The sequence below is a fragment of the Oncorhynchus tshawytscha genome, linkage group LG28 (genome assembly GCF_018296145.1).
Source record: "Oncorhynchus tshawytscha isolate Ot180627B linkage group LG28, Otsh_v2.0, whole genome shotgun sequence".
Taxonomy (NCBI): domain Eukaryota; kingdom Metazoa; phylum Chordata; class Actinopteri; order Salmoniformes; family Salmonidae; genus Oncorhynchus; species Oncorhynchus tshawytscha.
The window spans coordinates 38,794,870-38,866,958 of NC_056456.1; the positions used below are offsets into that span (position 1 = coordinate 38,794,870).

A 72,089-nucleotide genomic window follows, 5' to 3' on the forward strand; every position below is an offset into this window, starting at 1 on the left:
GTGGATAGATTTTTTGGGGGGAAATCTTTTATTTCAGCTCATGAAACATGGGAGCAAAACGTTACATGTTGCTATTATATATTTGTTTATAAATGCTTCCACATTTCAAGTCCCCCCCCAAACAAAAGTGATGTTAGCTGATGAAGATTATGTCATAGTCCTGAGATCTTGTATGTTTTGTTCTAAGTCTGTTTACAGCAGACCTTATTTTCAGCGTTTTTCCAAAACTCCTACAAAAACTAAATTTGTTTCTCCAAGGGGTTTGTTCAACAGAACCATGGCAGAGAGTCAGTGCCTACAAAAAGACAACATTACTATTACTCTCAATTGTGGTCATGGTTAGAAGGGAACCAGTTGTCTGCTGTGTGTTGAATTGTGTAGTTGAGATGTTATTTATTTATTTTTTTTCAAAGAGAGGCTGAATTTTCGGTGCAAATAGCACATACATTGATGAAAAGGCGTTCACTTGAGATTTGTAGATTCAAATAAAGTAAGCCTATTTTAAATGGTGTGAGAGTAGACCTACTTCAACTCCAAGGTAGATGGCGACAGAGGTATTTTTTCCAACTGTTTCACGGCATTCTGCTTGATATGAGCAGAGCGCGACCACCGACCAGACAGCTGAGAGAGGCGGACAAGCACCGTCACCGGGCCCGGGGTACACGTATCAAGGTAGCTGCAACGCAGCATAGTAATTTACCGGCTTTTTTTTGACCGTAAGTGTTTTTGAATACTTATGATACATTCTCATACTGTGCGGTGTTTCGTTTTGTTAAAATTAAAACCCAAACATAATCTCAATTTGACAGGCACACTACAGTCGGTAGTGTAATCAAACTTTAGCTATAGCTAGCTAGCTGGTTAATGTTGCTAAATGAAAGCATATGTTAGCTACCGACAAAACCACTAGTAAACGGGAAAAACGAACGAGATACTAGTTGTTAGCATGTTGTAAGGGCGTTTTTTGTTGTTGTTTTGTCGATAAAACACATAGCTTACCTGTAATAACGGGCTTCTACTCAGCTGATGTTAATTTGTTACAAAGTTAGCTGTGTCACAGGCGGTGCATCGGGGAAAACATTCCGTATAGCACTAGGAACAATTAACTCCGCAAGCAACTGGTGCTCTGGTACTAAAACTACAGTGTTTTCAGAAAGTATTGACACACTTTTTTTTTTTCTCCACATTTTTGTTATGTTAAACAGCCTGAATTTGAAAATGTTTTTAAATGAATTCATTATTTTTGGGGGGTGACTGCCTTCACACAACTCCCTATAATGTCAAAGTGGAATTATGTTTGTTTTCAACCCCTTTTTATTATTGGCAAAAATAAATCCGTTCGGGAGTTAAATAAGTGCATAACAAGTCACGTAATAAAGTTGCATGGACTATGTGCAATAATAGTCTAACATGATTTTTGAATGACTACCTCCATCTCTGCACCCTACCACATAAAAATAATTGTAAGGTCCCTCAGTCGAGCAGTGAATTTCATACACAGATTCAACCACAAAGACCAGGGAGGTTTTCCAATGCCTCGATAGATGGGTAAAAAATAAAAAGCAGACATTGAATATCCCTTTTGAGCAGTTAATTACACTTTGTAGTGACTGGGTGTCGAGATACACCATCCACAAAGTCACACCATCCACAAAGTCACAGGCGTCCTTTCTAACTCTGTCGCCGGAGAGGAATGATTTCACCATGAGGCCAATGGCGACTTTAAAACCAGTTAGTTTAAAATTGCTGTGATGGGAGAAAACAGGATGAATCAACAACATTGTAGTCACTCAACAATGCTAAACTAAATGACAAATATTCCAAAAACATGCATCCTGTTTACAACAAGGCACTAAAGTAATACTGCAAAAGATGTGGCAAAGCAATTAACTTTTTGTCCTGAATACAAAGTGTTATGTTTGGGGCAAATACAACCCATTACATATGGAGTACCACTCCATATTTTCAAGCATAGTGGTGGCTGCATCATGTTATGGGTATGCTTGTAATCGATAAGGACTGGAGTTTCAGGATTTAAAAAAAAAAGAAACAGAATGGGGCTAGGCACAGGCAAATTCCTAGAGGAAAACCTGGTTCAGTCTGCTTTCTACTAGACACTCTGAGATTAATTCCCCTTTTAGCTGTACAGTAACCTAAAACAAGTCCATATCTACACTGGAGTTGCTTACCAAGAAGACAGGGAAAATTCCTGTGTGACCCGAGTTAGTTTTGACTTAAATATACTTGAAAAAAGTATATGGAAAGACCTGAAAATGGTTGTGTAGCAATGATCAATTAATTTGACAACTTGAAAAATTCTGAAAGAAATTATGGGTAAATGTAGCAAAATCCAGGTGTGGAAACCTCAGATTTACCCAAAAAGACTCACAGCTGTAATCGCTGCCAAAGGTTATTTTCTAAAGTATTGACTGAGGGGTATGAATACTTATGTAAAGGAGATTTGTGTTTCTATCTCAATAGATTTGCAAACATTTCTAAACATGTTTGCACTTTGTGTGTGTGTGAAAATATCGATTTAAATCAGTTTTGAATCCAGGCACCAAAATGTGGAACAAGTCAAAGGATGTGAATACTTGCTTCTACACCTGCTTCACCCTGCTTCTACACCTGCATTGCTTGCTGTTTGGGGTTTTAGGCTGGGTTTCTGTACAGCACTTTGAGATATCAGCTGATGTACGAATGGCTATATAAATAAATTTGATTTGATTCGAATAGTTTCTGAAGGCATTTTATCTAAGACAACTGGCAATCTGCTGCTCCCTGTAAATTATTCTCTTACAAATAATTATTACAAATAATAATAATAATACAGTTTGGATACTGATATGTTTACTCGCCCACACCCAGTTGGAATCCCATCTCTGTTTGACTCGTTTACGATTAAGTTCTGAAAGTGCCACGTGTGATTCTAACACTCACTAGTGTTATTATGTAAATTGACATAGCCCAATATGGAGTTTGTTGATTGATTTTGAATGTTCCATCCCATGCTGAAACTAACGGTATATTCAGGCGTTGTAGTTTGTGTTCATACACAAAAATTATTGATCGTATCATGTTTTTGAAATCCAATGGTTGTATTAGTTTTTCACATTTACTACATTTACAGATCAACGCAGAGTCTGCATGCTTAAGAACATCAAAGTTATGTTATTGGTGGTGTAAGCAGCCACCCTAATGTGTGAGTCTATCCTTGGTCTGTCTCTTCAGGAATAATGCACCAAAGATGGCCGCCACACACTCCATGCTGCAGGAGCGTATCCAGGTGGCCCAAGAGCTGCTCAAGCGTGTGGACCAGCTCTGTGCGAGGCAGGTGCGCGATGTGGAGGGCCGGGCCAAGCTTTGCAGCAAGCTGCGAGCCGAGCTCAAGTTCCTGACCAAGGTGGAGGCGGGCAAGGTGCTCATCAAGGAGTCCCACCTGCAGAGCACCAACCTCACCCACCTGAAGGTGGGTCTTGTTTATATATTGTATGTATTTTCCAATTGAATTATGTTGAAACGGTTCCAATTTTTAGAGTGCCCAATGAACAATTAGTCTTGTTCTATAGCTGTCCATTGTTTTACCCATCTGACAACGAGGACCATATTGGAAATATGTTGGTTGACTTTTTGGTTTAATCTTCACTGTTTTTTTACTGTGTATTGTTGTAATCACATTAACTTGTATTTGTTTTTGTAAATCTTTCCAATAAATCTATATGAAAACAGGCCATTGTGGAGTCGGCGGAGTCACTGGAGATGGTGGTGAGTGTGCTGCATGTGTTCGCCTACGAGGACGCCGGCGGCACCAAGCAGACACTGGTGGTGGATGTGGTGGCCAACGGCGGGCACACCTGGGTCAAGGCTATTGGGCGCAAGGCAGAGGCACTGCACAACATCTGGCAGGGTCGGGGCCAGTACGGCGACAAGAGTGTGGTGGAGCAAGCTGAGGACTTCCTGCAGGCCAGCCGCCAGCAGCCTGTGCAGTACAGCAACCCACACATTATCTTTGCCTTCTACAATGGCGTTTCCAGCCCAATGGCCGACCGCCTGAGAGAGATTGGCATCTCGGTGCGCGGGGACATCGTGGCGGTAAACTTGGTGATGGCGGAGGAGGAAGGAAGCGAGGAGGAAGAGGGGGAGGGAGCAAACAAGGAGGGTATGGAAAACTGCTACGAAGAGGAAGAGCGAGAAGACAAGGCAGCGGAAGAAGATGAAGACGTTGAAAACTTTGTCGAAGAAGACGACGACGAAGATGTCGAGCACACGCGAGTTGACCGCGACACCATCGTGGCCAGCCTGGCATTCCCCACCGAGGTCAAGGTAGATGTGTGCCGACGGGCCAACCTGGACATCACTACACTCATCACGTACGTGTCGTCACTGAGCCACGGCCACTGCCGCTTGGCCTTCAAGGAGCAGGTGCTGACTGAGCAGGCAGCCCAGGAGCGTCAGGACAAGGTCCTCCCTCGCCTCCAGGAGTTCATGGCGGGCAAGGAGCTGTACGCGTGCCAGTCGGCCGTAAATGACTTCCGCGTCATCCTGGACACGCTTGGCGGCCCCGGCGAGAAGGCGCGCGCCGATGAGCTGCTGAGGCGGCTACGGGTGGTACCCGACCAGCCGTCTGAGCGCACCCAGCGCCTCACTGCCAGCTCCAAGGTGAACCCCCGCTCGCTTATGATTTTCGGCACGGGCGACACACTACGGGCAGTCACAATGACGGCGAACAGTGGCTTTGTGAGGGCGGCGGCCAATCAGGGCGTGCGGTATAGCGTGTTCATCCACCAACCGCGCGCCTTGACGGAGGGCAAGGAGTGGAGGGCCACGCCCATATGAGAGAGGGAGAACTAACACCCCCACAGCGGCAGGAGGAAAAAGACAGATGATGAGCGAAGGGCTCCGACAGCGAACAGGAAGGAGAAAATTAAGGAAGGAGACAATGTTTGTGGAATGTACCACTGAACAGACATTAATTAAAGGGGTGTGGAATATACCACTGAAGAGTAATTAAATGAGTTGGGTGACTGCCAGAACAGAGAACTCTTCTTTTTCTTTTTTGGGGGGCGGGGAGGGGAGGGAGACAAAATATATATCACAGCTTTTTGCTATGTGTCACTGAAATGTAAAGGCATTGTGCTCAGTTGAAAAACCACTACTGGTTTAGTTTAACAGGCAGTCGGTACAGGAGCATTATTTTTGCAACAACTGCAGACATTGGTGATAGTTGTTGTGTAGCCTATACTGTATATGCAAAAATAGTTATTGATATGATGAAATATCAGCGTATTGTATTTTAGGGCAATTTAAAAAAAAAAACGGCTTTGGCCCTATGTGCTGATGAGTATATTTGTTTTCTTGTATTGCAAGTCTGAATTACATGTGAATAAAGCATCTCTAAAAAAAAAATTTGACATGCAATTTTATTGAATTAAGCTATTTCATTAAACATTTTGTGTGTGGCTCTAAACTGCTCCAATGACCATGGCGTTTCATTGTAATCATGTGAGACCAGTGCAGAATTTACAGCACTTTTTAATCCAATGAACCATTTCAAGGCAAAAGCTATCACACTATATTCTTGTGTCGGCCTACAATTTAAGACTGTATGCTTGAAAACAAACCTGTTGGATACTTAACCTCTCGTTATTACCAATCACATCGGCCTACTGGTTAATATAAACTCTGCAAAAAAAAACAACTTTCACTCACTGTCAACTGAATTGGGGGGGATCAAAATCAAAGTCAGTATCTGATGTATCAACAGTATCTGGCCACCAGCTGCATTAAGTACTGCAGTGCATCTCCTCCTCATGGACTGCACCAGATTTGCCAGTTCTTGCTGTGAGATGTTACCCCACTCTTCCACCAAGGCACCTGCAAGTTCCTGGACATTTCTGGGGGGAATGGCCCTATCCCTCACCCTCCGATCCAACAGGTCCCAGACGTGCTCAATGGGATTGAGATCCAGGCTATTCGCTGGCCATGGCAGAACACTGACATTCCTGTCTTGCAGGAAATGACGCACAGAACGAGCAGTATGGCTGGTGGCATTGTCATGCTGGAGGGTCATGTCAGAATGAGCCTGCAGGAAGGGTACCACATGAGGGAGGAGGATGTCTTCCCTGTAATGCACAGCGTTGAGATTGCCTGCAATGGCAACAAGCTCAGTCCGATGATGCTGTGACACACCGCCCCAAACTATGACAGACCCTCCAAATCGATCCCGCTCCAGAGTACAGGCCTCGGTGTAACGCTCATTCCTTTGACGATAAATGTGAATCCGACCATCACCCTTGGTGAGACAATACCGCGACTCGTCAGTGAAAAGCACTTTTTGCCAGTCATGTCCAGTCCAGCATCGGTGGGTTTGTGCTCTTAGGCGACGTTGTTGCCGGTGATGTCTGGTGAGGACCTGCCTTGCAACAGGCCTACAAGCCCTCAGTCCAGCCTCTCTCAGCCTATTGTGGACAGTCTGAGCACTGATGGAGGGATTGTGCATTCCTGGTATAACTTGGGCAGTTGTTGTTGCCATCTTGTACATGTCCCGCAGGTGTGATGTTCAGATGTACCGATCCTGTGCAGGTGTTACACGTGGTCTGCCACTGCGAGGATGATCAGCTGTCCGTCCTGTCTCACAGTAGCGCTGTCTTCGGCGTCTCAGTACGGACATTGCAATGTATTGCCCTGGCCACATCTGCAGTCCTCATGCCTCTTTGCAGCATGCCTAAGGCATGTTCACACAGATGAGCAGGGACCCTGGGCATCTTTCTTTTGGTGTTTTTCAGAGTCAGTAGAAAGGCCTCTTTAGTGTCCTACGTTTTCATAACTGTGACCTTAATTGTCTACCGTCTGTAATCTGTTAGTGTCTTAACGACTGTTCCACAGGTGCATGTTCATTCATTGTTCAATGAACAAGCATGGGAAACTGTGTCTAAACCCTTTACAATGAAGATCTGTGAAGTTATTTGTATTTTTACAAATTATCTTTGAAAGACAGGGTCCTGAAAAAGGAACGTTTCTTTGCTAAGTTTAGTGCCTACAGTGCATTCGGAAAGTATTCAGACTCCTTCACTTTTTCCACATTATGTCAGCCTTATTCTGAAATTAATTCAATTATTATTCCCCCCCAAATCAATCTGCTCCATAATGACAAAGTGAAAACAGGTGTTTAGACTTTTTGCAAATTAAACAGAAATAGCTTTATTTACACCATTTGCTATGAGATTTGAAATTGAGTTCAGGTGCTTCCTGTTTCCATTGATCATCCATGACGTTTCTACAACTTGTTTGGAGTCCACCTGTGGTAAATTCAATGGATTAGAAAGACACACACCTGTCTTTATAAGGTCCCACAGTTGACCGTGCATGTCAGAGCAAAAACCAAGCCACGAGTTTGAAGGAATTGTCCGTAAAGCTCCGAGATTGTGTTGAGGCACAGATCTGGGAAATTGTACCAAAAATGTCTTCAATGGATAAAGTTTAGAACCACCAAGACTCTTCTTAGAGCTGGCAGCCAGCCAAACTGAGCAATTGGGGGAGAAGGGCCTTGGTCAGGTGCTGTGGGGATGTTATTCAGCGACAGGGACTGGAAGACTTGTCAGGATCGAGGGAAAGATGATTGGAGAAAAGTAAAGATAGATCCTTGATGAAAACCTTCTCCAGAGTGCTCAGGACCTCAGACTGGGGCGAAGGTTCACCTTCCAACAGGACAACACAGGAGTGGCTTTGGGACAAATCTCAATGTCCTTGGGTGGCCCAGCCAGAGCCCGGACTTGTAACCAATCGAACATCTCTGGAGAGACCTGAAAATAACTGCAGGAACGCTCCCCATCCAACCTGACAGGGCTTGAGAGGATCTGCAGAGAGGAATGGGAGAAACTCCCCAAATACAGGTGTGCCAAGCTTGTAGCGTCATACCCAAGAAGACTCGACTGTAATTGCTGCCAAAGGTGCTTCAACAAAGTACTGAGTGAAGGGTCTGAATACTTAGGGTAAAAATTTGTAACACATTTTCCAAAAATGTTTTTTTTTAAATGGTTTGGTCGTTATGGGTTATTGTGTGTAGATTTGAAGGGGGGGGTGCAATTTAATCAATTTTAGAACAAGGCTGTAATGTAATAATGTGAAGCGGTCTGAATCCTTTCAGAATGCTCCTCAGTCTACTTGCCTTTCAGGAGGAAATGTTTTGTCTTGTCTATATTTTTGGGGATATGTTTGGAAAGGGGGCATATTTTTCCCAGGTGGTATCTTTTTAGGTCCGTTTGAAATTGTCAAGTGATAATTTTGCTTGTTCAGCTGAGAGGTATACTACAAAACGGGATCATTGAGTTAGCCAGCAAACTTTCCTAAATGGTCTGTAATAACACTTTTTTATTTATTTAGGAAAGATGGTTTGAAATGGGAATGGTCTAATTCACTCAACAACCAAAAACACATCTAAGTTTAGCTTTCTGGTTGTCAATCAAAGTTCGCTGGCTAACTCATAAATCCAGCTTTATACTATACACATCTGAGAGGTAAAATGAGGCTAGATCAACTGTCCAATGGGATAAGGCTACGTGTACAGTGTTATGAGTATCTGGGTTATAATTTGTCCGTTTGGAAGGAATTATGCCACATTCAAAACAACTGGGAACTCTGGAAAAATACAAGGTGTAATCATGACGTCAGTAATCTTCAGGTCGGAAAGTCTGAGCTCTTTCCAGAAGCCCGAGTTGGAACCCCCCCACCCCCCCCACCCCACCCCCACCCCCCCCACCCCACCCCCACCCCCCACCCCCCCCACACACACACACTTTGTCATTGTGCAAATGTTGCTTCTCACATGATGAGAAGGAAAAATATGTCATACTCAATGGTCATACTGTTATCTGTAGCTACGTTAATAAGCTCGTAGAATTACCGTATGACATGTTGTAAAGCAAAACATCTGACATCACCACAGTCCTGTTTGGCTCAGTTGGTGGAGCATGGTGCACTGAATATTAGACTATAAATGTGATTTCTGTGGAATGAAGGAGACCATTTTGCATTTGTTTGTTTCCCTATTTATAGTAGAATTTATTGGATTGACATACAGAATTTTTATTTTTATTTAGGGCCGGTTGTACTATTTAATGGTTTTCATATAATGTAATGAAATTCTGACATAAAGATGTAGTATATTTAATTCAACTGCTAATAATACTAGGTACATTTCATATTCACAAATGCAATGGTCTAATTCAAAACCTAACTTTTTTTCACTTTATAAATTATTTTAAACAATATGGAACTACTTTAACTAAAATGAAAAACAAAAAAGCCGATTAAAACTTGTATGATTAATGAATATAATTTGTTTCTTTAGGATTCCTGGCAATGTAAATAGTTTGTATGTATGCTTGTTTGCATGTGACTATTCGTCTTTTGTTTGTTGATATTTGTTAATAAAAAATAAACAGTAGAACATGGTGCTTGCAATTGTGTTGTGGGTACGATTCCCACGGATGACCAGTATGACAATGTATGCACTCACTATTGTAAATCACTCTGGATAAACGCTCGTGCGTCTGCTAAATGACTAACATGTAAAATGTTGAAATCGTCATTAGTTGTTGGGAGCAATGACGTATGTAAACCCTGGATTGCTGATGCTATGTATTGGCCAATGAGAGGCTTTGAAGCCTCTGGTCGGTGATATTGACACTCCCCAGAAGAAACGGTAAAAAAAATAATGATATTCTACAGATTGAGTGCAGGGTACAGGGAAAATCTTAGGCTCTGACTTCCACTTTAAAAAAAAAAGCTATATAGAAGGCACTATATTCAGTATTTCAAATGTTTAAGGGACAAAATAGCATGTATTGAAGTATTCTTTGTAACAGTGCTTTATAAAATTATATTTTAAGTCATTATTAATTATTAGTAACATTATTTTTTTTTAGCTCACATATCATTTAAAAGTATGCATCGCGTGTCTGTCATATAATAAACGTGGCAAAAAATAAAATGTAGACAAATGCATTTATTGTTTCCAAAATAGTATTTAAAGTGGTGGGAGTGCCAAGATGGAGGCACGGTGGCTTCAAAGCGTCGTCCCGTCAGTCAAATAGTGTATATATAAATCATTGGTTGGGAGAGGCAAGAAGCTAGCGTTAGTCTATTTTTCCCGGTTGTTTACAACAATATAGCCTAGAAAATATTTGTATAAACACTAGCTACATGCGATGTATACTGGCATCATCATATTTTGTGGAGGAACTTTGATGGTGAATGATTTTAGTGATGTTCACAAACCATAGCCACACCCCTCGCCTACAGTCATTTATTCCACGAAAAACACCTGTCTGCCTAGGAGCAAAGGATTATTATTATTATTTATTTTTTAGAAGCAATTTGGAAGAAATACCCGAATGATCATAGTCAATAAGGTGAACGGAGAAAAAAAAAAAGTTATAGGCCTATGTGATTTAGATTTATTGGCATTTTGATTTATTCGACATTTGTGGACAGCTTGAACAACGCACGCCTTCAGCATCACCGGCGGGGGCGAAATGTCTAAGCAAGCTTGATAAATAATGATGGATTTGACAGAGGTTTTTTCTTTCTTTCATTCCCCTTTTCTTTTCTTTTTTAATCAAAAACTAACTTAGACGAGCCTTGAGAGCCGGTAAACATATATATATTTACGGTACAAACGTAGCATATCTCATAATAGCTACTGGTGCGTACAGTGTCGTCGTTTGACCTGATATTTTGTTTTGCGACCAACTACTATAATCCAGTTAGTTACAGTAGCTTACTAAAGTCGGCTAACTTCGGCTAACTTCGGCTGATTTCGGCTAATTTCGGCTACATTGTTAGCCGAGCAGCAAGTGAGTTTGTTTACACGGTACACGACACCTTCATTCTGGTAAGCAGGTGCCTCGCTATAACTAACTAGTCAGCTAGCTACATAAAAGCAGTTTGTTGAAAATGTTTATAAATTATGGCAAGCATAACACTAGGTGTATATTACTAGTTAACTACGGTAATATAGCTAGCTAGCTATTCAAATGTAGCCAATGAATGGATGCTTTTATTAGCTGGGGATGTGGTCACCGACAACGGCCTGAACAACTAGCCCGTGGCTAGCTAGTAACTAGTAAGCAAATGCACTTGTCGATGGCTAATTTTCTAATTTATTTGATGAAATTACGACACGGTGTGTCATTGAGGCTTTAGCTTATTATGGTCAGTAGCAACTTGTAATGTATTGATTTCTAACCCATATTGTTGAATGCATGCACCAACAAACTGGTTGACAGGCTTGATTATCGGTTCAGTATTTAAATATTCATCTCTTAGACACGTCCGTCTCTTACACTGGGTAAATATACCAACCACACCCATTCCTATATATGCGCATAAGTTACATGATGCCAACTTGTTTACTAATGGCTGTTGATTAGACACTTGTTGTATGTGAACCTCAGGACAAAGATGTGCGCTCTTCCTATGATTTAATTGTGGTGGTAAGCGAAATGTCTCGCAAGTGGGGATCGAAGCTACTTGGTTATGTGGAATCAGATTCACCTTCTTTTTCTCTCTCTCTCTCTCTCTTAGCTTTGTATTCATACCCATTCGACTGAAGAGGCAGGTTTATAATGGATAAGGTGTTTGAAACCTGGCTAGGTGCATGGAAATGAATGACTTCACATTTTGTCGTGAAAATGAGAAGTGTATGCTGCACTACCTGGACTTTTTTTTTAATATTTGGGAGCACCTGTGCCCCTAGGGAGAGTAACAAATCACCAATGTAATAATTGTTGTAATGATTTCTTCGCTGTCCAGGCAGCCTCTGTAGAATGCAAATATGTGGTGGAACAGAATGAAAGCAAAAAGAAGAGCTTGTTCACGAGATGAGATGAGATGAGATGAGATGAGATGAGATGCTTCAAAAGTAGCTAGGATTCATATAGCCCGAATGTAGACTCAAAATAATGTGTAGACTGCAAATTGACTGCACGAATCCCAAACAGATAGTATTTGACAAACACAATCATTTCCAACCTTGATTTTAATTTATTTTAACCAGGCGATTCAGTTAAGAACAAATTCTTATTTACAATGACTGGCCTACCCCTTGCCAAACCCTAACCCAGACAACACTGGGCCAATTATGCGTCAACCCTATGGGACTTACAATCACAGCCGGATGTGATTCGAACCAGGGACTGTAGTGACGCCTCTTGGCACTGAGATGCAGTGCCTTAGAACGCTCCGCCACTCGGGAGCCCATTGGGATACAATCAATTTATGGCTTCCTGAAAAATAATTTAAAGCACGGAAAAACCTATTTTCCATCCGAGTGTCAGGTAAAAGTAATCCCTATTGAACCCCTATCTTAGTATGTACATTTGTTTTTCATCTCTAAAATTGTGCATTGCAAGCTTTTCTTTTTTTTAGGAGATACCGGGGACGTGCTTAAGATCATCAATAACTAGAGATGCGACACTGAAAGCAACTCGGTTACACTTGACATTCTACTCTATTATCCTGCATGACGCAGGCCTACGAGCGCTCTCTCAACACTAGACCGGAGGGTATCTTACCTTATTCTAATTCTTTATTCTGTCTCTCACTGAAAAGCCCTCGCATCAAATGCCTTCCAATATGCGGGCAGTTTCCACCAACAGACTCTGGGGACAGAGTGATGAGAGCTGCATTCACGCCTAACGATGCTAATTTATTTATGGGACGCAGAGGAGGCCGTTTATTATGTCCACACACAAAAAAAAATATATGTATTTCCAGAATGGCAGCGCTTTGGCAAAGTTGCATCCTAATGGAATAGATCGGTACTGACGCTCTTCTCTCAGATTTAATTTCTTGTGAACTTATCTGACCCCAATCTCAAATTCACAGCATGTGTGGGGGGGAATAGACTTCTTGGCTCTTACAATCTACACAACAAAAAAAGAAAACAAATTGGAGTCTACCATCTTTCCGCTGCAGAGTAGGAATACACTTTTACAGTCAGTAACCACCTTAAGCAGAACATAGCGGTGGGTCAATTCCTAAGACTTTGAGGTAACTGTAATACAGACAGAGGTTAAGTGTAAAAGGTCATGATTTTGCGCACCAGTTTCCTGCAACCCGATACAGTAAGTGTTATGCCTTGATCACACAGACAGCGTCATTCCGCAGCATCATCTGGATATGTACGCAACAACAACAGTTCAACATTCACCTTCTGCTACCATTTCTGTCAAGCTGTCTACGCATACAGTTTGATGCGTACGTTAGATACATCCAACGTATGCATCACACAGAACGCACTGCAACTGCCTCTGAAACGCAGAGTTACATTGCAAAATGAATGTATTTCTGGTGTACCAAAATGCACTGCTGCTGTCGGTGTGATCAAACAGGGGAGAGTGGGGGGAGGGGAGAGTGTGATCTAGCACGGGGAGAGACTGAATGTTAAAAGCCTACTCAATGACACTAATAGAAACCAAGACAAAACGGCAATGTGCCAGTCGTGACAAATCCATTGTTTTTGAAACACTGGAACATCCTCAAGTCATCAAAATTTAATTTTAATTTGATTTATTTCCCCTTTATTTAACAAGCTAGTTGAGAACAAGTTCTCATTTACAATTGCGACCTGGCCAAGATAAAGCAAAGCAGTTCGACACAAACAACACAGAGTTACACATGGAGTAAAACAAACATATAGTCAATAATACAGTAGAAACAAGTCTATATACAATGTGAGCAGATGAGGTGAGATAAGGGAGGTAAGGGCAAAAAAAGGCCATAGATGTGAAGTAAATATAATATAGCAAGTAAAACACTGGAATGGTAGATTTGCAGAGGAAGAATGTGCAAGGTAGAAATAAAAATAATGGGGTGCAAAGGAGCAAAATAAATAAATACAGTAGGGGGAGAGGTAGTTGTTTGGGCTGAATTATAGATGGGCTATGTACAGGTTCAGTAATCTGTGAGCTGCTCTGACAGCTGGTGCTTAAAGCTAGTGAGGAAGATAAGTGTTTTCAATTTTCAGAGATTTTTGTAGTTCGTTCCAGTCATTGGCAGCAGAGAACTGGAAGGAGAGGCGGCCAAAGGAAGAATTGGTTTTGGGGGTGACCAGAGATATACCTGCTGAAAATCTATGAGAGTTAACAATATTGCCCACTCGCATTTGTTATCCTAACGCCTCCATCACACGACGTGGCCACTGTGTACAGTGCCTTCGGAAAGTATTCAGACCCCTTGACTTTCCCCCCCTTATCAATATACACACAATACCCCATAATGACAAAACAGGTAGACATTTTTGCAAATTTATATTAAAAAAACATACCTTGTTTACCTAAGTATTCAGACCCTTTGCTACGAGACTTGAAATTGAGCTCAGGTGCATCCTGTTTCTATTGATACTCCTTGAGATGTTTCTACAACTTGATTGGAGTCCACCTGTGGTAAATTCAATTGATTGGACATGATTTGGAAAGGCACACACCTGTCTATATAAGGTCCCACAGTTGACAGTGCATTTCAGCAAAAACCAAGCCATGAGGTCGAAGGAATTGTCCGTAGAGCTCAGAGACAGGATTGTGTCAAGGCACAGATCTGGGAAGGGCACCAATATTTTTTTGCAACATTGAAGGTCCCCAAGAACACAGTGGCCTCAATCATTCTTACATGGAAGAATTTTGGAACCACCAAGGCTCTTCTTCGGGCTGGCCGCCCAGCCAAATTGAGCAATCGGGGAGAAGGGCCTTGGTCAGGGAGGTGGAACAAGAACCCGATGGTCACTGACAAAGCTCCAGAGTTTTTCTGTGGAGATTGGAGAACCTTCTAGAAGGACAACCATCTCTGGAGCACTCCACCAATCAGGCCTTTATGGTAGTGGCCAGACAGAAGCCACTCCTCAGTAAAAAAAAAAAAGAAAGAAAAAAGGCACATCCCACTTGGAGTTTGCCAAAAGGCACCTAAAAGACTCCGACCACGAGGAACAAGATTCTCTGGTCTGATGAAACCAAGATTGAACTCTTTGGCCTGAATGCCAAGCGTCACATCTGGAGGAAACTTGGCACCATCCCTACGGTGAAGCATGGTGGTGGCAGCATCATGCTGTAGGGATGTTTTTCAGCAGCAGAGACTGGGATACTTGTCAGGATCGAGGGAAAGATGAAAGGAGCAAAGTACAGAGTGATCCTTGATGAAAACCTGCTCCAGAGCAATGCTCTTTGTCATTATGGGGTATTGTGTGGAGATTTGGGGGGAGGACAATTTTTATCAATTTTGGAAAAAGGCTGTAACGTAACAAAATCAAGGGGTCTGAATACTTTCCAAATGCGCTATATATTTTGACAACACAACCAATACTAACTCTGTTTTACCACCTGAGAACAGGTAAAGAAAGCCAAAGCTTCATTAATGATAGCACCACAAATGGCATATACATGCTCAAATGCATCTGCTGGTCAGCTTATATTTGTCAAACTAAACAAGCATTGAAACTCCGCATCACAAAACACAAGGCTGATATTAGTAATAAAAACATGGACAATGCTATTGCACCGCCACTGCAAATCACTTTGACCTCATTACCTTGGTGATTTTGAGTCTCGTGTCCAACGAAAATGGTATTTTTGCTCAGAACATTTTGGGGGCGAGCATATAGATTCACCCGAAGGCAAAGTTTGGCCCACGTACCACCTATTGGGCAACCCTGCTGTATGTTGATACCAAGGCTTGTCGATCCTTGCATTCCATAGCTCTATGAATTTGAGTGGTTACATCTCCCCAGCCCCATCCTTCAATCTTTTATTGTGCTTTATTGTTTCAAATGCCGATTGCTGTGTTTTTCATTGTGGTCCGATTCATTATGCACTCCAAAAAATGATACAATTTAGCACTTTGTAATTACAACCCAAAAAAAAAAAAGTTTAAAAAAAATGTCACCACAGAGCCCAGAACAGTCCTACATTGATACTGGGGCTACGAGATGGGGCACAGGTTTTGAGGTGACCGGAGTTTATTTCGGAGAATGTGTGTGTATAGAGAAAGATTTGGTTTCAGAATACTTTTACAGAACATTTAATTTGTGGAGTCATAAGGCCTAATAGTCTTCAAGGTAGTGTTTCACTTGTCTGTGTGAATTTGAGTTGATCACTGAACTGATTGCCAGCAGCATACCACCCTGCATCACACTGCTGGCTGGCCTTTGAAGCTAAGCAGGGCCAGTCCTGGTCAGTCCCTGGATGGGAGACCAGATGCTGCTGGAAGTGTTGGAGGGTCAGTAGGAGGCACTCTTTCCTCTGGACATTGCCTTGTGCTGTCTTTCAAATGGGACATTAAAACAGGTGTCCTGACTCTGATCACTAAAGAATACATGGCCCTCATACCATCATGGCCACCTAATCATGGCCAGTGTCTAATTGGCTCATTTATCTCTCCCCTGAAACTATTCCCCAGGTCATTGCTGTAAATGAGAATGTGTTCTCAGTCAACTAACCTGGTAAAAGGGTAATAAATTAATCATTTGCAAGTTAACATGAAAACAAATAGAGGGTTGGCTGTGTGGCCACTGTTTTGGGTGTTTTGGCCATGTGGGAAACAATTGGCCAGGGATAGTCCTATTCCCAATATGGAAACTTAAATGGGACCCTATTCCTTATATACTGCAAAACTTTTGACCAGAGCCCTATGGCACCCTATTCCCTATATAGTGCACTATTTTTGACAAGAGCCCTATGGCACCCTATTCCCTATATAGTGCACTACTTTAGACCAGAGCCCTATGGGCTATGAGGGCACTATGTAGGGAATAGGGTGCCATTTGGGATTCAAAGATGGATAGTGTTTCTAACAGGATGTTTAGCCACTACACTATTTTCTAAAAACACAACCGCTAGCTAGCTACTTCCAGCAGTCATTCAAATAACAAAACAGAGGGGCATCTGGAATTTCCATCACACTGTTAACGATGCCCACAGAACTACCCGCACAACCTTGAGGAATTATAAGAATGTCAGTCAGTACTAGACGTGTTTTATAGTGAAGCTTGGAGGCCACAGCTGCCATTTACAGTGAAGCTTGGAGGCCACAGCTGCCATTTACATTGAAGCTTGGAGGCCACAGCTGCCATAAACATTTTAGGTCATTTAGCCTAGCAGATGCTGTTATCCAGAGTGACTTATAGTTAAGATGAATGCACTAAAGATAGCTAGGTGAGACAACCACATCACAGTCATAGTAAGTCAAATGTTCCTCAATGTAGCCATCAGCAAAATAGGTGCTAGTAAGGGAAGGTGCTAGTGTTCAAGAAAGGCAGTTTGTTTTTCTTTTGGCCTACAATTTATTAAACACACAATGGGAAAAACCATTGTCCGTGTTGGAATAGGTACTAGTACTTGCCTTCTGATTTGCATTCAATTCACTAATTATGTACGTGAAAATAAGAATGTTTTATACTATGTGAAATTTAAAAAGAAATCTAGTAATGCTTCAAATGCCAGAATGCCATTTATTTCGGCTTTTCGTCTAGTACGAATTTGCTGCATGCTACTGAGGAAGAGATATTTTCTGACCCACTCGTGTTTGACGAGCTAATAAATCAGATAAGGGGAGGTGCAAAATGAACGAATGAATCAACGCAATTGGATAACACATTTTAGTATACGTGAGCCTAGTATGTTTTATTTATAACTGCGTACGTTTACTAAACAGTACGTTCAAAATAGTACGTAGTACGATTAGTACACAATATGTCGTTTTAGTAAGAGGAGGAAGGGAAGACAGAAAAAATTATTATTATTCAACCTTTTATTGAACCAGGCAAGTCGGTTCAGAACAAATTCTGATTTACAATGACGGCCTACCCCGGCCGCCACTGGGCCAATTGTGCACCGCCCTATGGGACTCCCAATCACGGCCGGTTGTGATACAGTCTGGAATCGAACCAGGGTCTGTAGTGACACCTCTCGCACTGAGATGCAGTGCTTTAGACCGCTGTGCCACTCGGGAGCCTTTGCAATGGCTGGGGAGTGGAGACACCACCCAATTTACATCACACAAACGTCATTGGCATATAGGTTACATAGGCAAATGACAGGCTGTCAGTTGGTTGAGCTTGTTTGCCATCTGGGTTTGGCAGTGTTGTTCAGACAGAGATACACTCACTGCCCTCAGGGTAGGGATGGGCGATATGGGCAAAAATATATCACTATTTAAAAAAAAATGTTTTTATTGTTGGCGGTATGAAGGTATTTTATGTTTCTGAATAATGAACGATTAGAATGACATTTTCTGAGTAATGCATGACTCTTGAATAGCAGAAAATGTATGTATTTTAATTTTAAATGGGCTTTCTCGATTTTGATGGGTTTTATACTCAACCAAACTAGGACAAAACTGACAGTGAAGTAGAACATTTTAACATTGAATCAAAACTATCGCTATTGACTATTGCAAAAATCCATACAGGTATACACAATATATCATCCAGCCCGACAGAGATCCATGCCCTGCCCTCAGGGTTCGTGATAAAAGGAATCCCCATTTCTCACCTCTCCGTTGTGAGGATTCAACTAGGTGCAGATCTAGGATCAGCTTCCCCAGTAAACCTTTAGTCTTAACCATTAGTGGGGGGGGGGGGTGCTAAACTGACCCAGGATCAGTGTGTAGGGACAACTTTAATGGCTGATGTATGAAGCTAATAAAGTGAGCTCTGATTTTCCAGCAGATAGCAAAGAAAGAATACTACTTCCTCTTCCTTCTCCTAAACTGATCCTTGGGACCTCCCTCTGTACCCCTTGCGTTTCCACGTACTTGCTAGATTCCAACTCCTGATTCAACTATTGCTATTCTATGGTGGGAGCTACCACAGATCCTGTCCTCCTGCTTGACATTCCCCTCACTGCTGTATAGACCAATGTCTATTACGGACATGGTGAGCAGATGACGTCACTGTCTAGGCTGTTCTCTTCATTTGATTAGCTATTAAAAAGGCAGACCGGTGTGGTATGCATTGCCAATTGCGGCACTCCCTTGCATATTTCGAGGGCCAGCTTTAAAAACTCAGGGAAATTCTGGTATTCCATCGATGATGTTAGAGCTAGTGATTTGACACCCTAGTTCCACTCGGTCCAGTTCAAGAAATAGGCCTACCTCTCTAGTTTTTCACAGTTGATCCAATGGCCTTTTATCATTGTTTTGTAATAATGTTCAGGGTCATTTCATTTAGGCAAAATGTTTTGCAACAGAAAACGATCCGTTTCTTAAAATGTACAGATAGCCCAATACTTTACATTTTCGGAAACGTTTTCTGCCGTTTCGTACCGAACATGAATATGTAACTTTTTGTCCGACTTGTCCAAATTCACATAGAAATGTAAGATATAGGTCTGTCACTCATTGAAAGCAGGTCTAAGAAGCTGTAGAACTGATCTATTCACGTTATTTCTATGCTTCCCGTTCTTAAGTTTCGGTTTTTGCGTCTTACATCCGGTTTTGTACGCCAACTTCAGAACAGCTGAAAATACAATTTTTGGTTGTGGAAAAATATATTTCACAGCAGTTTAACTGGTACAATGATTCTCTCTCTATACGTGCCTTCGGAAAATATTCAGACCCCTTGACTTTCCACATTGTTACGTTACAGCCTTATTCAAAAATTGATTAAATAGTTTTTTCCCCCATCATAAATCTACACACCCCATAATTACAAAGCAAAAACAGGTTTGTAGAATTTTAGTTTCTACTCAGTACGTTGTTGATGCACCTTTGGCAGCGATTACAGCTTCGAGTCTTCTTGGGTATGACGCACAGCTATTTTCAGGTCTCTCCAGAGATCGGGTTCAAGTCCGGGCTCTGGCTGGGCCACTTAAGGACATTTAGAGACTTGTCTTGGCTGTGTGCTTAGGGTCGTTGTTCTGTTGGAAGGTGAACCTTTGCCCCAGTCTGAGGTCCTGAGCGCTCTGGAGCAGGTTTTCATCAAGGATCTCTCTATACTTTGCTCTGTTCAACTTTGTCTCGATCCTGACTAGTCTCCCAGTCCCTACCGCTGAAGAACACTCCCACAGCATGGTTTCTGCCACCACCATACTTCACCGTAGGGATGGTGCCAGGTTTCCTCCAGACGTGGCGCTTGGCATTCAGGCCAAAGAGTTAAATCTTGGTTTCATCAGACCAGAGAATCTTGTTTCCCATGGTCTGAGAGTCTTGAGGTGTCTAAACTCCAAGCGGGCTGTCATGTGTCTTTTACTGAAGAGTGGCTTTTGTCTGCCTATTCTACCATAAAGGCCTGATTGGTGTAGTGCTACAGTGATGGTTGTCCTTCTCAAAAGCTCACCCATCTCAACAGAGGAACTCTTGAGCTCTGTCAGAGTGACCATCGAGTTTTTGGTCACCTCCCTGACCAAGGCCCTTCTCCCCCGATTGCTCATTTGGTTCTAAACTTCTACCATTTAAGAATGACCACTGTGTTCTTGGGGACCTTCATAAATGCATAAATGTTTTGGTGCTTTTCCCCAGATCGGTGCCTTGACACAATCCTGTCTCGGAGCTCTACGGACAAATCCTTCGACCTCATGGCTTGGTTTTTGCTCTGACATGTGGGACCTTATATAGACAGGTGTGTGTCTTTTCAAATCCTGTCCAATCAATTGAATTTACCACAGGTGGACTCCAAGTTGTAGAAACATCTCAAGGATGATCAATGGAAACAGGATGCACCTGAGCTCAATTTCGACTCTCATAGCAAAGGGTCTGAATACTTATGTAAATAATGTATATATTTTTTTAATACATTAGCAAAAAAATTCTAAAAACCTTTTTTCACTTCGTCATTATAGGGTATTGTGTGTAGATTACTGAGGACGTTTTTTTTATTTAATCCATTTTAGAATAAGGCTGTAACGCAACAAATGTGGAAAATGTCAAGGGGTCTGAATACTTTCCAAAGGCACTGTACTTGCTTGTTTTGTCACAAACTGAAATTAGGCTAAATATTAGAAATTTTAGCAACCAGGAAATGGCAGAACGATTTCTGTATAGTGCAGCTTAAAAAGACAGTTATGGCCTCGGTTGAGGTGACTAAACCCTTACCCAGGTTAGGAGGGTTTTTGATCAACCGATATCAGTATGCTTAAGTTTTTAATAGATATTGAGTTGACCAGGGATTATTAAAGGACTTATGTTGATCAATTGGCCATTGGCCCCACCACCAGAAAACAGCCTAGGGCTAGATAATGTGATGGCTGACATTTCCACTGCCAGGGTATCAATCAGCCCATTGTCACACTTATCGTGTACTTTAGATTCTAATGTAGGCCTTTTGTCCTAAATGTGAGCCTCCGAACTTGGACCCATCACCCACATGGGTGATGTCATGGCATCTGTTATGCCAGGCCCCAGGCTGGACCACCCTGTCATGGTCTGCTGCCGTCGACAGTGACCTGATACTACAAGCTACTACTATATCACACTACGCTATACTATATTAGCCTAGACAAAATCGCTTGTACTGTATTGTTAGAAGGTGCCGCTAAACCCTCAAGCGTTAAAACACGCCCAGAGTCTCGTTGCCGATAAGTACTTGTCGCAGTTGGGAGGCCGTTTCCTTCTCTTGCCTGAACAAAAGCGGTACCTGCTGCGTGCCCGACCCGGTAGCGATGAATCTACCGTTTTCTACTTGTAGAATCACAATGATCGTCATTGGCCGACCACTTGACTTAGCCAATCGGAGAGCACAAACTCCCCACATGTGGGAGTCAACAGGGGTGACGAGACAGAGGGCATTTTCTCCGTACATCCACGGTTAAATGTCATGAGACAGTCACACTTCATAGGCAATATAGGTTATGGTATCATAGCTAGCAACTCACACGACACTAAATATGACGGCCTCCACACGGATAAGTATTGGGGCTCCTGAGTGGCACAGCGGTCTAAAGGCACTGCATCTCAGTGCTAGACACGTCACTACAGACCCTGGTTCGATTCCAGGCTGTATCACAACCGGCCATGATTGGGAGTACCATAGGGCGGCGCACAATTGGTCCAGCGTCATCCGGGTTAGGGTTTGGTCGGGCTAGGGTTTGGCCGGGGTAGGCAATTATTGTAAATACGAATTTCTTCTTAACTGACTTGCCTAGTAAAATAAATAAAGACTTCCTTCGAGTTTGCTAACCACTGTAGCTAGTATTGACATTATAGAAAACTCCAGTCTGAACCTAAGTCTAAAACATGTAGAAATAAAGAACCTATATTTAAAAAAAAAATGTACCTATTTTTCTACAATCACAATATTTTAATTAATTATTAGCAGATTAGGTTTATTTTGTGGTCTTAAACATTCAAGAATATGGGCAAAATTGAATGATTGACAATGAAAAAGGTGGGAACTGTTCCCTTGTCATATAATTGGAACATTTTAATATCAATATGTAGAATTACAAATATTTTTCCAAATTGCGACGCGAATATTGGACCGCGACAGACAACCTGGTTCAATTTGAGTCCGGAGGCAAAACCAGTTGAGAATCACTGGCCTAGGGTATATGTTAAAAAAAAGGGACAGTAAATAGCGAAGGATTTCTTGTTAAACATCCCCCCCCGCCTCCCTAAAACTACACTTCTGACTCATGTGAAATTCAATGAGGAATGACCAGCTGCTGAGACAAAAGGGGGTGTTGTTGTGCTCTCTCCCGCCTACTCTCTGGCTTTAGAAAAGAGTGATTGTGTCCTGATGTAGCACTTAAACAGTGTTTGCTTAAAACAAACCCAACAACTGCATATAAAACAATGCCAACCCTTTAAGCCTATTAATGGCTAGGAGAACTGGTTTGGCCTCGGGACACTTTGACCGTTTTTTTGGAGGCAGAGGACCTTGCAGCTGCTTGTTTTGCTGTCGTTGTTGTAAATAACGACGAGCTTCTTTTTATATCTTTTATGACAGATCCTCAAATGAAATAGGGCTTATCGTCCCTTTTTTTTTTTTTTTTAATGTTTTGTTACAGGTAGGCCTTGACTTCACAAGACAATACTTTTCCTTTTCCTACCTTAAACTGAGCAACCATCAACCGTCTGATTTAGAATGCACATGTGGTCGTGTGAAAAGGTGTTCAACATGGACTAAATGCTTACGTCATTGTTAAGAGTAGCATCTTAAAATGCTAGATGGACATGAATGAATGAATGAAACACTGGGTGAATTAAACTTTTGTTTTCAAAGTCCAGGTAATCTAAATTATCTATGCCAACATTGGCCTACTGTATGTCTGGGGATTTTTTAAATATTTTTTATATATATGATGGGAAAGTTTTAAAGCTTAAAGATTACTACTATGAACAGTGACATGTATTTCATGTTTCATTTTCTTCTTCACAGGGACTGGTGGATCACCCTTAATGCTGAGACATTACCACCCTCTCCCGATTCCCTGACTTTCAAACCAACCCTTTGCCCCGGTTCTGTCTCCCCCCTCCTCCTCTCCCTCTCTTCTTTCCCTCCCTGTGAGTGAGTCTGTGTGTGAGCGGTCATGACGACCAACAAGCCCAAGGGGCAGAACTCTCTGGCCCTCCACAAGGTGATCATGGTGGGGAGCGGAGGAGTGGGCAAGTCGGCCCTCACCCTACAGTTCATGTATGACGAGGTGAGCCACTGATGTCATCAACGGTCTTCACACACCTGTTACAATAATCATTGTGTTGTTTCCTTCCTTCCTTGAAATAAAATCACTGTTCTGACACCACATAACCAGTGAAATCAATGCAGTGGAAAGCTTGCATACACCAAGCCAGTCAGATCAGTGATTACTTCAAGGAAAGAAGAATGCTTTTTTTTTTTTAAGAATATTCAAAACGGGGCCAACATGTCCATGAAAATGGACACTGATATCAGTTGTGGAAACTCCCCACTAAGGCCCCATTGTCCACTCTCAAAAGGACTTCTCTTTTCCTCAATTCTGTCCGGTGATGGTCTGCTTGGGCCAAAATTACATTGTGGTTTAATCTTCAAAACATTTTGTTAACCTGGACTGCTAAAGAAACTCTTCCTCAATATGTCCCATCTTTTTCTCCTACTTCTCTCCATCAGTTTGTGGAGGACTACGAGCCCACCAAGGCGGACAGCTACAGGAAGAAGGTGGTATTGGACGGAGAGGAGGTGCAGATCGACATCTTGGACACAGCGGGCCAGGAGGACTATGCCGCCATCCGAGACAACTACTTCCGCAGCGGTGAGGGCTTCCTCTGTGTCTTCTCCATCACCGAGGCCGAGTCGTTCGCCGCCACCGTTGACTTCAGGTAATAAGGGTGGGCTTTGAAGTGAAAAGGAGAGACCAGGTTTTGGGGTCGGTCAATTCAGGAATTAGTTCCATCTGCTCTCCAGAGATCTATAGAATGATATGACCTCCCTCTTTCCTCTCCAGAGATCTATAGAATGATATGACCTCCCTCTTTCCTCTCCAGAGATCTATAGAATGATATGACCTCCCTCTTTCCTCTCCAGAGATCTATAGAATGATATGACCTCCCTCTTTCCTCTCCAGAGATCTATAGAATATGACCCCTCTCCAGATATCTATAGAATGATATGACCTCCCTCTTTCCTCTCCAGAGATCTATAGAATGATATGACCTCCCTCTTTCCTCTCCAGAGATCTATAGAATGATATGACCTCCCTCTTTCCTCTCCAGAGATCTATAGAATGATATGACCTCCCTCTCTCCTCTCCAGAGATCTATAGAATGATATGACCTCCCTCTCTCCTCTCCAGAGATCTATAGAATGATATGACCTCCCTCTCTCCTCTCCAGAGATCTATAGAATATGACCCCTCTCCAGATATCTATAGGATGATATGACCTCCCTCTTTCCTCTCCAGATATCTATAGGATGATATGACCCCTCTTTCCTCTCCAGAGATCTATAGAATATGACCCCTCTCCAGATATCTATAGGATGATATGACCCCTCTCCTCTCCAGAGATCTATAGGATGATATGACCTCCCTCTCTCCTCTCCAGAGATCTATAGGATGATATGACCCCTCTCCCTTCCAGAGATCTATAGGATGATATGACCCTCTCTCCTCTCCAGAGATCTATAGGATGATATGACCCCTCTCCTCTCCAGAGACCTATAGGATGATATGACCCCTCTCCTCTCCCGAGATCTATGGGATGACATGACCTCCTTCTTTCCTCTCCAGAGAACAAATCCTGCGAGTGAAGGAGGATGAGAATGTTCCCTTCCTCCTGGTGGGTAATAAGTCAGACCTGGAGGAGCGGAGGCAGGTAAGCGGCGAGGAGGCCAAGGCCCGGGCCGAGCAGTGGGGCGTCAGCTACGTGGAGACCTCCGCCAAGACCCGTGCAAATGTTGACAAGGTGATGGGGCTTTTATTTAATGATTTATTTATTTTACATACAAGGGGGGGTTGTGAAATTGTTAGATGACTTGTTAGATATTACTGCACGGTTGGAACTAGAAGCACAAGCATTTCGCTACACTGGCATTAACATCTGCTAACCATGTGTGTATGTGACCAATAAAATTGTATTTTATTTGGTTTCCCAGGCACAAAGCCTATTCCAGGCCAAAAAAGCCCCTTCATTCCAGGCCAAAAAAGCCCCTTCATTCCAGGCCAAAAAAGCCCTTTCATTCCAGGACAAAAAAAGCCCTTTCATTCCAGGACTTGGCCTAATGGTTTTTCTATTTAATTGACCGATTATGCACTCCCAGACCTCTACACATTCATACTGCCTCCACACACACGCTGCTGCTACTCTGTTTATCATATATCATGATGCCATAGTCACCTTACCCCTACATATCTACCTCCATCACTCCAGTAACCCTGCACATTGTTAATATGGTACTGGAACTGACCCCGTATATAGTATGGTATTAACCTGACCCTGTATATAGTATGGTATTAACCTGACCCTGTATATAGTATGGTATTAACCTGACCCTGTATATAGTATGGTATTAACCTGACCCTGTATATAGTATGGTATTAACCTGACCCTGTATATAGTATGGTATTAACCTGACCCTGTATATAGTATGGTATTAACCTGACCCTGTATATAGTATGGTATTAACCTGACCCTGTATATAGTATGGTATTAACCTGACCCTGTATATAGTATGGTATTAACCTGACCCTGTATATAGTATGGTATTAACCTGACCCTGTATATAGTATGGTATTAACTGACCCTGTATATAGTGTGGTATTAACTGACCCTGTATATAGTGTGGTATTAACTGACCCTGTATATAGTGTGGTATTAACTGACCCTGTATATAGTGTGGTATTAACTGACCCTGTATATAGTGTGGTATTAACTGACCCTGTATATAGTGTGGTATTAACTGACCCTGTATATAGTGTGGTATTAACTGACCCTGTATATTACTCTAGTGTTCTTGTTTTACTTTAAAGTACTCCTGATATTACTGCATTGTAGGGAAATAGCTAGCAAGAGGCATTTCACTGTACTTGTGCACATGACCAAAAAAAGAAGTAACTTCTATTTGTCAGTAGCTTACTGACAAATACAAGATCCTCAATAGAACACTTACCTGACCCTCTCCACCGAAATGTCCATGCGGATAGTCAAGTGGCCGTGATCACCTGTATTTGTGGATTCGTTGTTGGATCAATCAGCTAATTAGTGGGGTGTGGTTTGACAACTCATGATTGTTCTTAGCAATGCAATCCAATGACCGTGAGACAGACCTGTAATAGGTCAATGGTTTAATTGAAGGGATAATGACAGCAATCCATGCTTTGGTTTCAGTTTCGTAACGTTAGCATTTGAAAACAGTACGGGGGGGGGTATGGATTGCTGTCAAACCTTGTCCTTAGACTGCTTACAGTGTAGGAAACCCTAGTTAATTTGGCCATAACAATTGTTTGTGATATGTGGTGGGTGAGGTCATATAAATGAGTATAGCAGGGAGGCAAACTACCAAAGAAATGTTAATGCTGTCTATAAATTTCTGCACAGAAAGGATTTTACAGCATCATAACTAGGCCTGTTTTTGTATCTGTTCATGAAGCTATGTTCAGTATTTGGCGACCCGCCCCCCGCCCAGCAGTGAAAAAAACAAAAAATCAGTGACCAAGAAAATTGTCTTCCTTGCAGGTATTTTTTGACCTGATGCGTGAGATCAGAGCCAGAAAAATGGAGGATGGCAAAGAGAAGAACGGAAAGAAGAAGAGGAAGAGCCTGGCCAAGAGAATCAGAGAGCGATGCTGTATTTTATAGTTCATCGGCTTCCTTCCTTCCCGAGCCCTCCTCACCTTGCCCATTCCTCTGGGTCGTGTTCATTTGGTACCAAATGGAACAAAATGGACTGAAACAGGGAGGGACTACCTGGACTTGTCTAATAACAATTGCTCATTTTAGCTTTCTGTTGCAAGAAGTTAAAAATATCTGTTGCGTTCTGTAATGAACATTACCCAGGTTTCCCTCTCAGAAGCCATGGCCAAGGGAGAGAAAATTCTGTATTTTTTATTTATTTATTCTTTTTAAAGGTGAGTTCACTAAAGGGGAGTTTGTCGTCCAATTATAGTAAACACTAAAATGGTAAGACTACAACTAAAACCAAAAAAGGAATTTGAGGCCACAAAAGACAAGACTTTATCCCAGGAACAGTAATGACCCCTCTTAATTATCGTTCTGAGAGATAGTCAGTTTAGGAAAACTTAAAACGAGTGTCTGGCTCTGACATCTGAGGTAATGCCACTGGTGTCGCAGTCACAAACAAAAGATGCTATCGGAACGCTTACGCAATGTTTGCAGTGTGATAGTAAAATCACTATAGTCCCTTTTGTATGGCTCAGTTGGTAGAGCGTGGCTCTTATTACGCGAGTGTAAGTGGGTTCGATTTGTTCCGGGACCACCCATACGCACGCATGACCAAGTCACTATGGATAAAAGCGTCTGCTAAAAAAGGACACATTTATTATATCTCATGGCTAATTTCAAATGCTGCTACATTCAATGTCACTCCGGGAAACTCCACTTCACACAGAATAGACATGAAACCTAAGGGTGTTTAATTGAAAGATATTGAATGGGATCCCACAGTCAAACTTAAAACTCTCTTGCACTGGAATGTCTCTCTGCCATCTGGTTAGTCTGCTGTGAAATGTGACACTTTGCATCATGCTATACAGGCCAATGGTTGAGGGGATTGTACTATACAGGCCAATGATTGAGGGGCTTGTACTATACAGGCCAATGGTTGAGGGGCTTATACTATACAGGCCAATGGTTTAGGGGATTGTACTATACAGGCCAGTGGTTGAGGGGATTGTACTATACAGGCCAGTGGTTGAGGGGATTGTACTATACAGGCCAGTGGTTGAGGGGATTGTACTATACAGGCCAGTGGTTGAGGGGATTGTACTATACAGGCCAGTGGTTGAGGGGATTGTACTATACAGGCCAATGGTTGAGGGATTGTACTATACAGGCCAGTGGTTGAGGGGATTGTACTATACAGGCCAATGGTTGAGGGGATTGTACTATACAGGCCAATGGTTGAGGGGATTGTACTATACAGGCCAATGGTTGAGGGGATTGTACTATACAGGCCAGTGGTTGAGGGGATTGTACTATACAGGCCAGTGGTTGAGGGGATTGTACTATACAGGCCAGTGGTTGAGGGGATTGTACTATACAGGCCAGTGGTTGAGGGGATTGTACTATACAGGCCAGTGGTTGAGGGGATTGTACTATACAGGCCAATGGTTGAGGGGATTGTACTATACAGGCCAGTGGTTGAGGGGATTGTACTATACAGGCCAGTGGTTGAGGGGATTGTACTATACAGGCCAGTGGTTGAGGGGATTGTACTATACAGGCCAGTGGTTGAGGGGATTGTACTATACAGGCCAGTGGTTGAGGGGATTGTACTATACAGGCCAATGGTTGAGGGGATTGTACTATACAGGCCAGTGGTTGAGGGGATTGTACTATACAGGCCAGTGGTTGAGGGGATTGTACTATACAGGCCAATGGTTGAGGGGATTGTACTATACAGGCCAATGGTTGAGGGGATTGTACTATACAGGCCAGTGGTTGAGGGGATTGTACTATACAGGCCAGTGGTTGAGGGGATTGTACTAAAGATTACACAATAGGCTGCTTTCCTGGACATGTGAATCCTTAGCCACTAAAAATGGTTTCAGTTCACACTGAGCCTGCTTTATTGTCCAGCACTAGGCTTAATCGGTGTCTGGGAAACCAGGCCGATATAGTCAAATCAAATGTATTTATATAGCCCTTCGTACATCAGCTGATATCTCAAAGTGCTGTACAGAAACCCAGCCTAAAACCCCAAACAGCAAGCAATGCAGGTGTAGAAGCACGGGGTAGTCGCCATCATTTAAGAGGATAGTCTTTTGGTGACCACAGTTACATTGATATGCAAAGGAGTAATGCTTGTAATCTAAACCAGAGGTTGTTTTTAGAAAATTGGCAGTGTCTCGTTTTGTCTTTCAGCCTGGCCTAGGTAATAAAGACTGAAAATAGAAAGGAGGAATTTCCAATGACTCCCTAATAAATTAACAGGTGATAAAATTAGGCCTGTAAGCACAAATCGGTGTCCTGGAAAATGGTTATGACTGGCTACTTCAGTACATTACCATTTAAGACACCAGTACATTCTGTAACGGCCGAGTCCATATTCCACTTGTTTAGATCCTGCTATAAAATGTCAGGAGGAATGGGCAGGCCCCTCCATATAACATAAAATGGGAATCATTCCATTGATTGCAGTTTCAATCCCGTGGATTATGGACTTAAAGCTCAACCCCGGCCCCTTAAAAGATACGTCCAATTTCATTTAGATGGATCATCATACACCTTTATCAGAGTATTCCATAGCACATCTATCCGTGTGTAGAACATGCAATTGGAAAATGTAATTTAGGTTTCTATCCCGAGGCACATCTGTATCCCTTTAACTATAGGCAGGGTAGCCTAGTGGTTAGAGCGTTGGACTAGTAATCGGAAGGTTGAAAGTTCAAACCCCCGAGCTGACAAGGTACAAATCTGTCGTACTGCCCCCTGAACAGGCAGTTAACCCACTGTTCCTAGGACGTCATTGAAAATAAGAATTTGTTCTTAACTGACTTTCTTAGTAAAATAAAACATACCTTATATCACAGAGGTCCTCTGTATAGTCTGATAAATAACCTTCTGTTGTTTTGTTCTTCGGCATGGGTTTTTTCTGCCGTTTGTGCACAACCCCCTCGCAGAGTTCTGCGATGACAAAACGTAACGTACTATGCAGACGCCTTAAGGCATTGGGATTTTCTCACAACCGAAAACCTTGCTGCTAGACAAATGTCTATCGTGCCGGCAAGGCTATACAGACCAATAACCCCGACTGATTGTTCCATGTACTCATTTACAATATATACACACTTAAGTAGTTAACATGGACACCTTTTAAATTTCAAAATAGGTATATTTGAAGACAGTTAACACGGGAAAATGCATTTCAGAAAACGATGGCGTGAACATCCCTAGTGGAGAATCTTCCACGTTAACTGTGCTGCGGTGTCATATAGATGGGTGTTACTCCAGTCCTTGGATGGAATGTACCAATGAACTTGAGGAGGAGACGCACTGAATGGGAAACTATTGCACCAATGGCCCATTATGCTTAAGGCTCCGTCTTGTTTGAAAATGTGAGAACTGACAACTTTTTTTTATTTTTTATAATAATTTTTAAATGAAGTTAAGTCGCACACCGCAAATAATATCTTACACCATCTCCTCTGACGTAACATAGGCTCTGGTCCAGTACTTTTCTTTCTTTTACCAAGACAATTATTGTAACCTGGGTCTCGTTCATTAGGCACCAAATGGAATGAAACTGGGAGGAACTATGAACTTCTCAAATAAGAAAGACCCGTTTCTCGTTGAAAAACATTTTCCACTGTGTGCCCTAATGAACACGCCCCTGGTATCCCATGCTATTGTTCTGTTTGTATGAGGCTTGATATCTAGGAGCAATGACGCTATCATTAAGTCTGTGCTGCCCGCTGCCCTAATGCTGGCCGCTGGTAGCAGAGGTCCTTTCAACTCATAATGTGGAATAGTGTAAATTGACTGGAAAATTAAGGAAAGGGGAAATTAAATAACTTACAATGTCAATGTTTCGTCTTTTTCTTGGGACAACCTTACAAGATGAACAGCTATAAAAGTTAAAGCAATCTTTAATAGAAATTTCAAACCAGAGTAAACTACATTTTCACATGTGAGTGTATATACATAGACAAAAGTATGTAGTACTGTTGCATAAGGGACAAGCACCATGTCAATTTGTAAAATCATATATCGAGACTTAAAAGTTAACAGATATAAGGAAGCCAGGAAGCAATGCATTTACATAATCGAGTAGGTCTAAGTCTTTGGCCAATCATAAGGAAGTAATAAATGGATCAGGTCTATTTAACACTTTACTACCAACTGAGGTACTCAAAGCATTTCACATAGTACGAGGGGAAAAAAACAATCACCTCACCCACCTGGGTGATGCATAGCAACCAACGCTCACCACCCATCAGGTGAGGAGTGCTATGCCAATTAGAAATTAAGGGGGGTGATTAGGTGGCCTTGATGGAAACGGGGCGAGGTTGGGAATTTAGCCAGGACATCAGGGTTAACACCTCATGACCAGAGAATCAGGACAACCATTTAACATCCCATCCAAAAGACTGCACCCTACACAGGGCAAAGGGTGATATGCTGCGGGCAATTGTCTTAAGTCAAACTAATCACAACCGATTTTACCATTTTTTGAATTTACTACAAACAATTACATCAAACTTCCAAATTATATTTCTCGACAATAAGAAAACACATATCCTTTAGAATACATATTTACACATGTAGAAACCTGAGGCAGTGACAAGTCACTGGTTTATATTGCCCATCTTGAAATAGCAGTAAAATACATTTCACATGTAATATCATTAGAAATAGGCCTAGAACAAATGGGAGGTTTATACAGTCCATCATAACAGGCTAGACCCAACTAATCAATCAGTTCTTCCAACGCAATGCTAACCTGTGGAGATCAGGGCCCGTATCCACAAAAACATCAGAGTAGGAGTGCTGATCTAGGATCTGTCCACGTAATCTGATTCACTACGTTTTTTTTTATTTTTAAAGGCAACACTGATTGTAGAGCAGCATTCCTACTGGGATATGCTTTGTGGATACAGACCTAGAGATTCACAGCTGTACTTCTGAGGGGTAAAAGTAAATAAAAAGGTCCCCTTACTAATCAACACTTTATACTGACACAATGTTAAAAACGGGAAACATATGATTAAAAAGGTACACAGACATACCATGTATGGTATTAAACTAGCCTGCAAAATGGATAAAACAAAAAAATTCACTAAAGAATTTTTCAAATATAATTGATTCCCTGTGTTTGGTTTTTAGTATGCTGCCATTTGCCCTGAAATTGAGAAAGTCTCACGATCAGGTTTAAAAAGTAAAGGTGTGATCACAAGGTGCGCTGGAAAAGAGCTTCAGATAGTGGACAGTGTGTGTCCGCTAACAATTGCTGGTGAATCCTCTGACATCTTCAAAGACTGCTGTACTATATAGTCTGTGTTATAGGCAACTTTACCACAATGGTTTTTGGTAATAGTCCGAAACAAAAGAAAAGGACAGGGCAAAAATATGAAACGGAAAGGTTTGAGGCCTCATCTGCATGGTTTGAAGGGGAAAGTCCTAGTTGAAATATCTCCCTGGCCTGCCTGTATGTGTGGTTTGCTGTTGGGAGCTGGTTGTGCTCGTGACCGGCACTGGCTGTAGGCTAGCCCATGGGTCCTGCAGCATAGAAGCGTTGTAAAACTTCTCCACACCACCTTGTGCCCCCTGGCCTCTGCCACCACGCGGCCCAAACGGAGTGGAATGCCGAGGGGAACCCTTCAGGGGAAAGAACCATCACGTTATGAGACATCGAAACTATGAACCAATTAGATTAACTAAATAAAATGACGGGGGCGTCGGGAGGTCAATTACAGACACCTGTGAGAAACAGAAGCGCCGTGGAATCGAAACTAAAAATAAATGAGAAACGCCAAAACATACGATCTACTCAAATCATACTGATGGTAAAAATGGCGTTTCGTCGTCTTCTACTCACGAATCATTTAGGTTATCGTTGGACAGACAAATATATTTGTTATATCAAATGTGTAACGTTAATTACACCGTGCCTGCGTCAATTCGGAGGCGTCCGAGTGGGAAATAGCAGATGAAACAAAACCGGATCTACGAGTACACAGACCAGAGGCGCTAAAATAAGACAATTTATAACAAAAGGGTTACTGAGTAAGCAACAACAAAAAAAACATTAAATAGTTACCTGATAACCCATATGTTGTCCAGGACTTTGTGAATGGTATGGAGAATTTCTGTAAGAAGCGCCACGAGGACTCGGATTCTGTCTACGCGGTGTATACGCTGGAGACGAGCCGTTGTTAAATCTTCCTTTACCCCCACTTCCACTGTGATAACCCCTATTACCGTTACCACTAAAGTCTCTTGGAGGAGTATTTGGAGAAGCACTATCAAACTGGCCAAATCTAGGCGGTCCAAAAGACGGAGGGGGACCACCACGAAATCCCCACGGTGGAGAAGGATGCATTCCCACCGCGCTGTTATCGAATCCTGTCGGGCTTCTGAAACCACCTCGCGATCCCATTCCGCCCGGACCGGGTTGTCTGAAATCCGGTCTGTGCATTTCCAAAAATCTAAACGTAAGCTATTTCTAAGAGAAAAAAAAAACTATCTTTGCTCTCTTGGAAGCAAATGCCAAATGTATGTTTTCAAACCTCTGTTTACGCGTTTAGAAAACCGGAACAGGAAATACTATAAACAGGAAGAAGGGAAAACGTATCCTTCTCCGTCGTTGGCGTTTTAAACATTATCAACATTTAGTTGTGTTCTGCCACCTTCAGGTGGAAAGGGATCAACCGCAAGCAACCAAAGCGAGTGAAGGTCATCAAGCTATTATTTCGTTCGTTAAAAACATTGTCAGTCAAACCATGGAGCATTTTGCTATTTGATTTGGAATTTTAGAAGCCCTTTAGGCATATATATATAAAAATTATAATTAAATATTGAATTTGGCTTTTAATACCATATCCCATACAAATGCATGGGAATAACACATATATAAATGGCAAAAACACATACAAAAAATAAATAATAAGGAATACGTTTTTGAAGTGTCTGTCCTACATCTAGCATATTTATATATATTTTGTACACATATTTAACCCCTTTTTTTGAGGTAGGCACAAAACGACCTCCATACTTCCATTCATTTTTTTTAACGAGTCCATAGAGTGGTCATACTAGTTTGTAGGCCAAACCGTTAGGACACTACAGGCGTTTTCATGTGAAAACCGATTTTCGGGAGCTCTCATGATCTGACAGACACCGCTGTAGCTCGGCCACCTTCCACTGCAGATGTGGAAGACCGCCACAGCCGGAAGCGGTGGATTGAGAATCAGCCCATTCGATAAACAGATATCTCTAGTTTAAATTGACGGATTTTGATGTGGATTTTTATTATAATAATTCATTTATAATTATAATTTATTATAATATCATACAAAGCCTTCAGAAAGTATTCATACCCATTGATTTATTCCACATTTTGTTATGTTACAGCCTGAATTCAAAAGGCATTAAATATGATTTTTTTAATACCCCATAATGACAAAGTGAAAACATGTTTTTAGAAATGTTTGCATATTTATAGAAATATGTAATTTACATAAGTATTCACGGCCCTGAGTCAACACTTTAGAATCACCTTTGACAGCAATTACAGCTGTGAATCTTTCTAAGTACCTTAAGAGCTTTGCACACCTGGATTGTACAATATTTGCACATTATTCTTTAAAAAATGATTCAAGCTCTGTCAAGTTGGTTGTTGATCATTGCTAGACAACCATTTTCAAGTCCTGCCATAGATGTTCAAGCCGATTTAAGTCACAACTGTAAGTAACTAGGCTACTCAGGAACATTCAATGTCGTCTTGGTACGCAACTCCAGTGTATATTTGTCCTTGTGTTTGGCCTATTGAAAGGTGAATTTGTCTCCCAGTGTCTGTTGGAAAGCAGACTGAACCAGGTTTTTTTCCAAGGTTAAGCTTTAGCTCTATTCCGTTTATTATTATATCCTGAAAAACAAGATGCAGATGCTTGAAAATATGAAGAGTGGTACTCAGTGATGTGTTGTGTGTGATTTGCCCCAAACATAACGCTCTTTATTCAGGACATAAAGTTAATTTCTTTGACCACAGTCTTTGTTGTTTTACTTTTGTGCCTGATTGCAAACAGGATGTTTCTTTTTTAAAAGATTTTTATTCTGTACAGACATTGTTCTTTTCACTCTGTCATTTAGGTATTGTGACGTAACTACAATGTTGTTGATCTATCCTCAGTTTTCTCATATCACAGCCATTAAACTCTGTAACTGTTTTAAAGTCACCATTGGCCTCATGGTGAAATCCCTGAGTGGTTTCCTTACTCTCTGGCAACTGAGTTAGGAAGGACGCATGTGTCTTTTTATAGTGACTGGGTGTAATTGATACACCATCCAAAGTGTAATTAATAACTTCACAATGCGCAAAGGGATATTCCATGTTTGTTTTTTCTTTTTTCTTACCCATCTACCAATAGGTGCCCTCCTTTGCAAGGTATTAGAAAACCTCCATGGTCTTTGTGGTTGAATCTGTGTTTGAAATTCACTGCTCAGCTGAGGGACCTTACAAATTATTGCATGTGTGGGGTACAGAGATAGAAAAAAAAACATTTGAGAGTTTAATCAGTGTATTTTGTTTTCCTGTTTACTCAATGACATTGCAGAAGCAATAAATTGTTCACTTTGTTGTCAATGTAAAATTATGCAAACTGAATATGTATTTCCAACCAGCTTAGTAGACTATCTTTACTATCTTTACTGAAGTGCAGACTTGGTGAGAATGTGTTTAAATACATTGCAGTACAATCTTCAAGGCATATGTATTTCAAACATAATGTTAAGATGAATTTCCCAGTTGGGTTTGGTTACCTCGCATCGTCTGGAACCTGAAGATGGAGCTGCAACATAATGTTAAAATGAATTTCCCAGTTGGGTTTGGTTACCTCGCATCGTCTGGAACCTGAAGATGGAGCTGCAACATAATGTTAAGATGAATTTCCCAGTTGGGTTTGGTTACCTCGCATCGTCTGGAACCTGAAGATGGAGCTGCAACATAATGATAAGATGAATTTCCCAGTTGGGTTTGGTTACCTCGCATCGTCTGGAACCTGAAGATGGAGCTGCAACATAATGAAATGTTGTTCTGTAGACAAACTGAAAAGAACAAGACAAAAAAAGTACTAGCAGATATGTGCATTTTCTCAGATGCTATTTATTGGAAGTTAAATTGCATACGTACAGCTCTGGAAAAAAACGAAGAGACCACTATAAAATTATCAGTTTCTCTGGTTTTACTATTTATAGGTATGTGTTTGGGTAAAATTAACATTTTTGTTTTATTCTATAAACTACTGACAACATTTCTCCCAAATTTCAAATAAAAATAGTGTCATTTAGGGCATTTATTTGCAGAAAATGACAACTGGTCAAAATAACAATAAAATATGCAGTGTTGTCAGACCTCGAATGATGCAAAGAAAATAAGTTCATATTCATTTTTAAACAACACAAAACTAATGTTTTAACTTAGGAAGAGTTCAGAAATCAATATGTGGTGGAATAACCCTGATTTTCAATCACAGCTTTTATGCGTCTTGGCATGCCCTCCACCAGTCTTTCATATTGATGTTGGGTGACATTATGCCACTCCTGGTGTAACAATTCAAGCAGCTCGGCTTTGTTTGATGGCTTGTGTCCATCCATCTTCCTCTTGATCACAATCCAGAGGTTTTCAATGGGGTTCAGGTCTGGAGATTGGGCTGGCCATGACAGGGTCTTGATCTGGTGGTCCTCCATCCACACCTTGATTGCCCTGGCTGTGTGGCATGGAGTATTGTCCTGCTGGGAAAAAAAGATCCTCAGAATTGGGGAATATTGTCAGAGCAGAAGGAAGCAATTGTTCTTCCATGACAACCTTGTACGTGGCTTGATTCATGCGTCCTTCACAAAGACAAATCTGTCTGATTCCAGCCTTCCTGAAAGCACCCCCCAAGATCATCATCGATCCCCCACCAAATTTCACAGTGGGTGCGAGACACTGTGGCTTGTAAGGCCTCTCCAGGTCTCCCACCCACTGTGACATTTTGTGGAGGAGCGGTGAGGATCTCTGCTCTGACAATGTTCCCCAACTCGGATGATTATTTTTTTCCAGCAGGACAATGGGTGGGTACCATTTGAGATGCATAGTAGTCCCTGCTAATGGTTCCGCTTCGGAAAGGTTGTTTGCTTTTAAAGGAAAACTACCGCTAGACTGTATTTGGGGTGTTTTTCCAGTGTCCCTACATAATTATGAGTGACGAGTGGGTGGTGTTTTTCCAGCGTCCCTACTGAATTATAAGTGACGAGAGGGTGGTGTTTTTCCAGTGTCCCTACATAATTATGAGTGACGAGAGGGTGGTGTTTTGCCAGTGTCCCTACTGAATTATGAGTGACGAGTGGGTGGTGTTTTTCCAGTGTCCCTATTGAATTATGAGTGACGAGAGGGTGGTGTTTTTCCAGTGTCCCTACATAATTATGAGTGACGAGAGGGTGGTGTTTTCCAGTGTCCCTACTGAATTATGAGTGACGAGTGGGTGGTGTTTTTCCAGTGTCCCTATTGAATTATGAGTGACGAGTGGGTGGTGTTTTTCCAGTGTCCCTACTGAATTATGAGTGACGAGTGGGTGGTGTTTTTCCAGTGTCCCTACTGAATTATGAGTGACGAGTGGGTGGTGTTTTTATATGTCTCACATCTCCACGGGGTGGTCCTCCACATCTTGAAATCCCTATTGAATTTTGGATGTTGTGGTTTGCTTACAACCAGACAATGTACAGTCGCTGGCCCAATTCCACCGGTGAGATTCAGAAACACTCGTATTTGCATATAGTGAGGAAATTCTCATGACACATACACTAATACACTATAGACAGTGCATTTGGAAAGTATTCAGACCCCTTGACTTTTTCTACATTTTGTGACATTACAACCTTATTCTAAAATGGATTAAATTGTTGTTTTTTTACTCATCAATCTACACACAATACACCAAAATGACAAAGCAAAAACAGGTGTTTAGGTTTTTTGTGCAAATTTAGAAAAAAAAACAGAAATATTACATTTACATAAGTATTGAGACCCTTTACTCAGTACTTCGTTGAAGCACCTTTGGCAGCGATTACAGCCTCAAGTCATCTTGGGTATGACGCTACAAGCTTGGCACACCTGTAAGCCCTGTAAGGTTGGACGAGGAGCATTGCTGCACAGTTATTTTCAGGTCTCTCCAGAGATTTTAGATCAGGTTAAAGTCCGGGCTCTGGTTGGGCCACTCAAGGACATTTAAAGACTTGTCCCGAAGCCATTCCTGCGTTGTCTTGGCTGTGTGCTTAGGTTCGTTGTCCTTGCTGGAAGGTGAACCTTTGCCCCAGTCTGAGGTCCTGAGCACTCTGGTGCAGGATTTCATCAAGGATCTCTCTGTACTTTTCTCTGTTCATCTTTCCCTCAATCCTGACTAGTCTCCCAGACCCTGCTGTCGCTGAATGCTGCCACCACCATGCTTCACAGTAGGAATGGTGCCAAGTTTCCCCCAGACATGACACTTGGCATTCAGGCCAAAGAGTTCAATCTTGGTTTCATCAGACCAGAGAATCTTGTTTCTCATGGTCTGAGAGTCTTCAGGTGCCTAAACTCCAAGCGGAGTTAGGTGCCTAAACTCCAAGCGGAGTCCTTTAGGTGTGTTCTTGGGGACCTTCAATGCTACAGAAATGTTTTGGTACCCTTCTCCAGATCTGTGCCCCGACACAATCCTGCCTTGGAGCTCTACGGACAATTCCTTCGACCTCATGGCTTGGTTTTTGCTCTGAAATGCACTGTCAACTGTGGGACCTTTATATAGACAAGTGTGTGGCTTTCCAAATCATGTCCAATCATTTGAATTTACCACAGGTGGACTCCAAGTTGTAGAAACATCTTAAGGATGATCAATGGAAACAGGATGCACTTTTAGCTCAATTTCGAGGCTCATAGCAACGGGTCTGAATACTTATGTAAAGAAGGTATCTGTTTTTTAAAAATGTTAATACATTTACAAAAATATCTTAAAACCTGATTTCACTTTGTTATTGTGTAGATTGGTGATAAAAAAATAAAAGAATTGATCAATATTAGAATAACGCTGTAACAAAATGTGGAAAATGTCCAAGGGATCTGAAAACTTTCCAAATGCACTGTGTACAAAAGTATGTGGACACCCCTTCAAATCAGTGGATTCGGCAGAACACTGAGCTACAGTAAACCTCTTTAACTCTGACCTCACATCAGAACACTGAGCTACAGTAAACCTCTTTAAGTCAGACCTCACATCAGAACACTGAGCTACAGTAAACCTCTTTAACTCTGACCTCACATCAGAACACTGAGCTACAGTAAACCTCTTTAACTCTGACCTCACATCAGAACACTGAGCTACAGTAAACCTCTTTAACTCTGACCTCACATCAGAACACTGAGCTACAGTAAACCTCTTTAACTCTGACCTCACATCAGAACACTGAGCTACAGTAAACCTCTAACACTGACCTCACATCAGAACACTGAGCTACAGTAAACCTCTAACACTGACCTCACATCAGAACACCGAGCTACAGTAAACCTCTTTAATTCTGACACCCTCTGGTGGATTTTTCTAAACGATGAATATTTTATACTACTCTCATAAAGTCCATTTCAGTTTTAAAACGATACTGCCAACAAATACATGCTTAGTAGTGTTACAAAGGTAATAACTGTGGGATTCTGATAAAGGTGTCAAAACAATGTGAAAGGTGACCAAACAATGTCACTACTACAGAGCCCCCCCCAAAAAACATAAATGCACCGGTAGTCCCCATGTGGAAGAATAAAATATTTAAAAGTCAAGATTTTAAATAACGTCACCATTTACTGTTCCAAAAGGATTTTAGTAAAAATAAAGAGAAAAACATTTGATCGATCTTTTACATAATGGTGGCTCTCTAAATGTGCAAATTCCCATAGGAACATAGCATTTTAAAAATGCAGGGCTTGTGTAACGTGCTATTTTTCTTCTAACAGGAATGCTATACATATGAGGAGAAAGGTGAAGTCTCTTATCTATCCATTGATGTAAATATATCTCCTGTCCGATTCCCAGTTTGTCCACTAGATAGCGGTAGGAGATCACATGATGTCTCTTGGCCACTTGAAACCAGTTGCGTCTGGTTTTGATAGTGAGTCAATGTACCAAAATGGCTGAACGAATTGTCAAGCCTGACGTCTTAAAGTGACCGCAGCAATTCCTAACCTGATACAGACAGGTTAGGAAACTTCTAACGTCTTTTCCGATTCACTTTTCCTATTGTAAACGATGACCTAGCTAAACGGCGCATGTGGATGATGCGTACAAGGTAAAATGGATGCAGAAGTAAATGCATTGTTTTACAATGACCATCAGGGTGTCCATGCATACTAAATGTTTGCACTTTTGGTAAATCAAGCATACTCTATGCAAATGAGCATAGTGCATAGATTTATGGCCTTTACGGGGGGCTGGACCCGGTACTGGGTCTGAGTTTAACAGGCTAATACTGTGTGCTTCCCAAAATGGCACCCTATTTTTTATTATTTTATTATTTTTTACCTTTATTTTACTTGTCAAGTCAGTTAAGAACAAATTCTTATTTTCAATGATGGTCTAGGAACAGTGGGTTAACTGCCTGTTCAAGGGCAGAACGACTGATTTTGTACCTTGTCAGCTCAGGGATTTGAACTTGCAACCTTTCAGTTACTAGTCCAATGCTCTGACCACTAGGCGACACTGCCGCCCCTATCCACTACATGGTGTATTACTTTTTAACCAGGGCTCTAGTCAAGAGTAGTGCACCCTTTAGGGAATAGGGTGTTGTTTGGGACACAGACACTGGCTGTGTGGTCGAATACTCACACTAACTGTAGTAAATACTCATTAAGTGTGTAGTATACCGTATGTTAGTATGGGTATTCCAACACAGTCACTGTCTTCCCTTTCTGTTTAATCTGGTTCATGAATAAATTTGCCTGATGTCATAAAGGAGTTCACTTTTTAACCATTTCATATTTCCAGAACCACTTGTAACTTTATATAACACTTCCAACGCTGTAATTAGGAAGGAATTAGGAATATTTCCCTATTTAGGTGACCTAGATCTCATCCTTTTGAGGTTCAGCATTACTCACACTGCTTTCGCGACAACAAAGCTGTTCTCATTAGAAAGTACACTGGATTTCCAATCCTGAGGAGAAACCACAAAAACAGCCCATTACTGGGCCAAAGGTTAATAGCAGTCTCATTGTCGGATCTGGGCAAACAACATACACACAACAGACTGGCACATGCAATCTCCCCTTTGTCCTTTGTCTTCCTGTCACAAAACAACCCGAACGGGTTTTATAGGGCAAACTCACCCGCCTGATTGGCTAACCAACGAGGGTTGGGTTTCCCAAAGCCTCTGTAGGTCCTGTGTGGCTCCGGTGGTAGAGCATGGCGCTTGCAATGACAGGGTTGTGGTTTAGATTCCCATTTCATACTATATGCACGCACCAATAAGTCTAAATGGCTTTGGAACAAAGCATCTGCTAGATGGCATGTATTGGTTACTTTTCTCCACAACCAATGTGGGCAAGCTACGTGGGGTCAATATTTTAGCCCGCATCGAGCCCATATGGTGCCGATATGGGCAAGCTACGTGGGGTCAATATTTTAGCCCGCATTGAGCCCATATGGTGCCGATATGGGCAAGCTACGTGGGGTCAATATTTTAGCCCGCATTGGGCCCATATGGTACCGATGTGGGCAAGCTACGTGGGGTCAATATTTTAGCCCGCATCGGGCCCATATGGTGCCAATGTGGGCATGTTTTTTGGGTATCCTTAAAGAGGTGTAGTGTATGGATCTGTCAATAGAGGCCCTTTTTTTCTCCAGCATTGACACACTGTACATATAAAAAGTATAGGCAATGACAGGACAGAGGTAGGGCAGGACAGAGGTAGGGCAGGACAGAGGTAGGGCAGGACAGAGGTAGGGCAGGACAGAGGTAGGGCAGGACAGAGGTAGGGCAGGACAGAGGTAGGGCAGGACAGAGGTAGGGCAGGACAGAGGTAGGGCAGGACACATGCCATACTTGCTTAACATATCATAAGCCAAAAGGTCTCTAGTTTGTGATTTTTTTTTGTTGTAATTTGTGTTTGTAAAGTATACAATATGTAATGTATGCACTGACCCCCCCCCCTTTCGCCCTCACAACAGCCTCAGCTCATCGGGTCATGGACTCTACAAGGTGTCGAAAGCAGTCCAACGGGATTCTTCCCGCAGTTGTGTCAAGTTGGTTGGATGTCCTTTGGGTTGTGGAACATTCTTGATACACACAGCAAACTGTTGAGGGGGAAAAACCAAGCAGAGTTGCAGTTTTTGACACAAACCTGTGTGCCTGGTACTTACTACCATACCCCGTTCAAAGGCACTTACATATTTTGTCTTGCCCCTTCACCCTCTGAATGGCACATACACAGTCCACGTTAAATCAATAAGGGATCATAGCTTTCACCTGGATTCACCTGGTCAGTCTCTGTCATGGAAAGAGCAGGTGTTCCTAATGTTTTGTACACTCACTGTATGTATGCAACGTATAGCTTCAAAATATACTTAGAATTATGTCCATCTCATTGACCGTCAACCCTTGCATCCGTAGCTCTGTCTATTAGTTAATTTTTGAGAGTGTTTGCCCCATTTCCCAACTTGCCAAACACAGTGTTCAAGGTCAGGCTGTTGAAATTACATATTGGGACTTTAATATTCATTTGTGGTCGTACAAGATGAACTGTGAGGTCACAGGAACCATTTCCATGCTCTCTGTATTGCGTTAGCCTGGTTGTTATGGTAGCCGGGTTTCAACCAGACTGAACACTTCTCTCACCATTGTTTGACATCACTTAGACCAGCGTTCAGTCTGGTTTAACCAGGCCACCATTACAGTACCACTGAACTGGACCTGAAAGTGGCTTGGCATAATGCCTACATAATCAGAATTAGCCATATGAAGTTTACGCCATTTTGGCACCCCTAAGTCAGGAGGTGAGCGATGCAGCCATCAGTCAAACTCGATCATAACAGAAGGATGGTGCCTTTGTTTCAAAGAGGGAGCGATTTGAAGGCATCAGCTTGGCTTCCTGGTATTTGGTACACTGTGCCCTGTGTGTGTGTGTGTGTGTGTGTGACCTATCCCTGTTTTTGTCTTATCACTGGAGGGTCTGTACCCCAGATACGATCCAATATGGAGCGAAGGCTCCCCGTCTGGGCCCCCCCAAAGTACAGACTGTTTATTTAAAGCGGTGAGTCTCAGCACTAGAGCAGTTACGTGCTCTAATAGTAAAATGGAGTCATCTGGCTTCACATGCTATTGGGACCCAGAACCTTGGACACAATTTAATGAGTCATCGTGAAGGGAAAGGGGGATACCTAGTCAGATGTACCACTGAATGCCTTCAACTGAATGCCTTCAACTGTCTTTCACATTTAACCCAACCCCTCCGAATCAGAGAGGGCTGCCTTAATCGACATCCACGTCTTCACAGATGGTTAGCTGCCTTGTTCAGGGGGGCAGAACGACAGATGTTTTACCTTGTCAGCTCAGGGATTCGATCCAGCAACATTTCAGTTACTGGGGTATATCAGGAAGGGTCCACCGTTGGCAATGTGCTTCTACATGACATGTCTCCACTGTGTTGTTGTACCTCTGGAAAAGTACTGTATGCTGGCAGACTCTGAATCCTCTGGTGAAGCTTGTATAACCCAGGATTAAGGTATCCATATTAGGACAGCCTCAAGAAGTGCTCCTGAGACAGAGGCAGTCCTAATATAAACACCGTACAAGATGGATGGCCATCCATCTTGGGTTTGTACAAGGCCTACACGACAGCCCCCACGGCCGTAATTTTTGTATTTTATTTAACCTTTATTTAACTAGGCAAGTCAGTTAAGAACAAATTCTTATTTACAATGACGGCCTAGGAACAGTGGGTTAACTGCCTGTTCAGGGGCAGAATGACAGATTTGTATCTTGTCATCTCAGGGGTGTGAACTTGCAACCTTCCGCTCTAACCACTAGGCTATCCTGCCGCCCCTGCCGCTTCCTTCTCAGATAAGTAGAAGGGGCTGCCTTTCGAAAGCATTCAGAGCTCCAGGGCCTTGATGTTAAACTGGCCTTGATGTTAAACTGGCCCTGATGTTAAACGGGCCCTGATGTTAAACCAACATAGATAGAATACAGCAAATGGAAAAATCTATATTTTTCCCTTAAAGGAAAACCCCCCAAAAAAAAAAACCATTGTATTTTGATATTTGTTTCATTAGTCCATTGTTGATATAGTCCCAAAAATGTTTTGCATGTCAGCAATCAACTTTAAGATAATATAACTTTTTCAAAATAGAGCTCTGGCGTCGGTATGATTCTGCTAGATCGGTCGTTCCTGTAAAACTGGGGGATTATGGTCTTACTTTAGTGTCGTCCAAACATAAGAAACCGGATTGAGCTCTCTCCTGTCACACATATGGAATGTTTCTAAGACTTACACACGTGCAGACTCTGGTACTTGTGGTGTCAGATCTGACACGCACACGTGCTCTGGTACTTGTGGTGTCAGATCTGACACACACACGTGCTCTGGTACTTATGGTGTCAGATCTGACACGCACACGTGCTCTGGTACTTGTGGTGTCAGATCTGACACGCACACGTGCTCTGGTACTTGTGGTGTCAGATCTGACACGCACACGTGCTCTGGTACTTGTGGTGTCAGATCTGACACGCACACGTGCTCTGGTACTTGTGGTGTCAGATCTGACACGCACACGTGCAGACTCTGGTACTTGTGGTGTCAGATCTGACACGCACACGTGCAGACTCTGGTACTTGTGGTGTCAGATCTGACACGCACACGTGCAGACTCTGGTACTTGTGGTGTCAGATCTGACACGCACTGTGATGAGGGAATACACCTGAGAAAGGTGTAGAAATGAACCTGCCTATAAAAAATAAAAAATCCAGCTCATCCAAATCACATTTAAACTAATAGCCACTCTTTGTGTTCAACTACAGTTGGCTAATGCATTCAGTTTGTTGTTTTCATCTGAGCCAATGGGTCAATAGTTCATAGGTCCTCCAGTAAAACATGTATGTATTCTTGAGTTATTTTTAATATGAAAGGGGATGACAACGACGTGGTACAGCATTGATCAGTGTGGGCTTATTTAGAAACGGATTGGCAAAACGTCCTGAATAGATCGTATTTTATCCCCTCGGGCTTTGTCGTATGGTAATAGCGATGACTGAAAAGGTATTCCGGTCTGATGCTTGTCCCATTGTCTCATAGGGGGGCATAAGAAGAGACATTCCTGAAAACAAAAGGATGCTAAATTGGATGCTAGCAAAGAATAGCTCTGTAAACATTACATAATGAGATAGCTTTGGTCTTGACTGACTGCCATCCTGCACTGGCTGTGGTTTTATGTAATACCCACGGCTATTCTATTCTATTCTAACAGTGATGCTCTTCTTCTCTTTGCCTAACTGAAAAACAATGCTTCCTATTAAATAGTGTTATCAACTATTAGCAGTAGAAAGCTTGTCTTGGAAGACAATAAACCCCCCCAAAAAGTTAACACTTTCTACGAGGCACAAACATAATGCCTCATAGAGCATTATAACACTTGCTATAAGCCGTCATAACAACTCCTAGGCAGGTATAACAACCGTATAATACACAACTGGGATGCATTATATGACCAAAGTGTATGATGCAACATTTTCAGCAAAATAGTATCATTGGCTGTATTCATGTGGCCTTTTTTTCTTCCCTTGTTCTGTGAATTGGGGCGGCACGGTAGCCTAGTGGTTAGAGCGTTGGACTAGTAACCGGAAGGTTGCAAGTTCAAACCCCCGAAAAGACAGTCAAGACCAAAGCTATCTCATTATGTAATGTTTACAGAGCTATTCTTTGCTAGCATCCATCTGTCGTTCTGCTCCTGAACAGGCAGTTAACCCATTGTTCCTAGGCCGTCATTGAACATAAGAATTTGTTCTTAACTGACTTGCCTAGTTAAATAAAGGTTTAAAAAAAGAAAGTAATTCTATGAAGTCATTATTGGTAATCACAGAGATGTACACCAGGGTAGTTTCCCCCAGCCACCCGGTGTCTCCCTCCGGAAGAGAGCGAGGGGAAGTAAAGCAATCCAGACCAACGAATAACATTCACACCTCCTTGTGGAAGTTTACATTGACGAAACACCCAATTTACCTTGGACAAGTCTGTCGGTTTTTATCTGAGTCTGTAAGAGATGGTCGGGGCAACTCCCCTTTCCTGCCACAGAATGGTCAAGGACGTGCAGATGGTACAGTCTAAATCACATCAATTAGGACAAACCTTACGATTGTGAGCAGAACAGGGAGGAGTGGCACAGAACAGATGACATCAAAGGCTACCAAGAATTAAAGGTCACTAACTCTAAAATAGACATTTGTCAGATGTTTTGAGACCCCAAAAGTAGTCCAATCCGTCAACAATATTCATATCACTTGACGTATATTCCACATTTTGTTGTCACAGCCTGAATTCAAAATTGATTCAATTTATATTTTTTCTCACCCATCTAAACTCATTACCCCATAATGACAAAGTGAAAACATGTTTTTAGATATATTTGCAAATCTATTTAATAATGAAATACAGCAATAGCTCATTCACACAAGTATTCATAGCCCTGAGTCAATAGTTGTAAGAATCACCTTGATTCTTGTTTGTTGTTGATGGTTGTTGATCATTGCTAGACAGCCATGTTCAAGTTTGCCATAGATTTTCAATACAATTTAAGTCAAAACTGTAACCTGGCCACTCAGGAACATCCAATGTTGTCTTGGTAAGCAACTCCAGTGTAGATTTGACCTTGTGATTTAGTTTATTGTTCTGCTGAAAGGTGAATTTGTATCCCAGTGTCTGTTGGAAAGCAGACTGAACCAAGTTTTCCTCTATGATTTTGCCAATGATTCGCTCTACTCTGTTTCTTTTTATCATAAACTTCCTGGTCCTTGATGATGACAAGCATACACATAACATGACGCTGCCACCACCATGCTTGAAAATATGAAGACTGGTACACTGTGAAGTGTTGTGTTGAATTTGCCCCAAACATAACGCTTTATATTAAGGACATAAAGTTAATTTCTTTGCCACATTTTTTTGTCGTTTTACTATAGTGCCTTAATGCAATCAGGATGCATGTTTTGGAATATTTGTATTCTGTACAGACTTCCTTCTTTTTACTCTGTCATTTAGGTTAATATTATGGAGTAACTACAGTGTTGTTGATCCATCAGTTTTCTCCCATCACAGCAACTCTGTCATTTAGGTTAATATTATGGAGTAACTACAGTGTTGTTGATCCATCAGTTTTCTCCCATCACAGCAACTCTGTCATTTAGGTTAATATTATGGAGTAACTACTCTGTTGTTGATCCATCAGTTTTCTCCCATCACAGCAACTCTGTCATTTAGGTTAATATTATGGAGTAACTACAGTGTTGTTGATCCATCAGTTTTCTCCCATCACAGCAACTCTGTCATTTACAGTGTTGTTAATATCACCCATCACAGCAACTCTGTCATTTAGGTTAATATTATGGAGTAACTACAGTGTTGTTGATCCATCAGTTTTCTCCCATCACAGCAACTCTGTCATTTAGGTTAATATTATGGAGTAACTACTCTGTTGTTGATCCATCAGTTTTCTCCCATCACAGCAACTCTGTCATTTAGGTTAATATTATGGAGTAACTACAGTGTTGTTGATCCATCAGTTTTCTCCCATCACAGCAACTCTGTAACTGTTTTAACATCACCATTGGCCTCTTGGTGAAATTCCTGAGCAGTTTCCTTCCTCTCCGGCAACTGAGTTAGGAAGGACGCCTGTATCTTTGTAGTGACTGGGTGTATTGATACACCATCCAAAGTGTAATGAATAACTTAACCATGCACAAAGGGATATTCAATGTCTGCTTTTTATTTTTTACCCATCTACTAATAGGTGCCCATCTCTGAGCTATTGGAAAACCTCTCTTTGTGGTTGAATCTGTGTTTGAAATTCACTGCTTGACTGACGGACCTTACAGATAATTTTATGTGTGGTGCTGAGAGATGAGGTAGTTGTCACGACTTCCACCGAAGTTGGTCCCTCTTCTTGTTCGGGCGGCGTTCGACATCACCGGCTTTCTAGTCACCAGCGATCCATGTTTCATTTTCGTTTTGTTTTGTCTTCATTATACTCACCTGGTTTCTTTTCCATAATCAGTGTTCCTTCTGGCCCTCTGGCTTCCCCTGTTGTTTTGCACGTGATTGTTTTTGTCAAGTGGTTCCGTGTTCCGTGTTCTGTTTATGTTTATCCTTGTTGGATTATTGTTGAATTTGAGTAAATATCGTGGCTTTACTGTAACGGTTTTCTAGTGGTGATGAAGGAGAGTCGGACCAAACTGCAGCGTGTCGATTGCGATCCATATTTATTAAACAAAACGTAAACACGACTAAACACTAAACACGACTAAACACTAAACACTACAAAACAATAAACGTAATGAAAACCGAAAACAGCCTATCTAGTGCAAACTAACAGAGAGTACAAGTAAGACACTAAGGACAATCACCCACGACAAACTCAAAGAATATGGCTGCCTAAATATGGTTCCCAATCAGAAACAACGATAAGCACCTGCCTCTGATTGAGAACCACTCCAGACAGCCATAGACCTTGCTAGACAACCCACTAAGCTACAATCCCAATACCACCACCAAAACCCCAAGACAAACACACCACAATTACAAAAACCCCATGCCACACCCTGGCCTGACCAAATACATAAAGATAAACACAAAATACTTTGACCAGGGCGTGACAGAACCCCCCTAAGGTGCGGACTCCCGAACGCACCTCAAAACAATAGGGAGGGTCCGGGTGGGCGTCTGTCCATGGTGGCGGCTCCGGCGCGGGACGTGGACCCCACTCCTTTAATGTCTTAGTCCCCTCTCCCTTCGTCCCTGGATAGTCCACCCTCGCCGCCGACCATGGCCTAGTAGTCCCCACCCAGAACCCCACTGGACTGAGGAGCAGATCGGGACTGAAGGACAGCTCGGGACCGAGGCAGCTCGGGCAGCTCGGGAGCTGAGTGGGGAAGCTCAGGAGTGAGAGGAAGCTCAGGAGTGAGAGGAAGCTCAGGAGTGAGAGGAAGCTCAGGAGTGAGAGGAAGCTCAGGAGTGAGAGGAAGCTCAGGAGTGAGAGGAAGCTCAGGAGTGAGAGGAGGAAGCTCAGGAGTGAGAGGAAGCTCAGGCAGGTAGATAGATCTACCAGCTCCTGGCTGGCTGGTGGTTTCAGCAGATCCTGGCTGACTGGCAGATCCTGGCTGACTGGCAGATCCTGGCTGACTGGCAGATCTGGAAGAGTCTGGTTGACTGGCAGATCTGGAAGAGTCTGGTTGACTGGCAGATCTGGAAGAGTCTGGTTGACTGGCAGATCTGGAAGAGTCTGGTTGACTGGCAGATCTGGAAGAGTCTGGTTGACTGGCAGATCTGGAAGAGTCTGGCTGACTGGCAGATCTGGAAGAGTCTGGCTGACTGGCAGATCTGGAAGAGTCTGGCTGACTGGTAGATCTGGAAGAGTCGCTGGGCAGACTGGCGGCGCTGGGCAGACTGGCGGCGCTGGGCAGACTGGCGGCGCTGGGCAGACTGGCGATGCTGGGCAGACTGGCGGCGCTGGGCAGACTGGCGACGCTGGGCAGACTGGGGGCACTGGCGGCGCTGGGCAGACTGGCGGCACTAGCTGCTCCATATAGGCTGACAGCTCTGGCGGCTTCTTACAGACTGACCGCTCTGGCGGCTCCGGGCTGACTGGCAGCTCCTTGCAGACTGGCAGCTCCTTACAGACTGACAGCTCCGTGCAGACTGACAGCTCCGTGCAGACTGACAGCTCCTTGCAGACTGGCAGCTCCATGCAGACTGGCAGCTCCATGCAGACTGGCAGCTCCATGCAGACTGGCTGCTCCATGCAGACTGGCAGCTCTGGCTGCTTCATGCAGACTGACATCTCTGGCTGCTCCATGTAGACTGGCTGCTTCATGCAGACTGGCAGCTCGGGCTGCTTCATGTAGACTGACAGCTCTGGCTGCTCCATGCGGACTGACAGCTCTGGCTGCTCCATGTAGACTGACTGCTTCATGCAGACTGGCAGCTCGGGCTGCTTCATGTAGACTGACAGCTCTGGCTGCTCCATGCAGACTGACAGCTCTGACTGTTCCATGCAGACTGACAGCTCTGGCTGCTTCATGCAGACTGGCAGCTCTGGCTGCTCCATGTAGACTGGCTGCTTCATGCAGACTGGCAGCTCGGGCTGCTTCATGTAGACTGACAGCTCTGGCTGCTCCTTGCAGACTGGCAGCTCCATGCAGACTGGCAGCTCTGGCTGCTCCATGCAGACTGACAGCTCTGGCTGCTTCATGCAGACTGGCAGCTCTGGCTGCTCCATGCAGACTGGCAGCTCTGGCTGCTCCATGCAGACTGACAGCTCTGGCTGCTCCATGCAGACTGGCTGCTTCATGCAGACTGGCAGTTCTGGCTGCTCCATGCAGACTGACAGCTCTGGCTGCTCCATGCAGACTGACATCTCTGGCTGCTCCTTGCAGACTGGCAGCTCTGGCTGCTCCATGCAGACTGACAGCTCTGGCTGCTCCATGCAGACTGACATCTCTGGCTGCTCCATGCAGACTGACATCTCTGGCTCCTCCATGCAGACTGCAGCTCTGGCTGCTCCTGCAGACTGACAGCTCTGGCTGCTCTATGCGGACTGACAGCTCTGGCTGCTCCATGCAGGCTGGCAGCTCTGGCTGCGCTGAACAGGCGGGAGACTCCGGCAGCGTAGGAGAGGAGAAAGGCTCTGGCTGCGCTAAACAGGCGGGAGGCTCCGGCAGCGCTGTAGAGGAGGAAGGCTCTGGCTGCGCTGAACAGGCGGGAGGATCCGGCAGCGCTGTAGAGGAGAAAGGCTCTGGCTGCGCTAAACAGGCGGGAGACTCCAGCAGCGCAGGAGAGGAGAAAAGCGCTGGCTGCGCTGAACAGGCGAGGCACACTGAAGGCCTGGTGCATGGTGCTGGAACTGGTGGTACTGGATCGAGGACACGCACAGGAAGCCTGGAGCGGGGAGCTGCTACCGGAGGACTGGAGTGTGGAGGTGGCACAGGATGGGCTAGACCGTGAAGGCGTACTGGAGATCTTGAGAGCAGTGTTGGCACAGGATGTGCAAGGCTAGGGATGTGCACAGGAGGCCTGGTGCGTGAGGCTGGCACCAACTTCACCAGCCGACTAACACGCACCTCAGGACGAGTATGGAGCGCTAACCCAGGTGCCATCAAATCCCCAACACGTTCCGTCGGGCGAATTCCATGCAAAAAGCACCAACACAGCAACTCCCTCATTTCTCTCTCCTCCAATTTCCCCATTAACTCCTTCACAGTCTCTGGTTCTGGTCTCCTCCTTGGCTCCTCACGATAAACAGGGAGAGTTGGCTCAGGTCTGACTCCTGACTCTGCCACACTCTCCTGAGCCCCCCAAGAAATTTTTGGGGCTGATTCTCAGGCTTCCATCCGCTACGCCGTGCTGCCTCCTCATATCTGCGCCTCTCAGCTTTCGCCGCCTCCAGTTCTTCCTTGGGGCGGCGATATTCTCCAGGCTGAGCCCAGGGTCCTTTACCGTCCAGTTCTTCCTCCCATGTCCATTTCTCCAGGTGGTGCAGCCTCTCCCACTGCAGCTGCTGCTGCTCCTGCTGCTGCTGCCTCTGTTGCCTCTCCTGTGGTTCCTGCCTGTTAACACGCTGCTTGGTCCGTTGGTGGTGGGTGATTCTGTAACGGTTTTCTAGTGGTGATGAAGGAGAGTCGGACCAAACTGCAGCGTGTCGATTGCGATCCATATTTATTAAACAAAACGTAAACACGACTAAACACTAAACACGACTAAACACTAAACACTACAAAACAATAAACGTAATGAAAACCGAAAACAGCCTATCTAGTGCAAACTAACAGAGAGTACAAGTAAGACACTAAGGACAATCACCCACGACAAACTCAAAGAATATGGCTGCCTAAATATGGTTCCCAATCAGAGACAACGATAAGCACCTGCCTCTGATTGAGAACCACTCCAGACAGCCATAGACCTTGCTAGACAACCCACTAAGCTACAATCCCAATACCACCACCAAAACCCCAAGACAAACACACCACAATTACAAAAACCCCATGCCACACCCTGGCCTGACCAAATACATAAAGATAAACACAAAATACTTTGACCAGGGCGTGACATTTACTCATACCTGTGTCCTGCGCCTGACTCCGCCATATTCCATTCACCTAGAAGATTAACAGTAGTCATTCAAAAATCATGTTAAACACTATTATTGAACACAGAGTGAGTCCATACAATGTATTATGTGAATTGTTAAGCATAGTTTTACTCCTGAACTTATTTCGGCTTGCCATAACAAAGTGGTTGAATAATTATTGACTCAAGACATTTCAGCTTTTCAATTTTTATTAATTTGTAAAAAATCTCTAAAACATATTTCCACTTTTACATTAAGGGGTTTTGTATGTAGGTCTGTGATACAAAATCTAAATTTAATACATTTTAAATTCAGGATGTAACACAACAAAATGTGGAAAAAGTTAAGGAGTGTAGGTGCTGTATCTCATCAAGATCTTCAGTTTCTTGGCAATTTCTCACATGGAATAGCCTACATTTCTCAGAACAAGAATAGACTGACGAGTTTCAGAAGAAAGGTCTTTGTTTCTGGCCATTTTGAGCCTGTAATCAAACCCACAAATGCTGATGCTCCAGATACTCAACTAGTCTAAAGAAGGTCAGTTTTATTGCTTCTTTAATCAGGACAACAGTTTTCAGCTGTGCTAACATAATTGCAAAATGGTTTTCTAATGGATCAATTTATTGAATGAAGTTCATTATCCAGGTGTTATAAATATATAATACATGCATTATGATTATGATAATTGTAATATTATATTGTAAATAGACGTTCAATCTGTACCTCAATGCACATATGGTGTGCATTATAAAACGAGGAAGAAAGACGGTGTGGAGAGAGGTGAGAACAGTGGCAGGCAGTATATGATTCATGATTTACAGTGCTACCCTAATATTCTCTCAGTTCATCACAATTGCAGTGTCTCCTAACCAGCCTTGGGCCCCCAGTTGGCCCGAAGGTTATCTTAAGAGCGGGTGAGGTGGCAATGACGGGACTGGCATCCTCTCTCACATCAAAACATACCTGCAGACGAGAGACAGATGGATAGAGAGAGAGAGCATGATTAAGCCTTGTTTTTTTTTTCATTCTAACACGGTCAATCATCATAATCATCAGGAGGTGAAATGCAAAACTGACCTTGGATCATTAACTCTGGGACTACTACATCTCTGTCTGTATTTCAATGTAAAGCATCTCTTTAATAATACTTCCTGTTGACCCGACCAAGTGATATCTCACCTATGATCATGCTGTGCCCCCTGTATCAGCCAGTTCAGATGCAGGAGGGGTTCACCAAAACAGCTGATATAACCTAGAGGATTTAGGGAGAAGGGGGAGAGGGATGAAGTGAAGAAGAGAGACTGTTACTGTGTGTGTGGTCTCACCTGGTGTCCACACTAAGTGGCTACAGAGTACTTTATGCTGAAAAACAGATGTGGACAAATAATAGAAGATACTGTATGTGATGCAGACACCTGTCGGAGTGTACCTGAAACATTTAAATATAGAGGGCTATCTGTCTTACCACTTGGTTATTGCAAGGCTAACCCCCAAGGGAAATCATGACTTGGCAGAAACAGATAGCAACAGATGGTCCAGTGAAAATGGCTGTGTTTATGTGGTGTAAATCTGAAAATTAGCAGCTGACATCTTAAGGGTTTTTAATTAATGCATGTGAGACAGGTTCCATGTACAACAAGACATGCAGAGATGAAGAACACAGAACAGTTTAATAACCTCTGGTTATGGACACTTTCGCCAGCAATAAAGCTTCTGTCAAGCAGATGTCATTTTCAGGATACTTCAATACAGCACAGAAAGCTTAACACCAGACTGGTTTTGTGGTTGTTCATTAGGTGATGGGAAATAGGATTCCTGCACCATCTACACGCTGCACAGACTCTCTAACTCTTCGTGACAGACATATTGTGTTCTTTCATCCTTCTGTAAAAAAAACCGAACCGTTACACTGTCATGAAATGAAATATGATTATATATCGACTATGAAACAAATATGACATGGCCTGCTCATGAGTTGCCATGAAAGAAAGTTAAATTAATTAAACTGAAAATGGCGAGAACAGGCGTTCGTAGCTTAATGCTTTTGGTTAGCTTGAGAATAATGATTCATCATTCTACGGTATGTATGTAATATAATAGAATGTAATGAACCGACACTGAATCGTAGGAGCTAACTACTAGCTATGTAAAAGTTGGACAGAAGAACACCTAGTGCTGCTTACCTGAGATGTCATCATCACACAGTCCTTCTTCGTAGGTGTCCGCTATGACTTCCTTTGTGTCGGAAAAAAGTTCCTTTCAGAGCAATTATTTTTGATTGAAAATAAAATACGTTTTGCTCTCGGCAAAAGACACAAATGTACCTCCAAGGCATATAACAATTTGCCTAACCACACCTTCATACAAACGTGCAGAATTCTTGACGCACAACCGAAGATGCTGCCATATCCTGCCAGCACGCCCACAAGTGAGCCACTCAGGCGCAGAATGATGACACATGGAAGAGGGAAAGGAATGAGATGGTAACAACAACAATTTGTTGGAAGTTGGGGAGAGGGGCTAATAGCTGAACAATAGACTATCCAACCTTTACTAAAGAATAGTCTAATAGCCGAGCTAGGTGTGAACCCCCCCCCCCTCCCCTCCTATCACAGACCAGATTTGCCCTAACGACCAAGGGGTAGCTTGCTACCTAATGTAATAAGGTATCATTACAGCTGCATATACCGGTATGTTAGCTAGCTACCAAACTTTAGTAGATCATCAAACTTGCCAGTATGTTAACTATAGGCTATCTAACTACCCAACGGTTATTGACTTGATTATTCTCGTCATTCTTAGCTTAGCTAAATGGTATAGTCATTGTGCGTTCTCAATGGACATTCGGGTGCTTTCGTAAATTCGCTCTGGCTATCAACACCGATTTCAGAGCAATCTCATCACGTTGTACAGCGCCATATTTTCTGTTCCATCTTAACCTGTTGCTTCGAGCAATCCCGTATCCAGGAGCGTAATTATAGCCTCAAGCTCATTACCATAACGCAACGTTAACTATTCATGAAAATCGCAAATTAAATGAAATACATATATTTGTTAACAACACTCATCTCAGATTTTCAAAATATGCTTTTCAACCATAGCTACACCATAGCTACACAAGCATTTGTGTAAGAGTATTGATAGCTAGCATAGCATTAAGCCTAGCATTCAGCAGGCAACATTTTCACAAAAACAAGAAAAGCATTCAAATAAAATCATTTACCTTTGAAGAACTTCGGATGTTTTCAATGAGGAGACTCTCAGTTAGATAGCAAATGTTCAGTTTTTCCAAAAAGATTATTTGTGTAGGAGAAATCACTCCGTTTTGTTCATCACGTTTGGCTAAGAAAACCCCCCGAAAATTCAGTCATTACAACGCCAAACTTTTTTCCAAATTAACTCCATAATATCGACAGAAACATGGCAAACGTTGTTTAGAATCAATCCTCAAGGTGTTTTTCACGTATCTATTCGATGATAAGTCATTCGTGGCAGTTTGGTTTCTCCTCTGAAGCAAATGGTAAAATACACGCAGCTGGAGATTACGCAATAATTGCAACGGAGGACACCAACCGGAGCACCTGGTAAATGTAGTCTCTTATGGTCAATCTTCCAATGATATGCCTACAAATACGTCACAATGCTGCAGACACCTTGGGGAAACGACAGAAAGTGTAGGCTCATTCCTTGCGCATTCACAGACATATGTTACGTTCCCCAGATTATGTGTTGTAGATTGTGTATTTTGCATGTGTTTATTTCAGGAAATGGCTTCCTGAAATCCCTCAAGCAGCTGATTGGTCGACTCCAGGGCTAATTGGAGAGCTGACCCCGCCCCCTCGTCAAGACACAGCTGTCTCCAATTACCCATTCCTTCTGAAGCTATATAAAAGCCAGTGTTCTGTTCAGGAGGAAGATCTTTTTGGAGGTAGAGATCTTTTTGGAGGTAGAGATCTTTTTGGAGGTAGAGATCTCTTCTTTTTGGAGGTAGAGATCTCTTAAAGATCTCTTCGGAGGTAGAGATTTTGGAGGATCTCTTAAAGATCTCTTTGGAGGTAGAGATTTTGGAGGTAGGGATTTTGCTGGAGGAGATTGCTGAGATTGATTGTGATAGAGGTTGATTTTGCTGGAAAGTGGTATGTTCTGTGAGTTTGTTGCTCAGATAGAGCTTATTTGACATCCTTTTGTTTCTTAGTTTGTTTGAAATTGTTTAATATTCTGTTTCATTTGTTCCCAGGGGGAAAGGGGAAGGCACCTAGGGAGTGCTTAGGCAAGAGGCCCGTGGGCATACATATACCCGTAGCATATTCGCTGTCTAGACACACTAGGTAAGACCTGGACGGACCACCCCTTGTATTTTGGTTAAGGCACCAGGTGGTGCTAAATTAGGTAAGTAGTGGGTAGGCAGGTAAAATAGGAGAGGGGGGGGCTTTGAGATCTACTTTCTTTGCTTTGGTTCCGTCCAGCCCCTTTTCCCCATATTACCGTGTAAAGGAATAAAGTCCTTGTAAACGGTACCACATTCTGCTTGTTGTCATTTTTACTCGCACCTACAGTCCATACCTTTTCGCTTCACAGAGAGTTTAGTTGTAGCAGGGTGTTGCGTTCCCTCTTCATAGAGGCGTGCGTAACATAATGGGGGCTCATCCGGGATCTTTCCATTAAACCCACCGGACCCTGCTGCTCTGAGCTCTCTCTGTGGTTAGTGATTGAGGTGTGATGGTAGGTTGTGAGTTTGGATGACTTGTTTAGTTAGTGTGTTCAGGAGACTGCATTGTAAAAGATGGCTGCCTCAGCCATCTCCAAGTTTTTTGAAGCGCCCTCTATTGATTGTTTGGTGAGGTTTCGTAAAGTAGACCTTATAGCTATAGCTGACCATTATGGATTTGTATTCCCTGAGAAAGCCCTAAAGGCTGAGCTGTTGGTGCTAGTCAGGGAGGGTTTAGTGAGAGAACGGATTCTCTCATTGCAAGGAGAGGAGACGGGTAGACCTTCTGATGCCAAGTCAGAGGACAGGGCGGAGGAAGGGGTTCCTCGTACCCCTTTTACATTGCCCCGATTCGATCCTTTATCTTCTGCTTCGGGTCGTTCAGATGGGACTGCTAGGCTGAAGGTGAGGCTGGCTCGGTTAGAAATGGAGCAAAAAGATAAAGAGAGACAGATGAATTTTGAACTTGAAATTAGGAAAATAGAAGCTGACAAGGAGGTGAGGATCCGACAACTGGAGCTAGATGCTGGCTCCAGTGCGACTCCACAAGCTGCTCATCATCAAGCCCACTTCGATGTGAGTAAAAACATAGCTTTAGTCCCTCCATTCCGAGAGTCGGAAGTTGATTATTATTTCTCTGCGTTTGAGCGTGTGGCCGCTGCGCTGCATTGGCCACTCGAGGTTTGGCCGCTTCTGTTACAATGTAAATTGTCTGGGAAAGCCCAGGAAGTAGTAGCTGCTCTCTCCCTGGAAGACAGTTTACATTACGATACAGTTAAAACTACCGTGTTGCGGGCTTATGAGTTGGTGCCTGAAGCTTATAGGCAGCGCTTCAGGAACCACAAAAAAACGTCTCACCGTACATTTGTTGAATTTGCTAGGGACAAAGAGTCTCTGTTTAGTCGTTGGTGTTCAGCCAGCAAAGCTAACACCTTTGCTGATATTCGGGAGTTGATGCTGTTGGAGGACTTTAAAAGCAACCTCCCAGATAGACTTGTAGTTCATTTAAATGAACAGAAAGTGGTGACATTTGCCCAAGCAGCAGTGTTGGCAGATGAGTACGCTTTGACACACAAGACTGTCTTTGGTGCACCATGTTTTGAAGGCCGGACAATTACGTCATCAGTTCCTCGTTCAGGTCGCTTTTCCTCTAACAACCCTAAGCCTTTTCAAGAAATCTGTGAATGTTATTACTGTCACCAAAAGGGTCACGTGATTGCGGACTGCCCAGTTTTGAAAAATAAACCGAAACGGTCCCAGTCACCGTCCCCAAAAATGAGAAGTTTGGGTTTAGTCAAGTCTTTGGATCGTCCATTGGATCGAGATATTGACTCAGCATTTGAGAAACCGGATCCTGTCTATGCTCCGTTTATCTCTGCCGGTTATGTTTCCTTAACAGGAGAACCAACTGATCAAAAGCCTATCCAAATCCTACGTGACACCGGGCGGCGCAGTCAGTAATCATTACTGATGCTTTACCCTGGTCTCCTGAAACGTATTGTGGCTCACATGTCATATTACAGGGGATAGAGACAAAAACCGTACCTGTACCATTACACTGGGTCCACTTAGTGTCAGACTTGGTATCAGGACGTTTCCGTGTTGGTGTAGTGTCTACACTGCCAATATCAGGAGTAAAATTGCTACTAGGGAATGATATTGCTGGTGGTAATGTCACTCCTGTGTTAGAGGTAGTAGACAATCCAGAAATCAGAACTACAGATGAGAAATTGGTTCAAGCATTTCCACATGTTTTTCCTGCTTGTGTGTTAACGAGGGCACAATCTCGCAAGCTAGGAGATGTGGTGGATTTGGCTAGTTCTATTTTTGAGAATGTTGAGGTAGAAGACAATGCACTGAGTATTCCTTCTGCATTGCCGACAGTTTTTACCCCGTAAAAACTAAGGCAGGGAAAACGAAATCGCGCCCCAATTACATGACATTCTTTTGTCTGTCACCCCTGAGAAGGTGATTGAATGTCAAAAGAAGACACCAGTCTTCGCAAGTGTTTTGCTTCGGTAATTTCCATTGAGGAAGCTAAAACTAGACAGACTGCCTACTTTATGGAAGCAGGAGTTTTGATGCGTAAATGGGCATCTCATGACACCATTAATGACTGGAGTGAAGTGTGTCAAGTGGTTGTTCCTACACCGTTCCGACAGCAGGTGCTGTCACTCGCCCATGACCAGGCGTGGTCTGGACACTTGGGGATCACAAAGACCTATAACCGGGTCCTTCGTCATTTCTTCTGGCCAGGTTTGAAGTCTGACGTGGTCCAATTTTGTAAAACATGTCACATATGTCAACTCACTGGGAAAGTGAATCAAACAGTTCCACGAGTGCCACTCTGCCCGATTCCTTTGGTAGGGGAACCGTTTGAAAGAGTGATAATTGATTGTGTAGGTCCATTGCCGAAAACCAGGTCAGGTAACCAGTTCCTACTAACAATAATGTGCAGTGCTACTCGATACCCAGAGGCTATTCCTCTCCGTACTATAACGGCTAAGACTGTGGTGAAGGCACTGGTGAAGTTCTTCTCTACGTTTGGACTCCCTAAAGTAATCCAAACTGATCAGGAATCCAACTTCATGTCTAAACTGTTTTCAAATGTGTTAAAGACATTGTGTATTTCCCATCAGGTCTCCAGTCCGTATCATCCAGAGAGTCAAGGGGCTCTAGAACGCTGGCATCAGACACTGAAGGCAATGCTACGCAAGTATTGTATGGATACCAGTACTGATTGGGATGAGGGGGTGCCCTTTGTCCTATTTGCTATAAGGGAAACGATACAAGAGTCCTTAGGGTTCAGCCCTGCTGACCTTGTGTTTGGACACACCCCACGGGGTCCGCTGAAAGTTTTGAAGGAGCATATCTTATCTCCTACACCCAGTAGCGCCCCTAAAAATGTGTTGAATTATGTCAGTAAGATGCGGGAGAGACTGCACGCCGCATGTGCGTTAGCCCAAAAGTCTCTCTCCTCGTCTCAAAAACGCATGAAGTTGCATTATGACAAAAATGCTGTTGGCCGTTCATTTGCACCAGGGGATCAAGTTTTAGTTTTGTTGCCAATCCCTGGCTCATCTCTGTCAGCACGTTTTTCTGGACCATATCTGGTGGAAAAGAAACTCAATGACACCAATTATGTGATAAAGACACCAGATCGAAGGCGTTCTTCCCGTGTGTGTCATGTTAACATGCTGAAAACATATTATGTGCGTGATTCTCCCGACAGCTCCTCAGGTAAGCCGGTCCAGCCCGCCGTCTCCAGTGTGGCTGCGGTGGTGCTGAAGCCTGGCTGGGACCTAGATGAGGATAAGGAGGACGGGTTGGAGTTACGCCATACATTACAGCAAGGTGAACGCCTATGTAATTCAGAGATGCTGAAGAAGTTACCCTCTCAAATGGAACATTTGGATAATGATCAAACTAAGGATCTTATCCTATTGATAAACAGTTTTCTCAGTGTGTTTCAGGACATTCCAAGTCGCACATCCATCTTGGAACATGACGTGGATGTGTGGAACGCTGTTCCTATACGTCAGCATCCGTACCGGGTTAATGCTATATAATGTACAGATAGCTTATGTGAAGGGCTCGGCAAATGTGGTTGCTGACGCTCTATCACGGGTTTACTAACTGGGGATACGTTAGCATTTATTATTGCAAAACTAGGTTTGCAATTTTTGTGGTGGGCGTGTTACGTTCCCCAGATTATGTGTTGTAGATTGTGTATTTTGCATGTGTTTATTTCAGGAAATGGCTTCCTGAAATCCCTCAAGCAGCTGATTGGTTGACTCCAGGGCTAATTGGAGAGCTGACCCCGCCCCCTCGTCAAGACACAGCTGTCTCCAATTACCCATTCCTTCTGAAGCTATATAAAAGCCAGTGTTCTGTTCAGGAGGAAGATCTTTTTGGAGGTAGAGATCTTTTTGGAGGTAGAGATCTTTTTGGAGGTAGAGATCTTTTTGGAGGTAGAGATCTTTTTGGAGGTAGAGATCTCTTCTTTTTGGAGGTAGAGATTTTGCTGGAGGTAGGGATTGCTGAGATTGATTGTGATAGAGGTTGATTTTGCTGGAAAGTGGTATGTTCTGTGAGTTTGTTGCTCAGATAGAGCTTATTTGACATCCTTTTGTTTCTTAGTTTGTTTGAAATTGTTTAATATTCTGTTTTATTTGTTCCCAGGGGGAAAGGGGAAGGCACCTAGGGAGTGCTTAGGCAAGAGGCCCGCAGGCATACATATACCCGTAGCATATTCGCTGTCTAGACACACTAGGTAAGACCTGGGCGGACCACCCCTTGTATTTTGGTTAGGGCACCAGGTGGTGCTAAATTAGGTAAGTAGTGGGTAGGCAGGTAAAATCGGAGAGGGGGGGGCTTTGAGATCTACATTCTTTGCTTTGGTTCCGTCCAGCCCCTTTTCCCCATATTACCGTGTAAAGGAATAAAGTCCTTGTAAACGGTACCACATTCTGCTTGTTGTCATTTTTACTCGCACCTACAGTCCATACCTTTTTCGCTTCACAGAGAGTTTAGTTGTAGCAGGGTGTTGCGTTCCCTCTTCATAGAGGCGTGCGTAACAACATATAAGGAGACATTGGAACAAAGCGCATTCAAAATCTGGGGCATTTCCTGTTTGAAATTTCATCTTGGTTTCGCCTGTAGCATCAGTTCTTTGGCACTCACAGATAATATCCTTGCAGATTAGGAAATGTCAGTGTTTTCTTTCCAAAGCTGTCAATTATATGCATAGTCGAGCATCTTTTCGTGACAAAATATCTTGTTTAAAACGAATGTTTTTTTATCCATAAATTAAAAGAGCGCCCCCTATATCCAAGAAGTTAAACGAGGAACCACCTCCTCCAGTCTCTATGTGACCAGGCACAGTAAAATAATTTGGTTGCAAAAGTTACTGGCCTACCCTATACAATAGAAACAGAATTACATAATTGCTGTGGTTTACTATTGTGACGCATAATTCCCATGCTAACTTCGAATGTCCAGTCAATGAGAATTATGGGAAATGTTTTTATTTTACAGTTTCAAAATTGGCCTATAAATGCACACATCGTATCCATTGTGACAGCACTGTTACCCATAGCAACCATCGCATTCCAAAAACCGCCCTCAGATATCCTCTAAACAATGGCTATGAGGGCATTATCACTTTTACAAAACTGGTTACTAACGCATTCAAATAAAGATTGGCATATTTGAATTAAAAATGTTATTTATATGAATGTATTTATAATATTTAATCAGTCACGTCAAACAGTGCAGCCAGAATAACAACAGAAGCTGAATTTGCATTTGTTTAAGCTGTTATCTAGTAACATTTATTTGGAAACATCCATAACAATGAGCTAATGAGGCGCGATTTTGCCAGGCATAGAAAATGTGCTGACTCATCAGGACACTGTTGTTCAGAGGTGCTAGCCAACAACACATCTTGTCACACCCTGATCTGTTTCACCTGTCCTCTTTATTGTCTCCACCACCTCAAGGTGTCGCTTGTTTTCCCCAGTGTATTTATCACTGTTTCCTGTCTCTCTGGGCCAGTGTATTTATCACTGTGTTTCCTGTCTCTCTGGGCCAGTGTATTTATCCCTGTGTTTCCTGTCTCTCTGGGCCAGTGTATTTATCCCTGTGTTTCCTGTCTCTCTGGGCCAGTGTATTTATCCCTGTGTTTCCTGTCTCTCTGGGCCAGTGTATTTATCCCTGTGTTTCCCTGTCTCTCTGGGCCAGTGTATTTATCCCTGTGTTTCCTGTCTCTCTGGGCCAGTGTATTTATCCCTGTGTTTCCTGTCTCTCTGGGCCAGTGTATTTATCCCTGTGTTTCCTGTCTCTCTGGGCCAGTGTATTTATCCCTGTGTTTCCTGTCTCTCTGGGCCAGTGTATTTATCCCTGTGTTTCCTGTCTCTCTGGGCCAGTGTATTTATCCCTGTGTTTCCTGTCTCTCTGGGCCAGTGTATTTTATGTTCCAAGTCAACCAGCGTTTTTTCCCGTTCTCCTGCCTTTGCTATTCTCCTTTTTCTAGTCCTCCCGGTTTTGACCCATGCCTGTTTCTGGACTTTGTACCCGCCTGCCTAACCATTCTGCCTGCCTTGACTCTGATCAAGGCTCTGGACTCTGATCTGGTTTTGACCTTTTGCTTGTCCATGACCATTCTCTTGCCTACTCCTTTTTTGATTATTTTAAACTCCAATCTGTACTCCTGTGTCTGCATCTGGGTCTCGCCTTGTGTCATGATAACATCTAACACAATCACTTCAAACTGAAGCTGGAAAGATTGAAAACTAGCTGCACTTTGTTTCATTTAACTTTTTTATATATCCATAAAAATGATGCGAGCTGATTCATGATTTCGACTGGCTGAGAAACGCTGCCGGCCAGTCTGTCTCGTCCCGACTCCCGACACGTTCATTACTATGGGACAGCTGGAGATTGAATTTGGACATTGAAACAATGTTGCAGATGATGGAGAGACAGACATCAATGTTTATGCAAATCTACACTGTTGAAAACTAAATGTTAGTCTAAAAGAAATGTCTAGATGCTTTTTATAGTGGAGATCAAGTTGATAACTTGCCTGGCTGGGCTGATGAGACAGTGGATTGGGCTGATGAGACAGTGGATTGGGCTGATGAGACAGTGGATTGGGCTGATGAGACAGTGGATTGGGCTGATGAGACAGTGGATTGGGCTGATGAGACAGTGGATTGGGCTGATGAGACAGTGGATTGGGCTGATGAGACAGTGGATTGGGCTGATGAGACAGTGGATTGGAGCTGATGAGACAGTGGATTGGAGCTGATGAGACAGTGGATTGGAGCTGATGAGACAGTGGATTGGAGCTGATGAGACAGTGGATTGGAGCTGATGAGACAGTGGATTGGAGCTGATGAGACAGTGGATTGGAGCTGATGAGACAGTGGATTGGAGCTGATGAGACAGTGGATTGGAGCTGATGAGACAGTGGATTGAAGCTGATGAGACAGTGGATTGGAGCTGATGAGACAGTGGATTGGAGCTGATGAGACAGTGGATTGGAGCTGATGAGACAGTGGATTGGAGCTGATGAGACAGTGGATTGGAGCTGATGAGACAGTGGATTGGAGCTTGGAGCTGATGAGACAGTGGTGGATTGGAGCTGATGAGACAGTGGATTGGAGCTGATGAGACAGTGGATTGGAGCTGATGAGACAGTGGATTGGGCTGATGAGACAGTGGATTGGAGCTGATGAGACAGTGGATTGGAGCTGATGAGACAGTGGATTGGGCTGATGAGACAGTGGATTGGGCTGATGAGACAGTGGATTGGAGCTGATGAGACAGTGGATTGGGCTGATGAGACAGTGGATTGGGCTGATGAGACAGTGGATTGGAGCTGATGAGACAGTGGATTGGAGCTGATGAGACAGTGGATTGGGCTGATGAGACAGTGGATTGGAGCTGATGAGACAGTGGATTGGAGCTGATGAGAGAGTGGATTGGGCTGATGAGAGAGTGGATTGGGCTGATGAGAGAGTGGATTGGGCTGTTTGAGAGAGTGGATTGGGCTGTTTGAGAGAGTGGATTGGGCTGATGAGAGAGTGGATTGTGCATTCAGACGGAACCGAGTAAATAAGCATTTTAACGTCATTGTCGGTGGTAACACGTGAAATAGACACCGGCTGGAATGAGGCTTTAACCAATCAGCATTCAGGATTAGAACCACCTGTTGTATAAAACAGGATAAAGAGCTCCCTTTGAGCTGAAAAATGAAGGAAACTGGTACAAAATTGTTGGAGGAGATTCACCCACTGTCTTACGGTGTCTTACGGTATTATAATATAGATACTGTATCTGTCGACTGCTAGCGCTAACCAGCCTAGGTATAAACCCACTTCCAGCTGTTTGAGAGATTTCCTAAAACCCATATGGTTCATTTTAATATCACTGTACAATTTTGGGATTTCATCCATGACCAATAGTGCTCTTGCTTCCTATCTATTAATAGATGTAGCTACTTTGAAAGGAAATGTAATAGCCAGACCCAAAATCCTTGAGGTTATACTACATATTGAGGGCAGTAGGAAAACACTTCACAACATCAAAGAATCGGAAGGCTTGACCTTTGGTAAACCTCATGATTTGGTGTTTCTAGTTTCTGTCCAGAGAACTTACTTAGGTTATATTTTGAAGACATAACTAACTGATTATATTCTTGCAGCATTATCATCATAGCTTTGTTCAATGTTGAGATTGAGATAAATGTACTCTAATTCAGAGGTTAGCGTTTCAGAGTTTAATTATTTTTTTATTATGAACTTTTATTTATTCGGGGAAACCCAATTGAGACCAGAGTCTACAATGGTGCCCCGAGGACAAAAAGAAACCCATCAATAAAACAACAACAACAACCAAAATGATAAAAGCTACAAGGCAGCTATGACATCATAACATCCATTTTTTTTTACAGTTTAAGTTCTAACAATCGACTGAAACAAGCTTCAGTGAACTAATTTATCAACATATATATATTATAAACTGCCCTATCGGCAGCAGGCAATCCGGGTGGAATTTGTTTAGTAATGTATTCTATTGCTGTGGTGCATTAAAACCAAGGGTGGATTTACCAAACTATGTGGAGACAAACGGGACCTCAAGAGTTAACTAACTCTGCAAACGGGTTTGGTCTCTCATATAAGTGGGGTGTGTTGGAAGCTTGTGTAGCAGAGCTTTGTGAACAAGACGGGAGTAATGAGGTATAGCCTACCTTCTGATACAGTATTCAGCGATGAGTATTAAAACCGTCACCTCTAAAGTGGAGGCCACTACGGTAGACGGCATCCAAAGGTTTAAGAGTAATGCTGAGTAGTGTGGTGGATGGCACTAACTGGTTTGTTGAGAGTAGTACTGAGTAGTACTGCGTAGTATTGTGTAGTATTGTGGATGGCACTAACTGGTTTGTTGAGAGTAATATTGAGTAGTACTGACTAGTACTGAGTAGTATTGTGGATGGCTCTAAGTCTAACCTCTGGCAGTCTCTATGGGGGTGCCACAGGGTTCAATTCTTGGATCGACTCTGTCGCTCTTGCTGCTGGTGAGTCTCTGATCCACCTCTACGCAGACGACACCATTCTGTATACATCTGGCCCTTCTTTGGACACTGTGTTAACAACCCTCCAGGCAAGCTTCAATGCCATAAAACTCTCCTTCCGTGGCCTCCAATTGCTCTTAAATACAAGTAAAACTAAATGCTCTTCAACCGATCGCTGCCTGCATCTGCCCGCCTGTCCAACATCACTACTCTGTACGGCTCCGACTTAGAATACGTGGACAACTACAAATACCTAGGTGTCTGGTTAGACTAAACTCTCCTTCCAGACCCACATCAAACATCTCCAATCCAAAGTTAAATATAGAATTGGCTTCCTATTTCGCAACAAAGCATCCTTCACTCATGCTGCCAAACATACCCTTGTAAAACTGACCATCCTACCAATCCTCGACTTCGGCGATGTCATTTACAAAATAGCCTCCAATACCCTACTCAACAAATTGGATGTAGTCTATCACAGTGCCATCCGTTTTGTTACCAAAGCCCCATATACTACCCACCATTGCGACCTGTACGCTCTCGTTGGCTGGCTCTCGCTTCATACTCGTCGCCAAACCCACTGGCTCCATGTCATCTACAAGACCCTGCTAGGTAAAGTCCCCCCTTATCTCAGCTCACTGTTCACCATAGCAGCACCCACCTGTAGCACGTGCTCCAGCAGGTATATAGCTCTGGTCACCCCCAAAATCAATTCTTTCTTTGGCCGTCTCTCCTTCCAGTTCTCTGCTGCCAATGACTGGAACGAACTACAAAAATCTCTGAAACTGGAAACACTTATCTTCCTCACTAGCTTTAAGCACCAGCTGTCAGGGCAGCTCACAGATTACTGCACCTGTACATAGCCCATCTATAATTCAGCCCGAACAACTACCTCTTTCCCTACTTTATTTTTTAAATTTGATTTATTTATTTATTTTGCTCCTTTGCACCCCATTATTTGTATTTCTACTTTGCATATTCTTCCACTGCAAATGTACCATTCCAGTGTTTTACTTGCTATATTGTATTTACTTTGCCACCATGGCCTTTTTTTGCCTTTACCTCCCTTATCTCACCTCATCTGCTCACAATGTATATAGACTTGTTTCTACTGTATTATTGACTGTATGTTTGTTTTACTCCATGTGTAACTCTGTGTCGTTGTGTCGAACTGCTTTGCTTTATCTTGGCCAGGTCGCAATTGTAAATGAGAACTTCTCAACTTGCCTACCTGGTTAAATAAAGGTGAACTAAAATAAAGTTAAAAAACTGCTTTGTTGTGAGTAATATTGAGTAGTACTGAGTAGTATGGTGGATGGCACTAACTGGTTTGTTTAATATAGAGTGTAATATTTTTCTTTTGATACTTAAGTACATTTATACACAGATATGTTTTTAGTGTCCTTAGTTGACTCTAAAATGTTGCATTCTAATACCCATTAGAAGAGAAACAAGTTATTAATGTGTTTGATAATATTACAGATTTTCTCAAGGGGCCCTATTTCTATTTTATGGGACCCCACATGGGGTCCTGACCCCAAGTTTGGGAACCACTGAGTTACTGTCTGGTTAAAAACTCCATGAGCACTCAATCAACGTTCAAAAATAAGGACTTCCCAGAGTGTCTTGTTTGTGACCACAACTATGGCACGCCAAGCAATGTGCATAAACTGCAACAACTTTAGCCCAATCCTAATTCTAAACCGAACCCCAGACCCTACCCCCTATTCACTATTGGGATCTAGGTACCGATTGTCACAAGTGCATAGGTTCCATTGGCCTATTTGGGGGGAATTAACATGTAGAATTTGAAATATATGACGTTTCAACAGAGAGGACTAGCTTTACAGTTACCCACTTTATAGAATATTGCTCGCGAATTCTAAACCCATGTCATAATAGAGGTGTATTGCAGATACACGTGTTATTTTATGCTCTCCCTGGTTCCAATGGTCTTATACAGTGCAAAAGGGAGGCCTGTACACCCACCAAACATTGTGTACACCAATAAACAAGGTTATGGAAGCATTTCAACTGTTAGTCTACGCCTGTTGTTTACCAAGCATGTTGCCAAATAAAATACATTTTTTACGTCAGGTAAATGGGAAATATTTGAAACCAGACCACTCGTTTTTTTCCGTAGTGGGTCAAAACGTCAGAAATGTTTTACTTTTTTGATGCACTGTCCAGGGATGCCTTATACATTTAGCTGACATTTCAAAGACGTGAAACTAAAAGTCTCAATACTCTTTAGCCTCTGCCTTTAGCCTCTGCCTTTAGCCTCTGCCTTTAGCCTCTGCCTTTAGCCTCTGCCTTTAGCCTCTGCCTTTAGCCTCTGGGCTGGAGAGCTCAGCTACAAACCATGTGGAGACAGATTTATGAGGTCATTAAATGCGCTTTTCTCCATTCTTCCTTCTCCTCTCCTCACTCCCCCCCCTGTTCATTTTTTCCCCCTCCACAGGTAGAGCATCGGAGAGGAAAACTGAGACATATTCCCATGGAGAGGCACTAAGTCATCCTGGACATACAGTTCTACGTCTAGGACAACAATACTATCAACTTTGAACGCAGATGTTATGTCTAATTCACTGTAATAGACTATTGACATTTTTGTATAATGTGAAATGATGCTTGTGTTATACTGTAAACATATACCTAGCAACCTCATCTCTTGGCTTAACAGCTCCCCCTTTGAATCAACTGTTGTTTTTCTCGGAGGAGAAACTATACACTACCTGTCCTTTCATCTATAAAATGTCTTGCAGAACTAACTGGTTTTGATCACTTTACACATGTTTGTTTTAGGTTGTTGGGGGGTTGGGGGGGGGTTTACACCCTTGTTGACGTCACAAAATCAATTTAAATCAAAGTTTATTTGTCACGTGCGCCGAATACAACAAGTGTAGACCTTACAGTGAAATGCTGAATACAACCGGTGTAGACCTTACAGTGAAATGCTTACTTACAGGCTATAACCAATATCCATGTTGTCATTCAGCCACGATTCCGTGAAGCATAGGATATTACAGTTTTTGATGTCTCGTTGGTAGGATATTCGTGATCGTACCTCGTCTAGTTTATTGTCCAATGATTGCACGTTGGCGAGTAATATTGATGGTAACGGCAGCTTTCCTAGTTGTCTTCTGCGGGTCCTGACGAGGCATCCGGCTCTTCGTCCTCTGCGGGTCCAGACGAGGCATCCAGCTCTTCGTCCTCTGCGGGTCCAGACGAGGCATCCAGCTCTTCGTCCTCTGCGGCTCCAGACGAGGCATCCAGCTCTTCGTCCTCTGCGGCTCCAGACGAGGCATCCAGCTCTTCGTCCTCTGTGGCTCCAGACGAGGCATCCAGCTCTTCGTCCTCTGCGGCTCCAGACGAGGCATCCAGCTCTTCGTCCTCTGCGGGTCCAGACGAGGCATCCGGCTCTTCGTCCTCTGCGGGTCCAGACGAGGCATCCGGCTCTTCGTCCTCTGCGGGTCCTGACAAGGCATCCGGCTCTTCGTCCTCTGCGGGTCCAGACGAGGCATCCAGCTCTTCGTCCTCTGCATCGCTTCCTTTTGCGAATAATTGGGTTGTCTGCCCTGTGGAGTGTTTGGAGAATATCGTGTGAGTCCTGCTTGCTGTTGTTGTTGAAGATACCTTTGTCTAATCCGAAGTGAGTGATCGCTGTCCTGATATCCAGAAGCTCTTTGTCTAATCCGAGGTGAGTGATCGCTGTCCTGATATCCAGAAGCTCTTTGTCTAATCCGAGGTGAGTGATCGCTGTCCTGATATCCAGAAGCTCTGTGTCTAATCCAAGGTGAGTGATCGCTGTCCTGATATCCAGAGGCTCTTTGTCTAATCCGAGGTGAGTGATCGCTGTCCTGATATCCAGAAGCTCTTTGTCTAATCCGAGGTGAGTGATCAATGTCCTGATATCCAGAAGCTCTGTGTCTAATCCGAGGTGAGTGATCACTGTCCTGATATCCAGAAGCTCTTTGTCTAATCCGAGGTGAGTGATCAATGTCCTGATATCCAGAAGCTCTTTGTCTAATCCGAGGTGAATGATCGCTGTCCTGATATCCAGAAGCTCTGTGTCTAATCCAAGGTGAGTGATCGCTGTCCTGATATCCAGAAGCTTTTTGTCTAATCTGAGGTGAGTGAGCGCTGTCCTGATATCCAGAAGCTCTTTGTCTAATCCGAGGTGAGTGATCGCTGTCCTGATATCCAGAAGCTCTTTTCTTCCGTAAGATACGGTTGCAGAAACATTATGTACAAAATAATTTACAAATAACGTGAAAAGAAACACGTAATAGCACAATTGGTTAGGAGACCGTAAAACGGCGGCCATCTCCTCCGGCGCCTGATGATTTTGGGGGAAGTGGGTTGTTGACGTCACTAGCCTGATGATTTTGGAGCAGTGGGGTTGCACCCCTGTTGATGTCACTAGCCTGATGAATTTGGGGGAGGGGTTGCACCCCTGTTGACGTCACTAGCCTGATGATTTTGGGGGTGGGGGGGGTGGATTGCACCCCTGTAGACGTCACTAGCCTGATGATTTTGGGGGAGATGACCTTAGAAAAAAAAAGTCACAGTGTCGAGGAAAACAACGGAAGAGAGCAGCTGACCAAAATCAATTGGGATTCTACCATAGTTTGTGCAAGAAAATGGACTTTGAGTTTGTTGCACAACTCTTGAGAGGACAAGGAAGGACAGAGCAGGCATCTGTTAAGGAAGTTAGTTACCCAACGCATCTTAAAACAGCTCAAGCCCTTAAGTCTCCTTGTGTGTTTATGTTATTGACACAGGAAACAGTTGGACCGAATACCGCAACACATGGGATGGGAGACACCCGGGAAAAAGGCCGTTAAAACAATATTATAATTTAATCGTTTTTTTTTATTAAATAGAAACTTGAACCTGCTTTATAAAAGCACCTGAGTGACTTCGCAGGTCAGACATCTGTGAAGAGAGAGCGCCTAATCATTTCTGTCAGCCGATGAAACTTCCTATAAGGATTTCCTTTGGTCTCAGCACTCCCACCCATAGCACTTCATTCAGAGATGCACGTCGTTTGCAAGTGTTTTTCCGTGGACTTTGTGTGCGGTTGTCAAAAAACACTTTTGTTCACTCTCCATTTCTCACTTATTTTTTTGGGGACATAGAGCAGGATGCACAGTATGTGACCATCACAGTGACTTATAGACTAATTGATTGTCCTTAAAGCTAGAATCCTTAGTTTCTGGATCCATTTTTTGACTTATAAATTCAATATATATACCCATTGATTCTTGCAGAATATAACTTATAAATGCCTCGTGAGCTTAGTTCAACTGCCGTTCCCTACTAAAACCAAAATACAAGCTTGTTTTACTCCAATGTTTGTAAATGTAAAACCACTTCCTCCCTAATTTGCCCCATACCTGGTGCAAACTCGGGACCTCTGCCTCCCAAACACAAGTGACCGTCCTCAATAGGTCAATAGAGTGGAGCTTATGTCACTGAAAGAAAATTGAATTCTAATTTAGTTCAGGTCTGCTGCACTGGGTCGTGTTCATTAGGGCAGACTGTACCAAAATGTTTTTCAATGGAAAACAAACACTAGTGTTTTCTAATTTGATATGTTCAGCTCGTACCT

At 43.0% G+C, this 72,089-nt stretch overlaps 3 protein-coding genes across 5 annotated transcripts; 2 read left to right on the top strand and 1 right to left on the bottom strand.

Moving 5' to 3' along the window:
• The first annotated feature begins 594 nt into the window (after positions 1 to 594).
• Positions 595 to 5,406, top strand: lg28h7orf25 (linkage group 28 C7orf25 homolog). 2 transcript variants are annotated; one of them, XM_024392158.2, is made up of 3 exons: positions 595 to 672; positions 3,232 to 3,469; positions 3,730 to 5,406. In XM_024392158.2, the coding sequence occupies exons 2-3, from the start codon at positions 3,248 to 3,250 to the stop codon at positions 4,834 to 4,836; spliced, it is 1,329 nt and encodes a 442-aa protein (XP_024247926.1). In that variant the 5' UTR covers positions 595 to 672; positions 3,232 to 3,247; the 3' UTR covers positions 4,837 to 5,406. The 2 variants fall into 2 exon arrangements, with proteins under 2 accessions (XP_024247926.1, XP_024247925.1); XM_024392157.2 differs by having other exon boundaries at positions 597 to 716.
• A 4,917-nt stretch (positions 5,407 to 10,323) lies between these two features.
• LOC112227265 (ras-related protein Ral-A-like) lies at positions 10,324 to 31,164 on the top strand. 2 transcript variants are annotated; one of them, XM_024392161.2, is made up of 5 exons: positions 10,324 to 10,412; positions 23,366 to 23,630; positions 24,074 to 24,282; positions 25,191 to 25,365; positions 27,136 to 31,164. In XM_024392161.2, exons 2-5 carry the CDS (start codon positions 23,517 to 23,519, stop codon positions 27,256 to 27,258), a joined length of 621 nt encoding a protein of 206 aa, XP_024247929.1. In that variant the 5' UTR covers positions 10,324 to 10,412; positions 23,366 to 23,516; the 3' UTR covers positions 27,259 to 31,164. The 2 variants fall into 2 exon arrangements, with proteins under 2 accessions (XP_024247929.1, XP_024247928.1); XM_024392160.2 differs by lacking the exon at positions 10,324 to 10,412 and adding an exon at positions 10,529 to 10,894.
• A 44-nt stretch (positions 31,165 to 31,208) lies between these two features.
• LOC112227266 (M-phase specific PLK1 interacting protein) lies at positions 31,209 to 33,915 on the bottom strand. Its single transcript, XM_024392162.2, has 2 exons — positions 33,398 to 33,915; positions 31,209 to 32,955 (listed from the first exon to the last, which is right to left on the bottom strand). Exons 1-2 carry the CDS (start codon positions 33,773 to 33,775, stop codon positions 32,758 to 32,760), a joined length of 576 nt encoding a protein of 191 aa, XP_024247930.1. The 5' UTR covers positions 33,776 to 33,915; the 3' UTR covers positions 31,209 to 32,757.
• Between the last annotated feature and the right edge of the window lie 38,174 nt (positions 33,916 to 72,089).

What these genes read in the sequence shown, in the direction of transcription:
- lg28h7orf25 (XM_024392158.2), top strand. Translation starts at nt 3,248, where the DNA reads ATGGCCGCCACACACTCCATGCTGCAGGAGCGTATCCAGGTGGCCCAA. An exon ending in CCAACCTCACCCACCTGAAG is followed by an intron (nt 3,470 to 3,729) that starts GTGGGTCTTGTT and finishes ATATGAAAACAG; the next exon opens with GCCATTGTGGAGTCGGCGGA.
- LOC112227265 (XM_024392161.2), top strand. Translation starts at nt 23,517, where the DNA reads ATGACGACCAACAAGCCCAAGGGGCAGAACTCTCTGGCCCTCCACAAG. An exon ending in GCCGCCACCGTTGACTTCAG is followed by an intron (nt 24,283 to 25,190) that starts GTAATAAGGGTG and finishes TTTCCTCTCCAG; the next exon opens with AGAACAAATCCTGCGAGTGA. An exon ending in CCCGTGCAAATGTTGACAAG is followed by an intron (nt 25,366 to 27,135) that starts GTGATGGGGCTT and finishes TCTTCCTTGCAG; the next exon opens with GTATTTTTTGACCTGATGCG.
- LOC112227266 (XM_024392162.2), bottom strand. Translation starts at nt 33,775, where the DNA reads ATGCACAGACCGGATTTCAGACAACCCGGTCCGGGCGGAATGGGATCG. An exon ending in GACAACATATGGGTTATCAG is followed by an intron (nt 32,956 to 33,397) that starts GTAACTATTTAA and finishes TTTCCCCTGAAG; the next exon opens with GGTTCCCCTCGGCATTCCAC.